Below are 72,089 nucleotides of genomic sequence, written 5' to 3'. Positions count from 1 at the left end.
ATTCACTAAGTTATGACATAAGCTGTTTCGAATTCTCGTAAACTTGCATCTCACATGCAAATTACATGTATATTATTCCTTTGAAAGGGACAGTTACATAGACCAGAAAGGAAGGTAAAAAATCAAACCAAATAAATTTTTATCAATTATGAAAGGGACAAAATAGACCACTGTAAAACCAAACAGACTTCAACAGTAAGTCAAAAGGGAAAAAAAACTAGAATTTTAGTAAGAAATTTGACCTTTTCTGCTCAGCAGCAATGAGCTTTGCTTCAAGTTTTTGAGCTAAGTCATCATCTTGAGAAGATGACCATGATGGACTTCTGGGTTTAGGACGAGCTTTGCTTGACAACCACTCATGGAATTGCTGCATACACCAAAAAATTCATTAAAAAAGATTCAACCTTGAAATTATAGAACAAGTAAAAGATAATCAAAATTAACGGAAACCCACTGAAAATATACTCAAAAAAACGAGAAAAACAAGAACTTTCTGCAGAAACTGAAATCTTTGGAGGTATTTATTCAAACTAAAGGGTTTCTTTATTTAGTAAAGATAAGATGAATCAAAGCAGGATTTTTTTGACTATGAATAAAAACATGAACTGAGAAAAGCAACCTAAAATTCAACAAGACCAAGACAAATTTCAGCAAAAAAAGAAAAACCCGCAGCTCAAAATCACCAAAAAAAAGAGAACTCATAATCTATATTCAAAATTCATAAGAGGGAAAATCAGAAAACCCACTTGTCTGCGATGATCAGCTTCTTTAAGTTTAGCTTGAATATCTTCAAAAGTTGTAACAGAAGGACTTTTAGATTCCATAAGTCTCTGTTTCACCCTCCTTGGTATCTTCACTGGTGATGATGATGAATCACAAGACAAATTTGTTGGAAAATCTAACACAATTCCATTAACCCTATTATCATCTCCTGTTGTTGATTCTTTCAATTCCACTCCAGCGGCCATTAATTAACAAAATAATATACCAAATATTCAATAAGTTTTCAGTCGTGATAAATAAAACCAGAAAAGTAAAGTTCTTTCTTCTTCCTTCTTCTTGTTCTTCTCCTCTTTTATATAAAAACAGTCTTTTCTAATTGTAATTAAAATAAAAAAAGTGATGTTGAAGGAAACGGATAAAGTCACGCGCGAGTGAGAGTTAAGATTCTTTGACGCGATTTGGTTTTGAGGACACGTGAGATATGATTGAATTTAGTGCTGAATAAAGCGTAAATACATGGTGTGCATTTATTTTTTAATTAAGGAAGGTGTTGACACGTTAGAAAGATGCATTGACGCGCGAGTGGTAGTAAGGTTTTATTGTTCATGTACGCGCTAATTTGTTACGTACACGCAGAGTATTCTTGCGGTGTTCTCATAGCTTATCTAGAACTAGGAATCCAAGACCTAGAAACTTAGCTGCGTAATTGACATGCGTTAAGCTATGATTCATTTGGCATGTTTTTTTAGTTTCCATATTGTGTCGTCTGGGTTTGAGTCGTCTAAACGGAGTAAATTTATCTGGCTCACCGGGATCGGATTTTGTTTTTTAAATCAAATCTGACTCAACTGCCTCGGAAGTATTGGAATTAGTGATTTGGTCACATGAATAGAGATATTTTGTTACCTGACTCAAATAGGTCCGACCGAATTAAAGGTTAAATCTGAATCAGATAACGAGTAAAATCTGACTTAACTTAAAAAATCAAACAGTCAGCTCACTTCAAAAGACTAATGATCTGGCATTTAACTCGATTCGAGTCAGGGTTGACTCAGATCCAGATTACGAGTCAGATGCAAACAAACACGATGTTAGTCCGACAAAATTTTATACCTGACTCGTTAAATAGATTTGTGAAAATTTCTATAACATTAGTTTCTCAAAACAGGCCTAATAAATCAGATTCCATGAGTACGTTGAGTTAGAAAAACCAAACAACTAGGAAAACCGACTAGTATGAATTTTCCAAAATTATCAGCAGTTCAGCACTGAAGTAAAAGTAGAAGAATGGAGACTATCTTCTAATCTCTAAGGTAGATCCTTCCATGTCAGTGTATGTCACTCGTGTGACAAGATTCCATCTTAAAGCAGAGATATTGGAAGGGTTAAATGATATGCTGACACATACTTGACACTAGAGTAAAGTGATGTGAAATCTACCCGTTCATATAAAAGGTTCCAACAATGTCATTGTCTCCGTTGCTTTAATTCCATTAAAATCTCCTAGGACAAATGCCTGGGTTTTAGAGGGTCACCAAGAATAGTACAGTATAACGTATTGTACCAGGATCAACTTGTGCTGTTGTGCACTTTACTTGTCCACAAAACCAGCTGATGCAACTGCCTTTTTTTTCTCTGGTATTCACGTTTGAATAGCCCTTTTCAATGACTTTTTGACTATCTTACCCCCTGAAGAAAATAAAGTTTCATAATCCCTTTTTTGTTTTTCCTTGTAATTCATCAGAAACGTGATCCTCTGCGTCATTCAGATGAGTACTTAGCTGCCATTCCCTCTTGGATAGGGAATTGTCCATTCTTGAGTAGAGTTGAAGACCATGCATGTTTAATGTGGCTTTCAAGCATCTCTTTCTAGACTGCTTGAAAGCTAGAAGTCCTGTACACTTACTGTCTATCGGAAGTTCTATATCAGATGTTCCATATAGGAAGACCTAATTCAGATCGTGTAAAATGAAAAGGTTAGGCCAGATTTGCTACTAATACAGAGAAGCCTAAGCTGTTATCAAAATTAGATCGTAACGGTAGTAATTTGTACCCAACATCCATCCTTAGTTTACCCAACACTAATTTCTAGAAGTGGTTGGGGGAGGGGAACCAATGCTATTGTCCTTCACCTAACTCAAGAACATGTCCTGCGTTTCATTCATTTATATTAATGGCTAACTAAAACTTCATCATCTGATTATGATGTATTCCCTCTTAGTATAATCAAACATTCAAGACCTTAAAAACTCTTAGATAAGTAGGCATCTCATGGAAAAATATAAAACAATGACATCACCACCTCAGAGGGCCATTATTTGCCTTGTTCTTCTATTTTATTCAGCACGACTTTCATAGGGAATGCATGACGCTGACGCATGCAACGCCCTCGTTCATACCATTATCTGGGATGATCTTATCTTGCAGGAATCCAATGGAAACAAACTTTACTCCTCCACAAAGCCTAGACCCACCTTAATCTATGTGAATGCACTCAGCATCATACATGTACCTTATCTAATCTCCTTTAGAAGAAAAGTCATTTCATGCAAAAGAAAGAAGAAAGAACAGAGGCTTGGATACAAAAATTTACACAGGGGATATCCTTAACCCGACAAGTAAAATAAAGAAAAAGCAAAAAATAAAAGATTGATATAGTCTTTCGTAATATTATTTCTTTATGGCGCCGAATTGTTCAAAGCAGAAAAGCCTAATTGTTAGTTTCAGAAACCAAATAATTTGTTCCTAAAGTAAAGAAACAATTTCTATTTTGGTCACGCAACCATGTTTCTTGAATTTTCCTCCACACCCTTCCCTTCTTTCTCTTTCAAAAATGAATATACAAAAACAATTAGCATTTTCGACCACGTATGTCTACATTTCTACGTATCTTCGTCTACATGCAAAGAAAAACTAATATTAATAATAACAGTGGACCTAGTTGAAACTTGAGAGTTGTATTGACAGAGGCTGCTGTATGAATAAGAGGACCACTAAGCTGAATATATAATCCAAAACCCAAAATTCAAAGTGGAGAGTTACTTAAAAATAATCTAAATGATATGTTCTACTAAACTTAATAAGAAATTGACTTAGTTTTCCCGAAGGGGCAGGGCATGATATGGGAATCACTTAATTACTTTAATATAAAGATATACTATCAATTAACATTGATTCTTTAACCCACTACCTTACAATGAGGACTAAGCACGAGGAAACCTATCCCTTCTTTAATGGAGTGAGTATAGGCTCTGGCCCTTCTCATCCGTTGCTTTTACCAAGTGCTTACCACAACCAACCAATAATAAGGAAAAAATCTGAATGCTCTGACAAGTAAAACTACTTTTTGTTGCCAACAATTGGTACCTAGTTCCATTTATCAATCTCCTCGGAATATATCTACAACAATAATATGACGAATCAAAGACACTAACAAGACTTAAACTCTGCAACCTGCATTAGGTGTTAGGACTGATGACAAATAGATCCCTCTTAAATAGAAATAACGAAGCAAGCATATCAAATACCATAGCTGGCATACATCACTGATGGTATGAAGTTTTGCTAAACAGAGCACACTGACTGAACGAAAATGTAAAGATGAGAATTTTCTAAGGTTGCATTTCGGATCTGTGAGTTGAGTTCCAAATGTAAGAAAAGAGTCAAAAGACTAATTTTCACAGTGCTTTTAATAATCAATTGTAATTCGTAGTTTGGCCAGCCCCTATAATGGGAAGCAAAAAGGGTTGTGGGTGTTCATAGTTGCAGCTGTGAACATTCAAGACTTTTTGGCTTACTGTATAGGCTCTATGAGAACTACAATCAAATTATGACCAAAGAAACCCAAGCTTAAAATGCTAGCTAACCCCCACCCATGTCCCCCACACTTTTCCACCATGAGGTGTCATGGAGATAGTGGTCTAATGCCACACAAAAGGGCCCCCCTGCTAATCTCATCAAGGGGCTAAAATTTGACACCTCATGGTGGAAAAGTGTGGGGGACATGGGTGGGGGAAGTGTAGCACGGCAGCCTGAGACTGCATCCTTTGCCTTGTGTCACATTTTAGCACAAGAATATTTTCAAACTAACATCACAAAACATCTGTGTTTGCATTAGGTAATACGGTAATAGTCATGTTAAATCCACTAACACAAAGAGGCAGAAATGAGCAATCCACCAAAAGTAACTTACTACCAAAGCTGCTCTCCTGCACTGATGGAGAGGAGTCTAAAGTTCCTCCAATAAGCAAAAGGAGAGCCAGATAAAACTCAGTACTGTTTTCCGGCTTTTAAAAGAAAAAGGAACCTAGGTCAGCACAAGTGAAACGACAAAGACTTTGCTGGTTTTGGTTAAGGATATTGTAAAACTAGAACAGTCTCATCCTGAATTTGATTTATACAATGCAGTGACTAAATCTAATAATGGAGTCCCACAGTGATGGAAGAATGGAACTCCACCTATCCATGGATACATCATACATGGAGTCCCATAGTTGTTCCCCTAAACATACATCCTAAGCAAACTACACGCAGGATTCTTCAATCTTTCATGAAAAGAACATTATAGCACAATTCATTTTAGAAATGTATATAGGATTTCTCATGAAAAAATAGTGAAACATAAAGAAACTCAAACATTTAGAGATATCGAAGCCTCAAATATTTAGTATCTAATTAGACATATAGATGAAAAATGTCAATTAGATTTCTTCTCTACAGATACGTTATTTTAGTTGGGTGAAAAAGAATATACCGACTCGGTAAGTATCGGAGAGCAGAATGAACACCATTACACCATCAATCTTAGGTTACAATAATGGCGTTATAAGATTCTGCAATTGGAGTAAATTTTCACACCCTTTCTGATGGCGTATCTCAGTTTTGTTCATCCTGAAAAAAAAGTAATACAACGTATTCAATGCCCGTTGAAGATCATTATTTTCTAATATCAAAAGAAAAAAGATAACTCTGAGATCAGAAAAATATTCAAAGATAGTGAGAAATTTTAAACCAAGCCATTCATTTCCGAAACCTATAATCATGCGCTGGTGATATCAGAGTTATTCCAATCAAATTACCAAAATATATATTCAGATGACAACCTATAGTGAAGCTAAAAACATTGTAACTTACAGAAAGAAATCAACTGCGTGCTAGAGGGGCAAAAACAAATAGTGTGTGCGTCATGTGCAACCTTGATATTTTTCGTGAAAACTGACCTAGAAGATAAGTACAAAATGAACATCACTAATACACACATGTAGCATTCATCATCAAAAGGAAACAGTGGATTTTGTGCAAAAGTCTTCATGGACCCATTCACTCCATTTTCTATAAAGCTCTCGCATGAATCGCATACTTCTTTTGAACCAAGTTTATGACATATACAGCTCCAAATCCATATCCACGTTATTCACTGCTAGCCTAAATAATTGCATACACGTAGATAGTACGCAGGCAACTTCCTTGATATCGTTATGTATAGATAATGCACACATTTCATAAGTTTGGATTATCCGATCAACTTCTCTTAATCTAATTTATTTATAAACATGGTGGCTAATCACATCAAAATTCACATACTTGTAATTTTCAATTAATAGATACTTCCAGTAACAATATCGAAATTCGTCAAAGACCGATAAGTTATTTTCAAGCTAATAAAAAGAAATAGAATTAGTAAAACTCTCCATGTAACATACCGTAGGAGGTAGTGCAGTTTTAGAAGTCCAATTAGGAAGAGACCCTTCAAGTATCCTAGAAGACTCAGTATAAGCTGATCCAATACCCACACCAGCACCAAATGCTAAAGCTGCCCATCGAGATGCAGGACCCCCTTAACAACAACAACAATAGACAAATCAACTCAAAATCTAGTGAACATAAATGAGTAATTGCAACCCTGAATTCGCCCCTAATTCACTAAAAAGACAGAACAAAATTAGGGCAAGATGAAAAAGAGACTTACTAAATAGAACGAGAGAGCTTACAGCTCCGGTGACGGAAGTGTAAAAAACTCGACGAAGACTTAAGTCTATACAAGCATCCCACTTTGCGTTTAGAATATCACCATCGTTACAGACTATTTTCTGCTCTTCTTCTCCCAGCATTTTCAACCCTACTTCTCGTATCTCTCTTTCTCAGAGAAATCTGATTTATTGGATGAAGACTACCAAAACAAAGAGGGCTGGAGGAGTATAAGATCCAACGTGCCAGAAATGTTGAGATCTGCACGAGTGACTCGCGTGCTCGCAGTAACATAAACAATGGTCTCTATAAGCACCCGCATTTTGGATACGGACGGATTTTTTTTGGATTGGAAACACATTACCGCACCAAGCAGCATAAGGTCCACCATCAATTACGAGACTTGTTTCTTGTAGAATTCATATCTTGAAAAATAGATGACAAGTTTAATCACTTGGCAAAATCCAGATTAAATTATTTTGATACGACTAGATTGATCTTAGATATTAATTTTTGAGATCGTCCAAGTACTCTGCTTAACAATCAGGTTCATGGACTCTCAGTCTATATACATACTGATTGTGTAAAGGTTGAGATATAAACTTTATATACATATTTTCAAGGATCATTCAGTTGGTCTACTTGTTATTGTATTAAGTTTTGTGTATACGGGTTGTCGGACGAAAAAGTTTGGTGTATTTGGTATCCCCTGCGTTTTCGATAGAAGTACAAGAATCTCCTACAATTCCACATCCGCTCTCACCACAAATATATTATCATTAAGCACAAGTTCAAAAGAACTCTCCCCCATTAGATGTCATTTCCGAAAGAACAACATGAACGACCTTACTCCAATCACAAGAAAAGGATTTTCCTTCTACATACAAATTTACTCGCCAATTACAAACAAAGAAAAAAGTATCACAATATTTTTCTCTCTTCTCGGCAGTTACAAACAAAGAATCTAAAAATAGCGATCTTAATGTTAAAAGTCACTAAGATACAAGATTTTCGTGCCAGAAATAATCATCGACAAAAACTATTGTGTACACCAGTTACGAACAAGAGAGCAATTATTGTGATATGACTCAACGTAAGAATTATAACTTCTCTAGTCATGTACGAACGTAGAAATTAAAGTTCATCACTTATTCCCTGGCGGTGACGCAATCAAGGAAGTAAGTCGATCCCTAAAGAACATCTTACGGAATCTTGTAGCAGTTTATTCAGAAAAGTGAAATTGTGGAGATATCAAAACTGCAATTCTCAAAATAGTTTACTCCATTTTTGAAAGAGTTAAGAACTTAACAAATGAGATATATGTTCAATTCACCAGAATATGATAGCAAAAAACAAATCTCACAAAATAAGCAATACATATATATAATCCATAAATATTAGGTATTGCAAATCATCTTCCAAAATAAAATTTAATTAAATAAATTTTGAACATGCAAGATGATAGTATTTGGAATATCTAATGTAACACATAAAAACTACTCCTAAAGCTAGTGTTCCTCCTTTAAACAATAAGAATACAATTCCTACAAGGAGTTAACTAGTAAAAAAAAAATAATTTAAATATAATTTTTTACCAAAGCCTTCAGAGAAGCAAGATCTTCAGAGGCCTTTTTCAAATTTGAATTCAAGAGATCAATATTCTTCTTAGCAGCAGAAAGTTGATCAAACATAACTTGAAAATCTCTCATAATATTTCCAACAAGATCATCAGACATCTGAACAGGTTTAGAGTCTCCATGTTCGTCCAGATTTAGTTATAGTCACCCTTCTTACGTCTCTTGAACCTCGCAAGGCTCTATGTACTTGATTCCCTTAGCTAACGTCCTTTTACAGCCTAAGAGTTTCTTCAACCTCAGTGAATACTTTTGATACCAATCTGCTTCTAGCAGATAAGCCTATTTGATTTTCGTTTAGATCAAAGATCAAGGTGAGGAAATATGTTTGCAATAAACAGAGCTAGCATACCTCACAAATAAGGAACTTACGACTCTCAAAGAGCATCCTAGATTCTTAACCACCTCTCAAGAACAATCTTCAAAAGATCAACTAAGATCAGTTTTCAGATATTTATATTGAGGAATCACAAAGTCTGAGACGAAGAGAATTTTGTGATTACTATCTATCTTGCCTAAAAGAGACTACGAAAACCTCAATAACAGAAAAACAAGACTAGGATACACGAACTATCAAGGTAAAGATACTCGGTGAAAAAGCGGGGGTCTAACACACCACCCAATATTTCGCTTAGTAATCTGTATGGACTAACTCCGAAACACTTTCTAGAGAACCAACTAGACAGTCAGACTCAATCTAGGTAAAAGTATCTCAAGGAGCTAATATCTCCCTCTCTTAATTTGATCTTTACTCAAGCAAATAGAAATCTGCGAGTCTTTATCAAAGGGAGATGAACTTGGACGGTACCAAAGACCAATGTCCAAGGATCAATATCAATCAACAACCGTTAGGTCGGACTATCCAATTGATTGATCTAACGCACAATCTATATTATTTCTATTATATAAACAAATATAATGCGGAAAAGAAGTAACACGGACACCAGAAGTTTTGTTAACGAGGAAACCACAAATGCAGAAAAACCCCGGGCCCTAGTCCAGATTGAATACACACTGTATTAAGCAGCTACAAACACTAGCCTACTCCAAGCTAACTTCGGACTGGACTGTAGTTGAACCCCAATCAGTCTCCCACTGATCCAAGGTACAATTGCACCCCTACGCCTCTGATCCCAGCAGGATACTACGCACTTGATTCCCTTAGCTGATCTCACCCACAACCAAGAGTTGCTACGACCCAAAATCGGAGGCTTTAACAATAAATAAATATGTCTCACACAGACAAGTCTATCAAAGGATAAATCTGTCTCCTACAGAAAAACCCTAAAGTTTTTGTTTCGTCTTTTGATATATAATCAAGGTGAACAGAAACCAATTGATAATCCGGTCTTATATTCCCGAATAACAGCCTAGATTAATCAATCACCTCACAACAATCTTAATCTTATGCTAGCGAAAAAAGACGTCATGGAATCACAAACGATAAGACGAAGATGTTTGTGATTAATTTTATATCTTGCCTATCGGAGAACTCTCACGATCTCAAGCCAATCAATCTGATTGTACTCGTACGATAGAAGATGCAAGATCAGATCACACAACTACGATAAAAGTAGTATCGGTCTGGCTTCACAATCCCAATGAAGTCTTTAAGTCATTAACCTGGTTTTAGAAGAAGAAAACCAAAGGTTAAAGGAGAATCAACTCTAGCTTACAAACTAGTATCACACGGACGTGTGGGGATTAGTTTATAGAGTTGCTAGATATCCCCTTATATAGTCTTTCAAATCAGGGTTTCGTCTTTCTCACAAAGCAAACGCTATTCACTGTTAGATGAAAACCTGATTTAGATTCAAGCTAATATATCTCAACTGTTAGATCGAAATCTTAGCTTGTCATACACAAATGAACTGCATGCTTCTAGGTTTGTTAACCGTACCCAAACGTGTACATTGTTGGTTCAATAATAGTCAACCAAAAGGTTAGCCATTTGATCATTTCATACCAACCATTTTCTTCTTCACCATAACTAGTTCAAATGACTCACAACTAGTTAGAGAGTTTTTCAATTACAAGGAAATCTCATGTACTACACAAGACACAATTGAAACAAATATGATTCGATTCACATGAATCGGTTCATGAACTTTATAGCCATGGTTTGCAAAAACATTCCTTAGTCTTTATGAGTTAAGTTCAGAAATCATCTTTAGATATATAACCTATACAAGTTCGTAGACTAGGTTCGCGGATTTGAAGTACTGGAAATAGTTTTCAAACTCCAGCATAAATTATCGGGTTCGAGAGATTTGCTGGTTCGCGGACTAGGTTCGCAGACGTGGCTCACGCAAAATAGTTTGATAACTCAGCAGAAATTCTCGGGTTTGAGAACTTCGGCAGTTCGCGGACTTGGCTACTAGCCGATTTCCAGCATGGGACTTATGCACATATGTGTTTCCATAAAATACTTATGTCCACTATGGTTATGTAATCTAAACTCTCATTCCAATCTTTGAAACATTCTTAGAGGACGTTATATAGTTGTTACACTATTTCTCGTCAAAGCAATTTTCAAGATGATCGAAACATACATGACTTGCGTCACTAGGTAAAGAAAAACATGGTCGAAGCGAAATGCTTACCAACACATATTTTGAGATATAGATAGGCGAGGTATACTCGGCTCGAAATACCAAATGTGTATAATCTAAGTCTATATACATAGCATACGACTTTTGTCTCAAGAAGTAAGAGATAAAATAGATAGACTTTTGAGTGACAGATAAGTTCAAGTCTTCACATACCTTTTTGTCGAGAAGTTCCACCGGTTCCTTGAGTAGTTCTTCCACTTGTATGATGAATCGCCATGAAGTCCTTGAGCTCAACTACACTTACTATCCTAGTCCGAGACTTAGCTATAATAGACTAGAAATCAAGACTTATAGTTTTGATCACTAATATTGACAAACATGCTTGAGATAGCAACGCATGCGAGTTTGACCGAGCAGTGCTCTAACAATCTCCCTCTTTTTCAATTTTAGTGACACAACTATCAATACATATGGAATACAAAAAAGATAATGAAACTTTAGTGGCTCCTATTCCATAAGTTTAATCTTCAACATTCATTGAAATCTTCTGTATCACAACTTCAACAATAATACCATGGTGATATGTATCACCCCCCATTAGAATTCAAACTAAGATAACTTGAGAATCAAGCAAACACTTTTAGATTTTGAAAATACAATAAAAGAATATACACTAGTAACCATTTATGGAACCGTGTATAATGATTGTTCGGTTTGGCAAGTATGCCAAAGAACTAAAGAAATTTAATGTTCATTTAAACACCCAAGAATTTAATCATGATGCACAAAAATAAGTGTTTGAGTGATCAATGAAGTCTTAGAAGTGTTTGAGAGAGTACTAGTAATGCAAAACATATTTAAAATATAAGTCTTTAAACATATATTAAAACATTAAACTGGGATAGTTGGTACAACGGTTCGTGAACCGTTAGGCTTATCCACGAGTCAAGGTGCAACGCTTCATAAACCGGGTTCGTGATATGTAATGATCCGTCCTTCCACCGATATTGTCCCCACATAGCCACTGCGGTTATATGACAGTGTGGGGTTTTCAACGGGCATCTCTGCGGTAGTCTAGCAGCAATTTCCCGGAAAATAACATTCCCTGGATTACTCTCACCCTAGCACGTTTAACTGTAGAATTTTCTACCAACTCTGGAGCTAATTGTGCTGAAAAGGACTCGGTGTTAAAAAAGGACAAACATTACCTATATTCCTTCGGCGAAGCTTAACTACCTTACAATACCACCTCCTTAAATTGGATTCGTCCTCGACTCCGGAATATATCCAAACCCAGATCTCCGACGTTCCATACCCCTCATGAGACCAATACCTAACTCAATTCTTCGAGCGTACTCTCTCATCACCCTCGGCAGGTGACCCTTCATCGTCTCTGATACCATTCATAATGACCCGACCCTCCACCGACATTTCCCCACTTAGCCATTGCGGTTATCCGGCAATGTGGGGTTTTTGACGGGCATCGCGGAGACCATCCAACATCAACTTCCCGGGAGGTCACCCATCCCTGTAGTGCTCTCGTCCGAGCATGCTTAACCGTAGATTTTATGCCAACTATGGAGGAAATTGTGCTAAAAAGGCTTCGGTTTTAGGAAAGGACAAACCATTACATATATTCCTTCGGCGAATCCTACCTTCCAAATCGGGGTATTACACCATACCTATAAGACTACCAAACTCATTTGACCATGGTTCATGAACCGGGTTCGTCAACTGCTAGCCTTTAATACCAGATTTCAGTTCACAACGGTTCGCGAACAGTCCCCAAGTAAACTTGCGGTTTTCAAACTGGTTCGCCAACCATCCTGTATTTCTAAAACTCAGAGATCGAAGGTTTTCAAACTGGTTCGCTAACCTACCCTGAGTAGAAATATCAGAATGTTCAATATTTATCCCATATGATGTTTGAAACATTCTCGCATAATGTGTCGGAAATTTTCAATTGATCCACAAATTAATTCACACAATAGATTGTTTAGAACCAATATTATTAAGGATTGTTGAACATTTTTGGTTAGAAGCATGTTTCAAGATTTTTAACAAGACAAGATTGACTCAAAATTCTTTCTTCATAACTATACCAAAGTCATACGACATCGTTTCAAAAATATAGAATGGCAAGAAAGTGAGTAAAATATAATGGTCCATTTTTCACATAACTAATACAGAAGTTCTTCAAATGTCTTTGCCTATCTTCAGTCTTCAAGGGTGATGTTTGGTATCCAACTATCAAATTCTAACTTAGTTCGAGACTTGACTAGGTAGGCAAGAAATCAAGATATATTTTTTATCATCTAACATTGAGAAAAAACTTGAGATAATAAACTTGTGGGTTCAACCGAGCATTGCTCTAACACCTTTTATAGACACTTTTTATAGACATGAAGTGCTAAAACAAGGTTGTGGCATTTGTTAGGAATGTGTTAGTTAAAAGATTTACATTTAACTACTTGTCAATCAAGGGATAAAGGTAACACGAAGGATACATCAACCAAATTCATCAAGTCTATTTACATACATGGTTATACATGACATGCTAAAACAAGGCCGTGCCATTTATTAGCCGCATGTCGCTTCTATGGAAGCTTTACACTTAATTCTTTGTCAATTAGGGGATAAAGTTAACACCAAAGATATATCCGCTAGCTAAGTCAAATATGTCTATTGTGTTATGCGAATAATCTAGATAGTGGATCATCCACCAAGATCTGTGTGGTCGTATCTACCATAACAAAAACTCTTTTATCTATCATTTTTAAAAGCAGATCATTGCTTAGGTTGAGTTTTGAATTTGTTTGTTATTTTAATCCAAGAGAAGCATCTAGGCATTTCCTAGTGAGCTAAAAAATCTAATCCAACTATATCATGAAAAGGCGGGGTATCAAAATACACCACCAAATTTTTCTTAGGAAACCTGTATGGACTAAACTCAAATACAATTCCGAAAATTACAACTTAATGAATCTTAATCAGGAAATATATGAAGATCTTATATCTCTTTCTCTCGTAATCAGTATGTAAATAGAGACAAGTATGTGAACCTGATTATTCCGTGAGAGTACTTGGATGATTCCAAAGATCAATATCCAAGATCAATCAAGTTGTATCCAACAATTACGATGGACTTATCTGCTTGAATTGATTTTACGTACAACCTGTGATATTTCAATTATAAAGATAAACAATATAACGCGGAAAACAAATAACACATACACCAAAAATTTTGTTAACGAGGAAACCTTAAATGCAGAAAAACCCCGGGACCTAGTCCAAATTTGAACACCAAACTGTATTAGACATTACAGACTCTAGCCTACGTACTATCAGAACTTCGGACTGGAATGTAGTCGAGGACGAATCTACCGTCACAGTAATTCAGTTATAGTCACGCTCCTTATGCCTCTTGAATCCCGTAAGACTCCGCGCAATTGATTCCCTTATCTAATATCCTTTAAAGCCTAAGAGTTTCTTCAAATCAATTAAAGACTTTAAACCAATATGCCTCCCACATATAAACATATATGTGATTTCCGTTCTGATCAAAGATCAAGTTATGGTAGGAAATCGATTGCAATATATAAAGTCTAGCGAACCTCAAATTCCGGTCTTATGACTCCCGAAGAGCAGCCTAGATTATCGTTCACCTCACAAGTAGATACTTGTGGAATCACAAAGTCTGAGACGAATAAACTTTGTGATTTGTATCTTTCTTGTTTGTTGGAGATAAAGGCTCAACAATCAAAACAAGATCAGGATACACGAACTATTAAGATAAAGATAGTTGGATCTGGCTTCATGAATCCCTAGGTGAAGTCTTTTTAGTTTCTAAACATAAAAATGCTTAAAGGATAGGACGACTCTAGTTTACAACTAGGACACACAAGAATAATGTTAGAGATTTAAGGATCCTAGTTTTTTGAGGATCTCCTTATATAGACTTTCAAGATCAAGGTTGCTTTAGAATTAAGCTAAGGTAGCTTTGGAATCAAGCAATCAATAATCACCGTTAGATGAAAAACTTGACTTGAGATTAACATAACAGAATATACAATCTGGTTAGGATGAACCATAACCGAACCGTGTACAATGACTTATTCGTGAAAGGTTAGCCGAAACTATCCAATCGAACGATAAGATTAACCATTTACATATAACACTTTAAGACTTTAATCTTGAGTCACAAATGTGATCAAACATGTCTAAAAACCAATGTATCTTTTCCGGTTTTCATACTGGGTATACATACCTTCTTGGTTCACGACTCAACAGATTTTTTATGGTATGGATACCGGGTATGCGTACCAAAAAGTCGTTGTCGAACTATAACTATGCCGGTACGTGTACTGGGTATATGTAATGCGGATCTGGACTTATAACAGTTCCCCCAGTATATGAACTGGTATGCATACTGTCGTGTATCCAGATTTACAGTAGTTCTATGTCTCTCTAATAATCGGTTTGAAACATTCCTGGATAATATCAATGACACACATCACTTTTCCAGCGATTTTCAAAAGATTAAATCTTGAATCATAATTTAGGTAATAAACAATAAATTATTCTTAACCAAATTCATCAAGTATGAACAAATATTCTTAAGATTAGCATATTGCGATAACGATTAACAAGATATACTTGACTTGAAATTTATATTATGCATTTAGTGTCTAATTTAGTCATGAGACATTGTCTCATAGATAGAAAGGTGAAAACTTGAGAAATAGGTGGTTCAGTCTTCACTTACCTTTTGTTGATGAAGTTTTCCAAAAGCTTTGGTTGAGATTCGCCTTCAAACAGCAGAACACAATGATGTCTGGTACTCAACTACACGCTTCTATCCTAATTCGAGACTTGACTAAATGGCTAGAAATCAAGACATAGTTTTGATCAACGAAATTTGACAACAAGCTTGAGATAGCTACACTTGTGAATTCGACCGAGCAATGCTCTAACATATCACAATATGGAAAATAAAAAAATACATACCAGTTATTTATAATAAACTTATTTTCTAAAAAATGCTAGAAAATTTAAGCTCTAGAGCCTCCATCATTTATGGATTTTTATTTTAATGTGATTGTACCTTTTTTTGGCCCCTTTTCTGTTTTACTTATTGGTCATGAAAACCAAACTTCCACAAAAAAATATTTAGTTAAATTAGGAAAATCACTAACATTAAAAGTATATGTTTCAGGAAAAAATATACCATCAACATTAAAAAGAAAAAATCTACTATCTTCGAAAATAGACATTTAAGCGAGCCTAACTACATCCCACATCTTCATCTCTTGGGGAAAACTAACAGGTGAGAAGCCAAGTATTAATCAAAAAAGTAAGAAAATCATTTATAAAAGTTTGAATATCAAGGTATGTATCTTACTTTTCAAAAGAAGGCATCGGCCTATTGAAAGCGGCTCCGGCACGAAAGCAGTGACCTCCAATAAACTTATTTGCTCCATTAGTGAAATGAACAATATATGTCTAAGGAAGAAATTAAAGAATTGGACTAACACAGTAGAAAAAAACTTTATAATTTAGGTTAAACAACATAATTAATTACCACAACTTATAAGGTACGGTTGTTAGTGGCAATTAAATTTCAGCTAGCTGCTAGCCAATATAACCTCCACTAACTTTTCTTGTTTTTCAATATTATTCCAGAAATCTCCAAAAAGTTAGCATACTTTTTCATAGTAAAACATTTCTGTCGGGGTCGGTCTTGTTTTTGATTTCCCTTTAGAGATATAATGTTTTTGCTACATCAATCTTGAAACGGAGAAATGAATTCGGATTCATAACTGAATCATATTTGTGGAGAAAAATAAAAATAAAACTAACCCTTTTATATGGTATTATTTAGTTCTGTATTTTCTTATAAAATGCTACCTATCTTTCCTTTGATTAAAAAAAAATTAGCTTAGCAAGGAATTTATTATTCTGTGCTTCTGCTAATTTTTTAAATCCAAAAAAGTGCACCCTCATCTAATTTGTTGTTTCATCTAAAAAATTCAACATATGTACACATTGTTTTCTTCTGCATATTAACATAAAACGATTTTTTTCAGTTTCATATATTATAGATATTAACTAATTCAGTTGAACGAATTATACTCTTAATTATTTCTATCCATTTTTCATCCTTCATTCAAGATCTTCTTTAACACCAATTGATCAAAAATAGAAGAAAACGAATAGAAGAAAACAATCAAACATGATTTTTCAACTTTATAATATGAATAAATCGAATGTAAGTTCAACCCAACACTATCTATTATTTTAACTTTAAGAAGTCGGAAAATAATAAAAATACACCTAGTTAACTTATACATAGCAAACTAGTCCTTTTTCCATGTTTTTACACATTTCTTGATACCAACAAATACATATATTGATGTTTCATCCAACTTATGAAAAAAGTTTTTCTCTTGCTTATAACAGATAGAAGAAAAAGAAATAAAACAGAAGCTGCAAGGCTTTGAACTATGATATGAAAATCAAAATCAAAGTTCGATTGGCATGTACAATAATTTGAACTCTCGTCAAAGATCTGCACAAGAGTTTAACCATAAGTTTTGGTATTATAATTATTGTTTAATTTTTTTTTTCAATTATTCACATGCTTTAAAAAAAACGTTACCTAAATATGTATTCTGGTTGGTTTTAATATAAATTTATGACAACTACTATAGATTATATAGGACAAAACAGTTAGAAAAATAATTATTTACAAAAAAAAAACGTGCATGATTCTTTTTTTTGGGTAAGTTTTTCAAGTAAGGTCATTTTTTTTAAATTAATAATAGAAAAATACTCCAAATATTATGATCCAAAGTAGTATTCACACATGACTCAAAGTTGTTATAACATACATACATGATATGGTGACAAACATCTCTGATCCAATACATACATGAAATGATGAGATGAAACGGTATGCGTGTATCTCTTAAAGGTGCGTTTTATTTATCATACTTACTACATGAAATACCACAAACAATCTGAACATGACAGTGGATTGAGTTTCTTTTAGTCTTATATTAACACCAATGTTATGATCAGAATCACTTAGTGCTTTGAGCTTCACCATTTATAGATTCATCCAATCCTTTGTCTTGTATTATGTCTGTACAAAATAATTGAGAACCCTTGGAACTTTAGCATTACTTCCTCCACTGAATGTATTCTTTATTCTTTAATATCAAAGCTTCAATTTGAGTTAGTCTGAGATGGTGAAGAAGAAAAAGATGTGAACCCTTACTCAACAGAGTTACAGATGGTGATAGAAAGACGACAACAGAGACTCAGCTGCTCTTCAGAGAAAAAAAAAAGAAAAAAAAAAGGTAAAGTAGTAAACTACCTACTTATTAGTATATGAAAAATTACCAAGTATTTATTACAATTTAATGAGTTTACATGTAGCATACCCACAAATAATATGTTAAAATTATAGGGCTACAAATAATCTTGAAAATATGACGAACAATGAAGAGATAGATATAAGTGTATCATGTACATTTGTATATGTTGAATTCTTCAATGTAAAAGGTTACTAATAATTTAAAAGATCATACGAGATCTTCGATAGAACATCAAAATGACCGCACATTTAAATGTTTCTATGAATTAATGCTTCCTAAATGTAACAAAAAGTGAAAATCGAAAAAATGAGAGTGTTGTAAACAACTGAGATAAAAACATTTACCGTGTATATATACGATTCTTTCTAATGGTGACGGTGGGCAGTGGTGGTGGTTGTTGGCGGTGGTGGGCATCGGAGGTGGAGGGCATCAGTGGTGGTTGGTGGTGGGTGGTGATAGTGGAAAGTAGTGGTGGTGGCTATCAATGGTGGTGGGAGGTAATGATAGTGGTTTACAGTGGTCGTCGATTCCTGAACTAGTTAGAAAGGTTAAGGAAGATTTTGTACACTATATATAAAAGAGAGGATTTTAGTAATGTATTATTAAGAGGATAAGGCTTCTAGAAGCTTGGGGGTATATATTAAGTTGGAAAGGGTAGTTTTCAATGGGTATCATACTAGGGATATATATATATTGTTCCCAGATCCGCCCGATTGAACCCTAATTCTGAAACATGGCAAGTTATTGATGTTGCTTTTAATGGAAATATGGTGAACCAATTTGTTCAAACACCAACGAATCCTCCACAAATGGATCCTACTAGGTAAAAATCGAAAAACCCACAAGATTTTTACCATTATATTGGAAAGATAGGTTTGATTGATGATTTTAGGGTTTTCAAAAATGGTTTTCTGAGACGTTCACGTCTAGGAGTTCCTAGCGTCCTAGCCTAAATGTCATGCTCACGGTTGGAACGTTAAGAACTCCAAGCCGTTAACGGCGCACACGGTCGGGAAAATTTGAGATCCCAACCGTAAGTAGTTGTGTGTGTGCAAAAAATATTTAAGTGATGAATGTTTCGGCTGGGAGTTTCCTCGCCATAATAGTTTTTTTCAAACTGTGTTTTCAGTTTCCTAGGCATAAACATGTTTACGGTTATATTGTCTCACACTTCCCAGCCGATATTTTTTCATACAGATGGGTCGTTTGTTGTTTCCTAACTGAACTCTATTACTCTAAGTGAATTGCTTCTATTTTCTTCTATGTTTTTCACATTTTTAGGAACCTTGAAAAGGAGAAAAAACCCTAAGAACGACCAATGTGTAATATTGTTACGATGATGGTACATATGCTAACTATATCATTCTTAATTTTGTATATGTTTCAAAAATTATGTACAACTATTGATTCAAGGATGTGAATTTGATATGAAAATAGGTTGGGCGAGCTAAGTGGATGACAAGGTGACTGGCCCGTAATATTAAGGAGGTTTTATATTTGAATTGCAATCAAGAAAAAATAATGCTTCTGAGGCTTCAGGAGTTACATAATCCTATGAAGGATTATCTCTATACTTACGACGAGGATGACTGGATGAGTAGTTCCAAGACTCCCCAGATTTCTTCATCATCTTATGAGGAGATTCCCAAGAATGTTGCTCGTAATGGATGAGTGGTTATGTAATTGTTCAAGTGTTTTTCACTTTTATCATGAAAGACTTCGTTTTAATATGTTTGATTTGGTTATGGATTTGGGTGGATTTCGTTTGTTTTTATTAATGGGATATTAATTTACCTTGAGTGAATGGATTCTAGTGTTTTAATTTATATCATTCTTGTTTAAGTATAACAAAAAGAAAATCAGAGGATGGTAATCCAGGGTGAGTTACGACTAGGTTAACCCTCTGTATAACCTATCGGTAAAGTTCAAAATGGCTAAGAATGGCCGCCGTAACAAAGACTTACAGTTGGTTTTACAGATAGAATTCTCAGTCGTAAATCCAAAAATTCCAAATTACGGCCAGGTTGGTTGATGTAATCTGCAAAAATCTCATTTTTTGGGTCACTTTTCTCATTACGGCTAGATCATGTCGGCGTAAAACCTAGACGTAAGTACCTCTAAATAACCAATATATATAGTTTTGTAGAAATATAATAAGACCAAATTACATTTTTCATTTATAATGAGTGATTCAAAATACATAGGTTCACGTGTACTTCATAAATAAGACTTCATGGGCTCTGAGGTACGGTGGGGTAACTTATGACCATTCCAACCATTGGATCCTAGCCGTTTGTACGACTCTGTCTCAAGATATAACAAAGTAGAATCAGGATTTCTCAAGTGTTTTACGTATATCGAATGTAACTTACTTCTAATCTAAGATCTTGCCGCATGTACGGATATAAAACTACAGTACAAGAATATGCAAAAAGGAAAAGATAAACAAATATCCAAAATGTAACTCAATTTTGATCCTGTTAAAATAAATTGGATGAGTACCCACTTCCCCGTCCACATCCATCACCATCAGTGACCTCTCTTTTTCTATGAGCAGGGCCGACCCTGACGTAAAGTGACAAAAGTTCAACTTTGGGCAGCAAATTCTTAGAGGCATCAATTTTTCTTGTTTTATCCAGGGGCACATTTTTCTTATTTTATTTTTTGTCGTTTTTTATGATATATCGGATTAATGATATAACTTTTGAGCAAAAAACTCAAAAATTTTAATTAGTTTGTTGGTATTTTTGGTTATATTAAACTATGTAAAAAGGCAACGGAAGAAATTTTTACCTAGATAAAGAAATACGTTTCCTATATTCTACTCTTTGCGTTTTTTATTTTTTATTTATTTTTTGTCTACTTTTTTTATTTTAGATCCGAAAATAAAAGAGGAAAGAAAAAGAAAAAAATTTAGGAAGGTAAGTAAATAACTCATTAGTTCTTTCAACCTATTATTAATGGGTATTAATTCACTAATCATCCTGTATATCTTGATTAATCAATTTATTCTTTTTTGTTAAACTAAATTTAGGGTATACACTGAATCAATAAATCAATATTTGTTATACAAAGGAGAATCCTTTTGTCTGACGTGGTAATACTGTGTATAGTTTTACATTTTCTAGGAATTTAAATGTCATGTGGCAGAACATGGGTTCAAAATGAAAGGACACAATGAGTTTAAAATAGAGGGACACATAATTCATTTTCATGTTTTTTTTGTCAAATTATAGACATGTCTTTCACAAGAATCAATAGTATTTTTCAAACAATGAGTTTGAAATGGAGGGACACAATTTTCCATGTTTTTCAAGAAAATATCTAATTTATTTATTGTATATTTAACACGTGAGATACTTTTTAGAAATAAGTTAGTATCAATACATATAAGGAACACAACTTATGTAGCAAAGTTCAAAGTAACGGGTTTAAAATTAATGGACACAATTATGTAGCAAATAAAATGGGTTTGAAATGAAAGGACGCGACTTATATCACAATTTTCCATGTTTTTAACAAAAATATCATATTTATTTATTGTATATGTTTAACATATAAGACATGTTTTTTATAATTAAGTTAGTATCATTGCATATAGTTGACACATTGTGGTAAAATAATTGGTCAAAAAGGTTTTATCATATTATAAAGTTTTACATCGATATGTTCATTCTTGGTTAATATATATTTTTGAGTTCATCTTTTTTTTTTCTATTACACTTTTAATCATGATCTAATTAAAAAAAATCATTGCTGTGTTAAGAAGATAGCCATATATGCTTAAAAAAATAGCTTTATATAAGGGCAACATCTCGGAGATTAACTTCGGGGTATCAATTTTTGAGGACTGGCCCTTCTGTCCCCTATCTCTGTCTCTCTTTCTGATCGTAAGCTGTTTAAAACAATTTTTGGTGAAAGATTATAGACGAGTTTGTTCGGTGTTCTCAACTAAAGAAAGTCTGAATGTAAATTCGGGCATGGGCAGTATGGACTATGGAAACGATGAAAGTATGTGCACGACATTGTTGCAGAAATGAAAGTGCAATAATTATTAGTTAATTATTGCAATTAGATTACGTGTATCAGTGTGTATAAAATTGAATCATGAGTCGAAACATTGAGTAAGGAAACAAAAAGGAAAAAAACATTTGTTTTATGTGAGTAGAAATCACTACGTTTTTAAATGCCCGGTATACATTTTGTTTTTTGTGAGTGGAAATCACTACGTTTTTAAATGCCCGATATACATTGTGGGCATTACCAAATGTTCTAAGCGTGTGTCGTTTCTTAAAGATTTCACTAACAAATTTCCGGACAATAATCAAAATTTTGGAAAATAACCAATCGCTAAACTTCAAGTAGGAGGAGTAGATTGCTTTGAACAACACATTATCAAGGAATAACTTCGAAGTTTCTACATCAAGGAGCCGAGGTGAATTCGCATATGAAAAATTTTCATTTTGAGAAAATTGCAGAGGTGGACAGATCGTGGTTTGAGCGTGAATTCACGGAGGAGGAAGTATGGGATATGGTAAAGAAAATGGGATGCAACAAGGCACCGGGTCCAGAAGGCTTCACTGTTGAATTCTTTAAGAATTGTTGGAGTACGTTAAAAGAAGACTTCATGAATTTAGTGAAAGATTTCCATAGTTTTGGCCCAATTGATTGGTGCTTTAATTTTTCTTTCATTACACTTATTCCCCAAAAGGAGGACTCTTTTACCCATAGAGATTTCAGGCCCTTAAGTCTTATTGTTATGGTGTATAAGATTTTATCCAAGTTACTTGCAGTTCGATTGAAGAAGGTGATGTCGGGTCTAATTTATGACTTCCAGGGAGCTTTTGTTCACAGAAAACAAATTCTTAATGGTGTTCTAATCGCTAAAGAATGTGTAGACAACAGGTTGAAGGCTAGGAAACCTGATATTGTTTGCAAAATTGACATGGAGAAACCATTCGATAATGTTAATTGGAAATCCTTGTTCACAATTGTGCAAAAGCAAGATTCTGATGATAAATGGATCTCTTGTATCAAATGGTGTCTAACTTCGTCTCATCTATCTCTTCTTGTGAATGGAGGTTCCACAGAAAAATTTAAACCTAGTAAGGGTTTAAGACAAGGAGATTCATTGTCCCCGTATTTGTTTCTGTTGGTGGTTGAAATTATCTCTAAGGTAATAAATGATGCGGTGTAAAGAGAGCATCTCTCTGGTTTTCAAATGGTGGATCATGGATCAATTATTTCTCATCTTCAGTTTGTGGATGACACCTTGATTTTTCTTGATGCTTCGGTGGAGGAAGTTAGACACCTTTTCATCATTTTGGCTGTTTTCGAAACTGTTACTGGTTTGAAGCTGAATTTATACAAGAGTATCACGATTAGTTTGGGTGCGGGTGGGGTAATTGGTGTTTTAGAAAGAGAACTTGGTCATAAGACAGAAACACCGCCATTAACCTACCTTGGAATGCTGATTGTCTTGCGAGCCTACCAATTTATTACTTATCTCTTTTTCATCTACCGGTGAGTGTGGAAAAAATAATGATAAAGATTATACGCAATTTTCTGTGGGGGTGAAAGGTAGAACGAAATTGGTATGGGTTTCATGGAAGAATATTTGTGTTCCTAAGGTGATTGGATGTCTAGGCGTGAAAAATTTGAAGAGAATTAATCAATCATTGTTAATCAAGTGGGTTTGGAGATTTTTGAAGACCAAAAACAGTCTTTGGAGGAAGATAATAAATGAGAAATTCGCTCATAACAGTGAATTGCTTGTACCATATGTGGATAATAAACCACGAGGTAGAAGTTTGTGGAAGAATGTTATCAACATGGTGCCGACAGTTCAAAGTATGACGAACTTCACGGTAAAATGGTAAAGGTATTCGTTTTTGGAAGGATTATTTTCTAGATAGGGGGAGCCTACAAAACTTGTTCTCGGTTGTCTACAAGGTGGTAAAGGCGAAAGACACAACAATTTTTGACATGATAGCGAATGGGGTTTTGACTTGTGAATTCAAAAGGCCTTTAATCCGGAATGATCAATTACAATGAGATTTATTAAGATGTGATTTAAATCATGTACCTACTAAGCATTTTTTCTAATCCTTTATTTTTATTGCTCTTAACTATAAAGAAAAAATCATTTCTATCCTCCGTATTTTTTTTCCACCCTATCCATCTACTAAAGTTGTACGAAACAACTATTATATATTTCCTTGATACTTTGATCATAATATAATGACCAAGTCACCGATATTAGAGACGAGTAAAAGAAAATTACTTTACGATGTTATGTTTTCAATGAACGCTGATTTGAAAGAACAGATAAAAGTGGAACAAGTCAAGTCTATTGCTACTAACCTCAAACTGAAGGATGGTGTGTTCGTTGATGCCGATACGTCTTCAGGTTTTTCATGAGTAATAAGAATGAGTCTCAACATTTTTATGTTCCTATTATAGATTAACGAAGTTGAACCTAGTAATCAAATCAAGCAACTTCGAGTTTGGACTAAAATATGAAAACCAATATTGACATACCAATGCTTGGTGGATTCAACCTAACAATGCTGTAATAATTTTCCCTTTTGTCAATTTTAGTGATAAATTTTTTTACATATGGAAAACACAAGAATTAAAAGACAAACATATTACATTATGCAACAATCTCTTAACAGTGTTTGTATACGCTTGATTCCAAGTTTCAATAGCACAAAAGTCCTGCAAATATTCAAAAATAAATAGCGTTGTTAAAGCATTTTAATTAAAAAAATCTTTACTCCCACTAAAGGTGATCTAGGCATATATTCAATCCGCACATACTTGTTATTCAGTTCTTTAGTATGTAATATTATATTTCTTCCCCTTGATTAATCTTTTACTCTTTTCTATTTAGATATATCTTTCCAACACATATATCATTTATCAAGTGATTGTAAATCACCCTATACTCCATATATTTCTCCCCATTTTTGTCACAAAAATGATAAAGGTATGAAAAATACAACAATTATTCCGAGAGGACCTCTCAAGTTTATAAGAACTTGATACAACCTATATGAATCTAAGAGAATCAGTTATAGAATTGATCGGTCAAACTCACAAGTTTTGGTATTTCAAGCTCGTTGTGAATGTTATTAGTTTAACAAAACTATATCTTGATTTATAGTCCACTAAAGCCAGTCTCGGACTAGAATTATAACCTGGTAGTTGAATATCACTATTTACTAATCACCCTTGAAGACTGAAGACGACATCAATGTGAACTTCATCAACAAAGGTATGTGAAGACTAACTATACTATTTACTCATATTATATACAATTATATCTATTGAGATAAATCGTATGACTATAATATAATGATTAGCATTTGCAAAGAAGAATACAGGCTAAGGAATAAGTCATGTTAGTTATTAAAGTTCACAAACTTTTAACGGTTCGTGAACTACGTATAAATATAAAGACTTGGTATTTTATCTCAAATTCGCGAACTAGTCGATTTTGAGATAGTACTGGACACTATTTAATTCAAAGGTAAACGAACTGTTTTGATCGTTCGCGAACTAGGAGATTTTGAATGTTTCTTGTACACCTTTTGTTTCCAAGTACACAAAATATTTTAACAGTTCGCGAACTTGCCTAAATCAAAGGTTCCTGAGTTACGTGATGTTTTTGAGTTGACAAATTGTTTTGACAGTTCATGAACTAATTTTATCTTATGGTAATTACTCTAGTTATGCTTGAAGATTCCAGAATCACTTAGCCATGGCTCTATGGAAAATCATTTGGTGGATTATTGTTGCACACATCTTCTTTATGATTCAAAGCAAACTTCTCACATGCTTGCATCCACAATCTATATGGAGAAGTTTAGCTTGCTTGTATACAAAGTAGTTCATAAACAAGGAAACTAGTTCACGAACCTGCTTTGTTTAGTATTGTTCATCAATATAAATAAAGGACACCCTGCACACCAGACTTAATCCTCGCACTTCTGCGTCCTAGATGCAGACTAAAATCGTTCTCTAAAAACCTAGATTTACTACGGAAAAACCGTTTTAGGTTACAATTTTGAAAGACTTCACTGTGGGGTTCGTGAATCCGGTCAAACTATCTTTTACCCGATAATTCTTGTTATCTGTATTTTGTTCTTATGGATCTCCTAAGTTTTCGAAACTTTGGATCAGGAACTCGATAGATAGAAATCATAAAGTACTATTCATCTCATACTTCTGATTCATTTAGGTTATTCTTGTGAGGTACCATTGATTATGCATCTCTATGACTTTGAATAAAATAAGTTCAACCTAATCTTAAGTTTGTTTGATATCTTATTTTTTTAAAGATCCCTCATTTTATAAGGATTCACATAGCTTGATTGAATATATTTTTGAAGGAAATCAAATATGCTTTTTGTTAGAGGCAGAATAGTCATAAAAGTCTTCACTTAGGTTGAAATAACTCATAGGCATGTAAAGGACGTCAGCTAGGGGAATCGTGTTGTGCATGGGCTTGCGATATCCAAGAAATGTGAAGGAGCGCAGTTGAAGCTGAATTGCTCGTACGGTCGATTCGGTCTCAACTACATTCCAGTTTGAAGTTTGATCGTGTGCTAGTATCTGTAGCAGCTTAATACAGAGTGGTACTCAAGTTCTCGATTAGGTCCCAGGGTTTTTCTACTTAATAATTTTCATAGTTAACAAAAATTATGGTGCCTTACTTTATTTCTTTTCTGTATTATATTATTTGTCTTTATATTAGAAATGTCACAAGTAGTGTGCTAAATAATCTAAACTGTGTTTAAGCCTAAAAGACTGTACGAAACCTACTAGATTATTATGGAGAATTCGTATATTGAAATAAAAATCACAAGACTTGTTTTTGTTTGAATTCCGTTCATATTACATTTCAGGTACATACTAGGTTATTGCTTAGATGTTGATTTCTAAGATAGTACAAGTTAAACTTGTCTTCATATCAGGTATTAGATCTTTACTGCTGATCTGTACTACTGATTGTGACAAGTCTGTACATACAAGTTTCCGAATTAATAATTTGATGGTGTACTTGGTACCCCTACTTTTTCAATTGGCATCAGAGCAGGAAAACATTGGAAAGGCGTATCAGTTTGTGTTTGAAGCGATCTGAAATCTATGGACATTAGTTCTATCTTCTTTAATGTACCACTAACCTTTGATGGCAAAACTTACTTATGGTGGAAAATAAATATGTTTTTCTTCTAACAAGCTCGTGATTTTGCTTCACATGTGACGGTTGTCAAATTATACACCCATTCAACAGTTATTGCTGATGGTGTAACCTATGCCAAGGACATTGGTGAATCTGACGCTAATGAAGTTCTTGCTACGAAGCAGAATTCTGATGGATTGAATGTTATTATATATGCCCTAATACCAAATCTTCAAAATCATGTGTCTACATGTGAAGCGTAGAAGCAAGCATGTGATATCTTCAAACTGTATTTGAAGGGAATACCTCTGAAAAGGTGGCACGGCTTCGAATCCTATCTAGGAAAACCTTCGTTTGGATGATGAAGATTCGTTTAAAGAATTTAATCACAAACTTTATGAAAAAGTGAATGCCTCCCATGCGTTAGGAAAAACTATTTCGGAAAAGGATATTGTGTTGAAAATTCTGAGATCTTTACCAGCTTGATACGATTATAAGAAACATGTCATCATAAATGGAAACGATCTTTCAACTTTTTCAAGAAGTGATATTGTTGGAAAACGAAAGATCTTTGACCATGAACTTCGCACTAAGACCGAAAAGGGCATTTCCTTTAAAGTCACTTAAAACACTAGTAATACTGAAAAGGGTAAAATTGTTTTTCTGCCAGAGAGATGTTGGAAAAGTGATAATGAAGATTCGGAATAAGATCTTGACACATATGTGTCCTTAATAACTAAACAGTTTAGAGATAACCTAAGAAAGAGAAATGAATAATTCTCTAAATACCATCCACATCAATACATACTACAATCTTAATAATAGTCTGGATGATCCTTCATCAAAAATTTTGACTGATATGATGGATACATCACCACCTTATGAAAACTTTGTTTTTGATTTTTCAGGACCATCTCAAGTGTCTTTGTTTGTAGAAACTTTAATCTTAGTATCAAAACGCTCCCAAATCCTATTTGCACATGATTTGAAACATTGTTTCAAGAACAAAAAGAGAGTGAGTTTTTTCAATAAACTCCGATTGAGGGCTGCTAGATTTCAAATATGCTTCAACTCTTTCGAGAGTCAAACTCCAAGGTTAGTAAGGCTAAATCTTATTCTCCTTCAAATTTGAATAAAGAAATTTCTCAAGGGGGGGGGGGGGGTTAATAAGATCCAATCATTATAAGGTTTAAGAGATTGTGGAACCAGCGCATAATTCTAATGATGAGCTAAATTCCAGTGGTGTATTTGGTACCCCATCTTTTTCGGAATTGGATGTCTAACATATCAGTTTCGATAAGCTAAACCAAATCCGAAAGTACCAAAGTAATTGATTTAGTCTCTTACCAAAGAACAATTACCCGAAGTAATTTTTCTTAATTTCGATAAGTCGAACTAAGATCAAAATTAACTTAGTTACTTATCAGGATCTAATTATACTTAAATAATTGTATCTATTTAGATATGAAAAAACTAAGATCGAAAATAACTTTGTCTTCTTATCAGGAAAAGGTTTTACAGGAGTAACTGTTCCCTTAACTTTGATAAGCCAAACTAAAATTAAAATCTATCTAGTTATTTGTCAAGAAATCAATTATTATAAACATTTTTTTTACTCAGTTTCCACAACCACACTCCCCATAAATATAAGCGTAAGTTCAAAGTAGAACCCCCCCTGTATATGTTATTCCATGCAATAGACATAAATAAAATATTTTCCAGAAAAGGTTACATGATCTTAGCCATCACCTGCCATAAGAGAAAGACAAACCGAAACTACTCATATATATACTGAATATACAATTTATAGAACATAAATTGATACTAGTATATGTGGCTCACATATGAGTTAAATCATCATAATTTATTTTGATTTTTGATATAGTACCCAAAAGGTCCGATAAGAAAATTCGCTACAAATCAAAAGTCAAAACTCATAAAATGATAAGCCAAATAAAGTATAAATTGTTACATTCATACTCAAAAGAAAAAATATCAACACAAACACTCATCGAAAAACAAACACAACCATTTATAGACCAGGAGTCATAAACTTTAAAACATTACATAATATTTAAAGTTTAGATAGAACAAAGACATGATGACTAATTGGAATCATCCCAATCAGTTTCCTCATCAGATTCAGTATCTTGATACTTATATGCAATGTCTACTAGTTCTTCAGCAAAGATGAGGATATTTTGTAGTAAACGGTTAATTGATCAACACAACAATCATACTTCCTTTGCAATCTCTTTGAAATAATATAAGATTCTTCTCGGATTCAACACATTATGCATTCGTCCTATCATTTTGTTGGGAATTCCTTAATCACGGGCCTTGAAGATTTCTCTCTATAGCTTGACTATGCAATCCTAAAAGTACCATAGATTTTTGTAAAAAGACAAGGATATCCAGGTGTCTTTTTTACAAACCGGATTGCAACCATTTTTCTGGTGATCTAACCACAAAAATTGAAGTTTCTTACACCTACAACAAGGTGACATACAAGTTCGACAACATCCCAAGTCCATTTAGTCTTATACATGTTACTTGGAAAATGGTTTGCTGCAGCATAGTTACCAAAAATTTTGAGATAAGGTATCCTCATATGGATAGAGGACAAGGTTGGAAACAACTTGTCGATTAACTTCAAAAGACTTATTTTTAACCATAGTTCGAAACTACAAGCTTCATAATTTGCTTCATGCATATTTGCATAAAAGACTTTTACCAAGTGTAAAGATGCCTTAAAATCACCCAAATGAATGATACCCACTTCTATTGAGTTTACAAAGTGTTATACCTTTGGTTGGTTACATATACGTAAAGCTTCTCTCTGATTGGTTTTTTGAGAAAACCGAACTTAGCCAGGGATTCATCATCAACAAAATATTTTTGAGATACAACATCATACCTAAACTAGGTATGTTATCGATACTAACGTCAAAGGTAGTACATGTTGTTGTATTCCTAATAGAACCTTCTCAGCTAGCATAGTTTCTTCCAAAACTACAATCCCATCCCCTAATTTTCCATAGGAAAAACAAGAAATAATATAGGAAAACTTACTTTCGAAAAAGTTCGTAAAGAGATTTGATTTTCACCCTTTGTTTATCTTAAGTTAGGAAACACTAGAGGAGTTAATATTTCTTGAACAATTACAAGAACAATGATTCAATAGTGATAATTTTTGAACCCTAAGAGTTTTTTTTTTGTTTCCAGACAAATATCGTTAAGAGAAAGAAGAACAAAAGTGAGCTTCTGTTAGAGCACTGCTTGGTCGAACTCGCATGTGTTGCTATCTCAAGCATGTTTGTCAATGTTAGTGATCAAAACTATAAGTCTTGATTTCTTGTCTACTATTAGCTAAGTCTTGGACTAGTATAGAAAGTGTATTTGAGCTCAAGAATCCATGGCGATCATCATACAAAGACGAAGAACTACTCAAGAAACTGGTGGAACTTCATCGACTAAAAGGTATGTGGAGACTTGAACTTATCTATCACTCAAAAGTCTATCTACTCTATCTCCTATCTTGAGACAAAAGTCGTTTTGCTACATAGACTTTGATTATACACATTTCTATTTCGAGCCGAGTTTATCTCGCTTATCTATTTCTCGAAATATGTGTTGGTAAGCTTTTGCTTTGGCCAAGTTCATCTTTACTAGTGACGAAAGTCATGTTAAGTTTCAATCACTTGAAATGGCTTCGACGAAAAATGGGTTGTGAACAACAACTATATAACGTCCTCTAAGAATGTTTCAATGATTGAAACGAGAGTTTAGATTATATAACCATTGTTGGATATAAGCATTGTGTGGTAACTCATACATGTATAAGTCCTTATTCCTTGAACCAAAGTATGCGTACTTTGCTGCTCAGGAAAACCGGAACAGAGTCCGCAAACTCAGTCCGCGTACTGTCGGAGGTTCTCTTTCCGAGAAATCTGCTGGAGTTTGTGAACTATTTGCAAACTTATTCCGGGTACTCCAGTCCGCGTACTTAAGTTGGTTATTTTCTAAAAACGATTATTCGTGAACTTAAACTTATATAAATAAACTAAGGAATGCAAGTTTGCAAACCGTGGCTATAAAGTTCATGAATCGAGTGAATCAAATCGTTTTTGTTTCAATTATGTCTATTATAAAGATCTAAGCAATTGAACAACTTTCTAACTAGTTCATTTGAGTCATTTGAACTAGTTGTGGTAAAGAGAAATATGGTTGATGTGAAAGTGATCATATGGCTAACCATTTGGTTAACTACTGTTGAACCAACTAGATGTACATGTTTGGGTACGGCTACACAAACCTAGATAAACGTGCATTTCATTTGTGTGTAACAAGCTAAGTTTCGATCTAACGGTTGAAATATATTAGCTTGAATCTAATCAGGTTTTCATCTAACGGTGAATATTGAATGCTTTGTTACTAAGCTAACATTGATTGCAAACCCTGATTTGAAAGACTATATAAGGGAGAACTCTAGCAATTGGGAAACCTAATACCCACACCTCCTATGTGATACTAGTTGTATTAGCTAGAGTCGATTCTCTTTTAACCTTAGGTTTCTAATGAGACCTTGTAGGTTAACGAATTGAAGACTTCATTGGGATTGTGAAGCCAGACCGATACTACTTTCTCGTAGTTGTGTAATCTGATCTTGCTATTTCTATCGTACTAAGTACAATCGTAAGGATTTGCTTGAGATTGATTTATCCGATAGGCACGATATAAAAGTAGTCACAAACATCTTCGTCTCATCGTTTGTGATTCCACAATATCTAGTTTCACCATCATACGATTTAGATTATTGTGAGGTGATTGATAATACTGAGCTGTTCTACGGGAATATAAGTATGGTTAACTAATTGGTTCCTGTTCACCTTGATTTATCAAAAGACGGAACAAAAACTCGTAGGTATTTCTGTGGGAGACAGATTTATCTATTAACGTAGATATTTCTGTGTGATACAAATTTGTTTATTAAAGTCTTCGACTTTGGGTTTTAGCAACTCTTAGTTGTGGGTGAGATCAGCTAAGGGAATCAAGTGCGTAGTATCCTGCTGGGGTCAGAGACGTAGGAGCGTAACTGTACCTTGGATCAGTGTGAGATTGACTGGGGTTCAACTACAGTCCAGACCGAAGTTAGTTTGTAGTAGGATAGTGTATGTAGCGATACAGTGTGTGTTCAATCTAGACTAGGTCTCGGAGTTTTTCTGCATTTGCGGTTTCCTCGTTAACTAAACTTCTGGTGTCTGTGTTATTTCTTTTCCGCATTATATTTTGTTATATAATTGAAATATCACAGGTTGTGCATTTAATCAATCAATTAGGAAATCCAACCTTTGGTTGTTGATTGATACTTGAACATTGGTCTTTGGTACCGTTCAAGTGATTTCTCTTGTATTCAATTAGATTCGCAGATTTTTATTTGCTTGAGTAAGTATTGAATCGAGAAAGAGAGATATAACTCTTTGATATACTTTTATTAAGATTGAGTCTGACTGTCTAGTTGATTCTCTTAAAAGTATGTTGGAGTTAGTCCATACAGATTGTTAATCGAAATATTGGGTGTGGTTGTTAGACCCCCACTTTTTCAACTTCACTTTGGTTTTACCACCTGCAACACTTTATTTTCGAAACCGTATGGACTTGTACCGAATTTTGATAAAATAAAAATAAACTGAATCCATGGGTACTTCGAAATTGATATGATCCCAACAAAGTTTATAAGATATTTAGTAAATATTCACAGTTATAAATGACATTTAATCAGAGGTACTGATAGATGTAACCTTCCAGTGATTTCTTCCTTTTGTCTGAACCCTTTCTTATAGTAATGCAATTTATCAGTAGTATAAGATCAATTGTTTTCTGGATTACGGACAAGAATACTCAAGTTCCTACAATTTTGTGTGACGCACTTATATGATTGGTCCTCTGTACAGGCAGTCAAAACTTATTTTCCAAGAGGGACAATAGTTTCCAGGTAGCCAAATAGGTTTGTTGGTCTCATTCGTAACCGCACCAAGAAAATTCCAGTGACAAATCTTCTCCCCACATTCTCGCCACTTGTCTGCTATTTGTTCTTTAGCTTATACCAACAAAATATTATCTACTTCCTATGTCCCTTATATAAAATACGAAATTTTGGAATTCTCTTGTCCCACTAGATTGGCGGAAATATATTTCCAACAAAGTTTTTCCTATCTATACCCTTATTTAAATAGCATGGATATATCACAATCAAGTTTATGTATCTAGTATTGAGAATAAGATAAAGGTTAAAACAAAAAGACCAATGGATGTCAGTGAAATCAAAATTATTTCTTTTTAATAGCTTTCACATATTCCACACACACACATATATATATATATATACAAACATATGGAGTAAGAGTTAGTTAATAACCTACTAGATTCATAACACATCCCAAAACTATCTTAAACAACAACGATCCAGTTTTTGATTCAGCACGCAATATGTTTGAACTTGAGTGTTTTAGATGGTACTCACTTATGCCTTATTTATTATCCCTAACATCAAATCAGTACTCTTAAATATTATTGTATTTGTGTGTTTCCACCAAAACTATACTGAAATAATTTTACGAGCACACCAATTTTGCAAATAGAACTGTAAAATACATATGCTACCTGGCACATGTTAACCAACTATGTTTGGTGGTGTTATCCTAAGCACATAAGGGAAAATTATTTCCCAGAGGTTTTGATTTTACAGAAAGTGATAGTCGGAAAAGCAGTTGTGTATACATACTTTTAGTACAAAGACAAAATGGTAGAAAACACTTTAGAGGCGCCCAAAATACTCGACGATCTAATCTATGATCTACAATGTACCTCGTATCATTACATCCATATCAGCATCCACATCACATTGGATTATGTATAATCATCGAGTTCTTTAGGAGCTCGATTTTGTGCACACTCTTCAAGAGTACCTTATTTGACATGTTTTTTTTATAAGAAAAAATTTATTGAGCTTTTAGCTGGTAATGTTTTGCATGTCTTTTTCCAGAAGACTGCAAAGCTCAGGAGTGAAGACTCATATGCTTCGAGCTGTCTCTCTTACTGATTTAGCTATATAATCAGCTACTTGATTGTCTTTTCTACCAACAAAAGTGAAAAAGTGTGCTCTAATAAAAAGTAAAAAACAACTACTAAAACTTGAGATAAAGTGTTTAATCTCTTCTATTATATTCCTACTCTCCCATTGAACTAGCAAGTACTTCCAGTAATAGATTGTATGACCAGCTTTGCGTCAGCTTCAATATGAATGTTGTCTAGCCGTTTTTCCTTTGTCCAAGATAAAGCCTCTCGCACTGGCATACACTCTCCATCCTCTACACTTAATGCTCCATCTACATAACTCCATTTGATGCTATTGCAGGTACCTGTATGATCTCGCAAAACAAGACCAGTGCCAAGTTGGTTAGTGTCAATATCAAAAGAAGCATCAACATTAATTTTTCTAATTCCACTCAAAGGTGTTTTCCAAAGTGAATGATTATCAGTATTCTGCGTGCCTGAATGAGATGCAGTTTCATGCAGATGTGGAGTTAGATAATATAGATTCTTGTGCATAAAAGTAGTTGAGTTTAGTGTAACTCCCTGAAAAGCAACATCTCATCTGTCTTTCCAAATCATCCAAGCTCCTATCATGAAAGTGTACAATAGCTTTTCCTCTATATGTGGATTATCTGAGAACCAACTTATTACCCATGCTGAGACTAATTGATAAAGCTGTCTGACTGAATCTATGTTGATGTTAATCTCCTTCCAGACCTTCATGGCATGACTACACTCAAATATTATGTGTTCCATAGTTTCATCATAGTGACCACAGATGTCACAATGATTATTTATGTCTGCATTATATTTGTCTAGACTATGTTTAGTAGAGTGAAGTTCCCTGATACACTTCCATGCAGAAAACTTGATTCTGTGAGCTGTACTTCATCTCCATAATATTCTCCACACTAAATTATTAATTGGCACACCATTAACTTGAACTTCTCTGTCAAACATAGTAAGCAACTTGTAAGCACTTTTAACTGAGAACTTGCCATATTTAACAAGCATCCAAATCATAACGTCCTTCTTCGATTTATCAATGAAGAGAGCTTGAATTCTTCTTGAAGTATTAGCATCAAACAATTTATCTAGGAGAGGAATATTCCATTGATTTGTATCTGGAAACATGAGCTCAACAACCTCACCATAAAATCTGAAATTTTCATTTTTGGGGGAGAGGTGGATGATTCATACTTGGGATTTATCTAACCAGATTTTTGTACCGTCACCATTATTGATCTCCTTGAAATAATGTTGCTGTAGAGTCTTCAAACCTTTAGTAATTCCATTCCAAGTGTAGGTGCAGTTTTTTGCTTCTATGTTTTGATGAATGATGTCTTCATATTTGAAGTATTTACTGCTCAAGAGTTGTACCATGAGATGACTTGACTCATTGCATATCCTCCAAGCTAACTTGGTGAGAAGAGCTAAGTTGAGTTTTCCATATCTCTAAAGACAAGTCCACCTATGTCTCTAGAAGTGCAAACATTATGTCATGCTATTGGATTTGAGCCTCTGTTAGATTTATGACCCCAAAAGAACTTTCTCTCAATAGTTGTGAGCTGAGTTATGAGATTATTGGGAAGCTTTAAAGTACCCATATGATACACTGGGAAAGAATTAAGAACATGCTTGATCATAGTTCCCTTTCCTGCTTGAGAGAGGTTGATAGAAGACCATGTGGAGAATCTTGTTTCAAAGCAGTCTTGATGCTTTTGAAAGTCTATTGTTTTGAATGACCAATAATGAGAGGTGAACCCAAATACTTCTCCTTAGAATTCATTGTCTTAACACCGTAATATTTGTAAGATTTTCTATAACTTCATGCTTAGTTCTCTTACTGAAATGAACTGCAGATTTATCAAAATTAATAACCTGCCCTGATTGTGAACTGAAGTTGTGAAGTAATTCCAATAAATTGTTGATTGAAGAAAGGTTTGCTTGAGTGAAAATCAAGCAGTCATCTGCAAAGAGCAAATGATTAATGGCTAGAGCAAGAGCAGCCTCTTTAATACCAGGAATTTTTTTTTATTTTCTTGAGAAACAGTTCGATGCCTAGAAAGAAATTCCGTAGCTAGGATGAAAAGATAAGGAGAAAGAGGATCTCCTTGCCTGATTCCTCTTGTAGGTGTAAATTCTTCATAGGGGCTACCATTGAGCATTACTGACAAAGTAGTAGTGTTGATACATTGATGAACCAAAGTGCAGAAATCTTTACAGAAGCCAAAGTACTGAGTACTTTCAATAAAAAAAGGCCATTCTAGTCTATCAAATGCTTTGGACATGTCTAGCTTGAGTGCCAACCATTCAATTTGTCCTATTTTTTTTCCTCCATAGAGTGTATGATTTCTAGAGCAATAACTGTGTTATCTTGAATAAGTTTACCTGACACATAAGCTGCTTGAAAAGGAGACACAATCTTGGATATTAGTGGCTTCATTCTATTCACTAATATTTTTGATATGATCTTGTATGAAGTATTGCACAAACATATATGTCTGTAATCAGCTGCACACATGAACTTTTTATTTTTTGGAATGAGTGAAATATAAGTCATGTTAATCTGTCTTAAGATATACTTAAACTCAAAAAATCTAGTGACCATCAAGAAAACATCATCACCAACTATATTCCATTTACTTTTATAGAAACCGGCTTGAAAACCTTCTGGTCTTGGGGCACTCCAGTTTTCCATGCTTTTGAGAGTGTCAAAGATTTCTTGAGATGAAGGAATACAAGTGAGACAGGTGTTATCATATTCATTGATATTTGTAAGAAAAATGTTGTAAAGACATTCTTCAATTTGAGGATTTGATGTTGAACTAATTTGTTTGAAGTGCTGAGTGAGATGTATTGATATTTGATCTCTTGTTTGAAGCCAGTTGCCATCATGATCTTGAATGGGATCTATGTTATTCCTTGTTCTCCTTTTATTTGCCTTTGTGTGAAAATATTTGTTGTTGTAATCCATCTCCTTCATGAAGTTATCTCTAGATTTTTGTTGGTAGAAATCACTTTGTACTTTGTGCCACGTGTTCAGCTCATTATTGATGTTGATGATACCATCATGAACATTAGAGTCTTGGGGTCCTTCTTGAAGTAACTTCAGATCCTTTTGTAAGTTATCTACCTTTTGATTAATATCACAAAATGCTCCTTATTCCATAGTGAAAGTTTCTTCCTTGTAATATGAAGTCTTTGGTTAAACTGAAAAGTAGGAGAACCTTGGACACTAGATTTTGAAGCATTAGCAATAACTATTGAACAATTTTGGTCATTTAACAAGTTAGAAAGAACTTAAAAGGTTTCCAACAGTTTGGAACTGTGCCATCAGTTACAAGCATTATAGGGTTGTGATCACTTTCAACTTGAGTCAAATGCATGAGATTAGAATTAGGAAAGTAAAAAGACCAATTGCCATTACCTAGTGCCATATATATTCCAGATTTTTTAGAACCTGTGCCTAAATTATTGTTGGTCCAAGTGTAGTTTTTTTATATATAGCCAATATCTTTTAAGCCACAGTCTTTTATAATGCCATTAACTAGGCCATCTGAAGAGGATGAAGGTACATTGTGGTTCTCAATGAGATGGAAGTTCAGATCTCCTAAGACAATCTAAGAATTATTATTAGCTCTGCTAATCCTATGAATAAAGTCCCATTGCTCTTTTTTCTTGTTATATTTGTTGTAGCCATACATGCATGTTAAGAGAAATTCATGTTTACTGGGATCTCCCTGAACTAATACATTGAACATGTTACTATATGAGTCTACCACATCACAAGTAAATATATTCTTCCAAAGTAAAACCAGACCATCTGAAAAGTCCTACAGGTTCTATATAAGCAGTATTTGGGTATTGATACTTTTAAGAAGAGGGAGGCATTTGAGTTGGCTTATTTTGGTCTCACAAAGAAAGATAATATCTGGATTTTGGGTTCCAATTAAATCACTCAGATGGTTTCTAGTGTTGGCCTTATTAAAACCTTGAACATTCCATGAGATGATCTTCATTGTAAACACTTCACTTTTACTATGAGTTAATAAAATTTTTGAAAAAGCTAAAACTATCAAAATATGGACAAAAATAGGGTTTATGAACATTTAATGCCATGCAGATAAACATATTGCTTGCGTAAAGATTTTAACCCAGAAAATAGACTCAAAAAATTAAAGAATTTGAAAAAATTAAAAAGTCTGTAAAATAAAAGGAGAGAACTAGTTGAAATTTTATATACTTGTATCTCCTTCTGTGAATTAGTATCTTGTATATCTTTCTCTTTGATCATTTGAGAAGTTTGATTGTCTGTGTTGATATCAGAAGCATTGATGATGGAAGATTCTTCCTGAGTCACAGTAGTAGAGCCTCCAGTGATTCTAATCCTTTTTCGAAGTCTTGTGGCTTCAATGTCTTCACTCTCACCTTTCTTTAGCAAAAAATCCATATTTATGACTTCACCATCTTTAGGTGGAACAAAAGATGCATTTTTGATAAACTTCTTTGGATTGGATTTTGCTACTGGAGCTTTACTGGTTGTAATATGAGATATGTTCTTCCTGATATTACTTTCTTTGCCAAAGAAGTATAGCTTTTCATGAGCTTTGAGTAAGAATTCCTTTGCATCCTTACAAGAAACTTTCCAGTGCTTAATGACATAATACTCAGAGCATATACCAGGTGGTTGTATTTCATAATTTTTTTTTGATCCATCGGCTTATTCCTGCATTAGTGATAGTTTTCACTCCTCTTCTAAGTGGATATGAGAGATCTATATTAACACAAAATTTCACCGGGTCGCTACCTATTGGTACTGCATCTTTTGGATGGATAGCTGTATCCAAAAGTGTTGGAAACCCCAATGCTTTTATGTGTAAATCATCTCACGAATATAATCACGAACAACCAATAAGTGTCTTTTAATGATCGATGGCCTCTCATCAATAACTTTGTTGAGGTGATCTGAATTGCTGAATTTGAAGATCATCATATTAGGATCAACCTCAACTATTTTGACCTCTTCTTCAAAAATAAAAGGCCATGTGAACGTGATGTAGTTTTCCACCATTTCTACCTTTATTCTTCCTTCTATTATCACCTTGCATATTGCACTTGCCTCCCATCGAGTTTCTTCACCTTCATCACTGTTACTGCTTGGTTGGAAAGTCACAACTTCAGAGGTATCACCTAAATTAATTGTAGCTTGTTTGAATTTGTTAACAAGGTCTCCCAGTTGGCTTGAGCTGCCTTCCTCCATTTTTTTGATGAACCTTCCTTTAGGGTTTATGTTTTGATTGTAGAATAAGTGTTTGACATATATGGAGAAGATATGAGTAGTTTCTATGTACATGGAGGAGTTAAGGATTTTTTTTTTTGAATGAGATCCCTATAAATTTGGGGACTGAGTGATTTCGATATGACTTTTTCATGGCAGGTTTTGCAGCTGTGTAACTGCATTCTGAGCAAAACACATACAACAAAAAAAACCATTCAAAACTTTCAAGGCGGGATAATCTTTAGATTTGAACTTCTGAGTTAACCCGATCAGTGTCTTTGTTCGTCTTCCATTTCATACAACTGATATCATCACAGACAACTACTGCTATCAAACGCTTAGCAAAAATCTCAGCAAACTTTTGATCAAAACAAACGAGAAGGAAAACACCATTAATGATAAGACAAGCTGCAAACACGTATTGGAGACACGGGAAAAAGTTTAATAACTCATGAATAAGAAATAAAACTCTGAAAATATGGATTTGAGCATGAATAATAGTGAGCAAACATAATAAAACAAAGACAAGAGAGAAAACAATAATAAAAGTGTTGAAAATCAGATCATGGAATGAATGAAAAAAATGACTGAGTCGACTCGTTGATGTCGCCCGATCCTCAGAACGATGACCTTGCAGGTTAAATCCATCCTCAAACATGTGACCTTATTTGACATCTCAATCCAGTTTCTTTTATCAAGTTTTTGACGACCATGAAATTAGTCATAACTATTTAACCAATCAAATAAAAATACTAGATCAGTACTCTTCTGCAGAATTAAATTCGGTTAAGCACCTAAGCTGAACGAATGTTATGCCACGTCAAACTTTTTCGGGGTGCAGTAATTTTCATAGTGTCACTCCAGAAATGATATTTACACCCACCAAAAGTAACTAATCCAATAAATTACTCCTCCTACGACGTCCGAGAAGGAGGGACTGACTATAACCAAAACACCACACAGGAAACACAAAAACAAAGAAGCCTTCTTTCTTTCTCTCTTCACTTTAGAGAGGCCAAACTCCCTCTTCTTAATGCTTGTTTCCTATTTCACAGATTTCTGAATCTCTCAGGTACAATCGAACCCTGTCTGTGTTTTATTCTCTCTTACGATCAATCTTATACTCTTAATCCCATTTTTAGATATGAATCTACGTTGCATGAGCTTTTATTTGAGCCTTTTTTTCGCATTGGACGGTGCCTCATTGTAACCCAACTTGTTGATTTCTTATAGTCTTACGTTTAATCTTGTGTTTATCACTTTGTTTTTGTGATTTTTAGTTGTTTGTTTTGTTGATTGAGGAGGTTTGATTACATGATTTAGACACTGATAGAGTTTTTGTTTGAATGTTTTTGTAGAGAAAATGGGGAAAGATCGGGTTTTTATGGATTGGTTTTGTTAAAATGTATGATTTTGATTGTGTTTGTGTGTTGGGTATTGGGAGTTTTCTTGTTTGTGATTTTGATATTGTCTATGTAAAAGAAGTGGATTCTAGGCGGGAATTGGGAATATGTTTATTGGGCATGAGTTTTGTTGGTATTTAGGGTTTATGTCTTTTGGTTTAGTTAGGAAAAAAAAGAGTTAATTGGTTGAATTAGAAGATGTGTTGGGTTAGTAGTAGTAGTAATGACAGTGCTGGTTTCTGTTTTAGCATGATTGTTTGTTGTTTTTCATTGGTATTCTAGGGTATCATTTTATATGTACTGAGAAGTGTATGGTAGTGACCTAAAGATGTTGATGGATTTTGCTATCGAACTCTGAATTGCTTCATGAGCATTGCAATTATACTTACCTTTGTGTGAAAGCTGCTGCTAATAAGAAGAAAGCATATATGAATGACTAAGCGACTTTTTGTGCGGAAGACTCTCTAATTTTTTTCTTATTACTGTGTATAAACACACAAACCAAGTTTATGGAGTAGCCCGTGTTGTTTTGTCTAAAAACTAACTCTTGGGTTTTGCAGGATTTGTTGGAACCGAATTCATGAACTAGGGCATTATTATTATCTTGCTCATCAACATTGTTAATAGAGTGACTTCCAATGCCTTTATACAAAAGAAAGCCTTTTCCCTTGGTGGATTCACCCGATGATTTGGAGCCTCGTGATCTTGTTTTTCAAGTTCGTTTCACGAAAGAGATATTTAAGGATTACCAGTATCCTTTTGTTTCCCAGTTGTTTATACATTATCTGCTTATTTCACTCATCTTCTCTTGATTATTTTTTGCTGTTCTTCGGATTAACACTCAAATCGTTATTAAACTTGTTCTCTTTGAAGAACATGGTATAACAGTAGTTTTCTCCCTTTGTCGCTCTCATCTACTAGATTCATTTGCGGGGATCTTTCCTTAACCTATCTCAGAGAATATCTAAAGCGAATTAATCTGTATCGCCGTAGAATCTGGACCTGTAAAGTTACTGGAAAAGCAAACCTTACTTATGAAGAGGCCTTGGTCTCAGAGCAATGTGCAGCTGAGAAGGTTCAACAGTTCCCGAAAGAACTAATGGCACCCGTACTGCATATCATTCAATTTAGTAAGAACCATTACCCTTGTGAAAATGTCTTTAAATTTGTATATCATGTTTCTTTCTGGTATACGCCTTCCGTCTTGATATATTGATCTCTTCCCGACTATTAGCTTTTGTAGCTCTCATTTTGGTTAGTGGTCATGTGAGATGGATCACTTGAAAACAAAATAAAATAGAAGTGCCAAGGTGAACATATTAAGGTAACCAAGATAGTAATGGTCTTAGTAGAACCCAGGTGTCACTGACTCAGTAGATTTGGTTACATAAGTACAAGTTTGATTTATTCATTACATACATTATTTGTTAATTTAAATGGATAGGAGACTTGAAAATTTTATTTTTAAATTCTCCCGTCTAGTTGTGGTTTCTTCTGCCATCAAATTGAGTCTATGAGTAGCTCGATGATGCTTAATATGTCCTGTTTATTTCATTAGAATGATTATGCTACATTTTCTTTTTTGGATGCAACTCTAGAGGAGGAGGTATTGTGGTCTAAGTTCTAACAGGTGCATCTATTTTACTGCCACCATCTTTTTTTGCGCAGGAATTCTGTTTTCTCACTCATTTGGAATGAGCTTGTTTTTCTGTTAGAGTTAGGGAATTTAGATTGCAGTTTCAGTTTCTAATATTTTCAGATGGAGATACGACTTTTAACACTAAATTTTTTTATTTCTGTTGCGACTACAATCTTATGTTTGTGTTGAATCTGCTTATAGTTTTTTTTTTTTTCCTTTTGCCTTGGTGATCCAAAAGCACAATGGTTCAGGTCACCACTAGGCGGAGTCTAGTTAGCGTCCATCGTAGAGTGCTTCATTATTAATGGAGTTATTTTCTATTCCTTTATGATTGGTTTATCAAGATGCCTTATTCCCATCGATGTACTTTAGCTCCATATGCGCGGTCAGTGGTTCCAAAATTTGCTTTTCACCTGTAAAGATGATCAGAAGCTTCAGAAGGGTGGAGTCAACAACCGCGGTACTAGAGAAGTATCTATCACTTAGAGGAATTAGAGCGACGAGTCCAGTTCGCTTCGTTGTCTCCACGTATATAGTTTCCTATGAGTTGTTGCTTTCTTTTCCTTTTCCCTTTAGTCAAACAGTTTCTGGGATGATTTATTACCATCAAGAATTTATATGGTCTAGCAATACCTTCAAAGCAACTATAATCTAAGTATATTTTAAGACACTGGTAGTGCTGTAGGCTTTGATAATGAACTATACTGAGTCTCATGCTTTCTCTGGGTCAAAGTTTGGGTTTGACCTTTTAAAGTATCGTTTTGTGTAGTCTACTTAAATGTTAGTTTGTTTGCCAGGCACACTCACTTAGAGTGCTGTAGGCTTTGGTAATGAACTACCACGGAGTCTCATGCTTTCTCTGGGTCAAAGTTTGGGTTTGACCTTTTAAACATAGTGGCCAAGTATCGTTTTGTGTAGTCTACTTATAAATGTTAATTTGTTTGCCAGGCACACTCACTTTGAGAGATCTACTTGTCACTTTAAGTAGAAAACTGCAGGAGCGTCAGCTGGTTGAGGGCTTGGAGTTGCACGTGAGGAAAAAAGATAAGTCTTTTCCTTGCAAAATACTTAAGATTTTGGAGGACAGTGACCCAATCAGTTATGAAGTGGGCTGGATTGGCAAAGATAAGAAAGTAACTGGTAGTTCGGTGGTAAATTTTAATGATCTGATACGAAGGAAGCTTCCTGTCAGTAGAGAGGTGCTGAAATCTTTTATCAGAGAATCTACTTCTCAAAGTTCTCCATGGGTTATCCATGATAATTTGGCAAGGGAACATGGGATCTCCACCGAACCACCAGAAGATTCAAATGACGATGATGACAATGCGAGAAAGAAAAAAAATGTAAGTGAGCAATAAATAGGCAGCATTTGTATTCAAAGTTGCTCGAGTTTGGAGTTATCTATAATTTTAATTTCAACTATTGTACTTGAATTATCAAGATTCTAAGCAGCATGAATTGTGCAAACAGAAAAGGAAAGAACCAGAGGATGATAACAGCTTGATCAGGAGAAAGAAAGCTAAGAAAGGTACTTGATTAATCGAATCTTTAAAATCTTTCATCTACTTCTGGACTTGCTTAAACTTTCTTAATTTCGTAAGAGGTATATGTCTCACATTCTTTTCGCTAATTACCTGCACATGTAGAAACTACCCGGGAAATAAAATGTCTACCACTGAACCTGTCCTTTTATTTAATTATTTTTACGACTTGATAAAACTGAACCGTATGATGGGTCCGTTTGCACAGTATTTTTGGCCCATGTTATCATTGATTCAGAATCTTTTGTTTGCATAACTCTTATCTGTATTTTAGTAAGTAGAGAACTCCCTTCAAATATTTCTCCAACACGCAAAAATTTTGTTACAAAATTCTTATCCTCCATAAATCTGCAGGAGTTCAAACAGCAGAGGAAGAACCCATTAAATATCCAATTGATGATAGTCTAGTGAAGCCTGGTGCCGATGATCCTAAATTCACTGATCGCCCTCCTCCATCAAGGGATTTCGGTGTTCCGGAGGAGTATGTCGGGGATCTTCTTATGGTTTGGGATTTTTGCTCTTCCTTTGGCAGGTTGTTGCACTTGTCGCCATTCTCACTTGAAGATTTTGAAAGTGCTATCTGCCATAAGGATACCAACCTCAATCTCATTATGGAATCACATTCAGCATTCTTTCAGTTGCTCATTAAAGATGAAGGAGACTATTTTACAGCTGTACAGAAGAAGAAGCGTAAATCAAAGGTGGAATTGAAACCACTTAAAATTTGAATTAATCAAATGTCATTTGGGTTCTCTTGCAAGTATCTGTTATTATTGTAAAGTTGCCATTTAAGTTTTCCATCTGTACATGTGACCTCCTCCAATATTATCTGATCAGTTTGTTGCGTTTCTCTTATATTCCTTGATTGCAGATTACTTTACTGAATTGGTCGGAGTATCTATGTGATTTCTTGGAGATGAAAGAGATTTCTGAGTTCTCAACTCACATAGCAACAATAAAACGGGGCCACTATGGTCTCTTGGATCCTCATTATAAACTAGCCATCTTTCGGGAGCTGGTTGTTTGTGCCCTTGATACTGATGCTTTTAGGGACCGGTTGGATGACTCTATTGAACAACAGCAGGCTCTTGCAGCGAAAAAGAGGGGAGTTGCATTGGAGGAAGGTAGGAAGAGAAGGGAGGAGAAGCTGCTTAAAGCAGAATCTAACGGAAAGCAAGTATTGAATGGGCATAGTTTGGAGAATGGGGGTAAGGTACACCATTACGAGAATGGTTCTGATGACAAGCAGAATGGTTCTAATTACAAACCAAATGGTTCTAACGGCAAACAGAATGGTTGTGAAGACAAAGAGAATGGTTGTGAAGACAAAGAGAATGGTTCTAACAGCAAGTCAAATGGTTCTAACGATAAGCAGAATGGAGATGTTGCAGAGGAAGAAAACAAACATATTCTGGTATATAGAAGAAAAAAAGCTTCTGGGAACAGGTAATAACGTCTTGTGTTTTTGAAGTTGTGATGCATTAAATTGATTTTAATTACCATTAAAGAGAAGCATGATGAGTGGGATTGCTACAGGGAGAGAAACAGTGTAGAGGAGCCATCAAGCAATGAGGAGCATAAGGAGTCAGACAAACAGAGCAGGGACAAAAGAAATGAAGCCAAGGAAAATAGGAACGAAGGGCAGACGGTTCTCTCTCTCTCTCTCTCCCCTTCTCTCTCTCACACACACACTCACTCACTCACTCACTCACTCACTCACTATATTGTGCATGCTTTGCTTATAGAAAGAAGTTCTACAGAAGGAAATAGAGAAGTTATATGTATGTACCTACTCCTTGGGGAAGGACAAAGACTACAATAGGTATTGGTTCTTTCGACATGAAGGGCGGCTGTTTATTGAGAGTTCTGACTCCAAGTATTGGGGTTACTACAGTGCCAAGGAAGAGGTACATGTGTTTCTAAACCTCAAAAAGCTGTGTATTTATTCATCTTTTCTTCTTTTATGAAATCATTCTGCTTCTGAACAGCTTGACGCATTGGTGGGTTCACTCAATCCAAAAGGTGAGAGGGAGAGGGCTCTTCAGAAACAGCTGCAGAAAAGCTATGATAAGATAAGGTGAGTCTTATTCCATACCTACTGGCTCTATGATGGTTCAACTGCTTAACAATTATCGTTGACCTGTTGGCACTGCTTCTTTTGATTAGTGTGCATCGTTCCAGTAAGAATTAAATGACTTTTGAAGAGTCTTTAGGTTAGAAAATTCCATATTTCAAATTATCTATATTTTACAGAGTTCTTATGGTGTCGTCGAATGACTCTTTATCCAAATGTCTAATCGAGATTACACCTATTTTTTACATCCTGGATTGCTAAATCCAGGTCATATAAATACATTCCTGCTTAGCTTGTGTTGGCTTAAGGAAAAAAAAACACAGTTCGACTCGTAAATTTTTACAAGTTTCACCATTAACCGCTGCATGGGCATTTTAAAGTAAGATTTCAATTATTTTTTCCACAGCTAACGAAGATTATATCTTGTTTACCATCTGCACTCTTTGCAGCCTGGCCTTGCAGAAGAGGTCGAAGGATATTGCTTTCAACATTGCTTTGGAAGAGGCTGTTGTTCGGCGATCAACGCGTGTCCATGCCCCAGTAAGAGATAATCCAGCCAAGGCTTTCCTGAGATATGTCAACAAGTGGAAGGAATAATTCAACTGTCTGCTAGTTTTTTTTTTTTTTTTTTTTTGAGAGACGGTTAATACCCTATTTTTATTTTTAAAGGAAAAAAGGTAGTCTGGCCCAATTTACAATCAGTCGCTTACAGCTTCTCAAACCCAAAGTTAACCTGAATTTAATACCAGGATATCCGGCCAATCAGTAATAAGCTCCCTGAAACTAATGGTGCAAAACCAATTAGAGTCAGAGCCCCACAAATGCTAAACTCTTCACCTTGATGGTCAAAAAGCATTTCTTCTTCCATTTCTTTCACACCAAACAATCCAGTGCAAAAGGATGTTAAGACTACTTCGAACACACAGATTTAGTAAAAGCTTTTTGAATGGGGACTTAGATATAGGTGTATGATTGCCACATTTTTAAGTTTACATAGCATTTGGAGTTGGGAGTTACTTAGGGCCTAAAACGATTAGCCAAGGCTTTTATTTGATTCGACTCCAACAACAATATTTAAAGATATCTGTCTAAGGCCATTTCGCTTGGCTTTAGCTTTAATGTAGTCAAGCGAAATGAAAGTAAAGGTGCATCTCACTATTAGCTTTAATGTAGTCAAGCGAAATGAAAGTAAAGGTGCATCTCACTATGGGGAGGTGCATCGTTTAGCTTAAACCACATCGAAACTGAGTTTCCGTGCAAAAATAATGCTAAATGAAAACTGAGTTTCCGTTTGGGTCAAAGCGTCTATCTTGACTAAACAAAAAATCAATTTAATGTTTTCAGGGTATAAACTCTCAGGAGCAGCGCAAGTTGGCACTTTTCCTTCTTCATACACTTTTTTTGTTCTCTCTCAACCCTCACATATTTTTTTTTTTATCCCTTTTGATTTTGATGGTGGTTTAGTTTGAATTGCTGGTTGAAATTAAAAGGGTTTGATCTATACTTAAAAGATAGATCTGTTCTATGTTTCAATTTCGAATTCCATCCACAAAATCACAAAAGGTAAGTTACTTTAGGGTTTGTAGTGAAATTTTATATTGATCGTCACGAGATTCTTGATATTAGGTTGATTAGTTATGTTGTACATAAGTCAATAACAACATAAGGACATAAATATAGGTACTTGTTTTGTGATGTATTAGTGAATAAAATTCAATGTAATGGTTGTATTGGCGTGTTGATTGTTGATAGAACCAAATTCATGATGATTTTTATGATGCCAATATATTGGAATGTGATTATGTACGTGGGTTGTAGGATTAGATGCATTCGAAACATTTTCATCATGTTATGAGTTCTATATATCTAACTTATTTTTCTTTAAATTTTCAGAAAACTGCAGCTCAATTAGTATATCATGAAGAGACAGGCATGGAATTTTAGCATGATGAATGCCGTGAACTCTTGAAATCAAGTCTTGGGCACTACAATCCTGACGAATGATATGTAATATATTTTCTTTTATGTATTCTTTGTCAGATGTTAATCAAGTATTCGATACTAAAATCCCGACGAATGATTATATTTGAATGTAATATTCTTTTTCTTTTATGTACTCTTCATCAGATGTTAATTAAGAAATGATACGTTGTTTGAAAAGTTATTATCGTCTAAGCAATTTGAATAGAACTAAAATTGAGATATTTCAAAACCAACTAGTAGATTACAATTCTTGATTCAAAACCTAACCACTTTTGTAGGAATCATGGTTATACTTAGCATGTGCAACAAGCCTTTTAACCCCATGGCGACCCTATTGGACGAGTTTAGTCTCATGAGGTTTACAAAAGATTTTCCCACAAAATCTAGAACAACATTTGTTTATATCAACCGTTAGCTCCATCTTCTGGAGGATTACGTGATGTAAGTACCAGATTAAGCTCGGGAAATGCGTTCTTCATGATTATGTAGCATTCATAATGTCTGAATGATCAACCGGTTTTCCGAAAGTAATGGATTCTTCAAGTTCCTCCTTAACAAAACACAAACATGAACTAGTTTCGAATAAATGGAAGAACAATTCATGATTAAGAGCAGAAAAAGAAAAATAAAAACACTTACAATGATTTCAATTGTCATTTCTACACTTCTGCTCTTATTTATTTTTTTAAGGATGCCGGCGTACACTTTTACTGCCTTTTTAATGACAACAACCCTGCCTTGTATGATGGCCCTGGTTCTTTGATGTACATTAACGAACTTTAAAGTATAATTGTGCTACACCTTCTCCCTAAAGGTAACAACTGAAACTTGGTGGTGTAGGATATCAGGTTGTAGTACCACATTAACCCAAGCTCTGGTGAATGCTACATTTTTTTCTTGTGAATACAAAGTCATACTTACAAAAATATATTTTTTATTGAACCTTAAGAGGAGAATGATATGATTTTGGCGTGTGTTATTTGTGTTGAGCAACTCAAATTTATAGTTGAGTGCTTTTCAAGTATTCGTTTAAAAATAGTCGTTGTTTTGTACGATGACACGCTAAAAAAAGTAGATTTGAATTTGAATGGAACTAAATTTGAATTAACATAACCAACAAGTAGATTACAACACTTGGTTCAAACCTAATTCACTTTCATATGAATCACAATTACACTTAGCATGTGCAACAAGTCTAGAACAACGGTTGTATATATTAATCGTCAGATCCATCTTTTGGAGAATCACTGGGCCTAATATCCGGGTTAAGCTCTTAAAAGTTAGTTTTCAAGATTAAGTAGTATTCATAAAATTTAAATTGTGTACGGTATCCAGCCGATAGATAAATTTTTCCGCTTCCTCCTATATAAAACAAACATAAAGAGATAGGTTAGTGTTTAGTCGAACGAAGTTGTTCAAAATTTTTAAGTAATTATCATGACTTACAGTATCCGCAATTATCATATTAGAAGAGGCATAACCATGAATTCTTATTTGGATTTGAACGTACTTTTGTACTGCGCTAAGAATTCAAAAAACCCGACCTTGTATATGTTACCAGGTTATTCGATGACCATTTCCAAATTTCTGTACAAAATTTTCGAACACCAGCGTCCAAACGTCAATTGCAGGAAGTTGTTGTCGTGCTACGTTAGGCAGAAGTGCAACACTCACATAAGCTCTGGTGAGTGCAATATATTCTTCTACAGAATACCTAACCATAACTATGTTATCCTCATAAAAGAGATTTTTCGGGGAGATATAAAGGATAAATGCTTTGAATTTGGTGTTTGCTGTTTGGAGAAGAGTAACACAATTTATACTAGATGACTACTTCAGCAGTGCTGGGACGACCAAAGTAGGGTTGTGACGAAATTTGTAACAGCTTTTGCAACAATATCTGTAACAGTGATTTTATAACATTTATAAGCTTCATATTCACCTAACACTTTTATTGTAACAATTTTACAACATATTTTGTAACATTTCTATAACAGTTTTAGATCTGATGGCTGAATTTTATTGGAAATGGAAGATCAAGATTAAAATTAAAAGTTTAGGTGACAGTTTTTTGACCATTTTCATGCCATATTAACTGTCAATAGGGTTGACTTCCATCCGTTTTCATCGCTCCTAACCATAGTCGGGGACGATAACTCTCCTATTGTTCACCCAATTTCGAGAAAAACCAACCAATACCCATTCCATTTAATCGATTGAAAATGAAAAAACAAATGTTGCAAGCAATGCATTTTTAGACCGCATAGTGACAGTATAGAAGGGACTCCCTTCGGTCGTCCCGAAAATATTCGTCGAAAGTAGCCGTTGGAAAGTAATCGTTAGAAAAAATAATTGAGATTGAGTGTTCAAAATTGAATTCAAATTACCGGAGCATCAAATATATACGTTGGTATTACTTAAAAAATGGAAACTATATTTTGACATCACCTAAATAAAAACATAAACTAAAGTACAACATTACTTAAATAAGAACAGAAATTAAAACACAACATTACTGAAATAAAAACAATGAAACTAACTTATTTAATAATTCAAATCCAACCTCAATTACATAAAATTAACAATTTTATAATTAAAATTCGTACTAGTATTTTTGTGATGAAGATGATGATGTGGAAGGTTCATTATAACCTAGCTGCTTAGCCAAAATGGCTTTTTGTTTTAGTTCAAAGTATAGTCTTGCATTTGGAGCCAACGTACTGAAATCAATTTCTATTATAAGATTTTGATCCCTATCTTTATTCATAGCAATCAAATGCTGTGTTGTTGTTACCAAACTTTGCATAATTTTATTTTGTTGTTGTTCATGAGGTGCGATTGTCATTCAGGATTTTTGTAGTGCCCGCATCGCTCATTTGAGATTCTTGCGATGAGGGTGTAGCGGGTGTGTTTGTTTGAGAGGACCTTTTAGTGACTGTGATCTTTTGAAGAACATCTTTTGACTTGCATTTATCGGGTACAATATTATCATTGTTAAATCAACCAAACGACGATCCAGGTGTTGTATATTGGTTGGTACTTGGAGGATATCCTTGTTGAACAGAGATACCACAAGGGATGTTAAACGGGTTTGAAAATTAATTTGTAAACGGGGTTTGAGAAAATTGGCTTGTAGATGGATTTTGAAAATTTGGGGATCCACTAGAAAACATATTTGGGGTAATACTAGGGTGTTGACTGCACAAATGACACACATCTTGATCCATGTATTCATCATCATCCTCTACTATATTTATAATGCTTTTAAGCATCTCAAATTCATCATCACGACTAAAGATTTTATTCTATATCTTGAAAATTTTGGATCTCGCCATTATACCCTACATCAATGTAAACGAAGCAGAACATATACAAAAATGAAAATATACACAAACAAAAAATATGACAAGTATAGTGAACATGTTTAGAGAACATACCCGGTTATTAGAATCCAAGTTCGTATTATTTGCGTCGACTATTGCAAGACATTGAGAAAATTTATTCACTTCTGTCTTGGTAATGCTAAACTTACTACAAATTCAACTGTTTATATGATTATATGGATTTCCACCGCAAGCTTGTACAAATCTTTCAAAAAAAAATTCATAAAACTTACTTGTATCCACACAACTTCCTCCATTCTCTAGAGCAAAATATGTAGTAACAATAATCCCGTCTTCCAAAACAATGAATCTCTTTCTCATTTTAGGTTTCGATGTTTGAGGTTGCGACATTGTTGTTTACAAACAAAAGATATGAACAAGAAAAAATAAAGAAACTTTAAAGTTAAAATGATAATTTGAGAGATCTGAGTGGAAAAAATCAAGTCGTAGGAAGATGAATTAGCGATTTGAGAAGAAAAATTTTGAGAAAATATTAGTTGGGATCCGATGGTGGAGAGAATAGAGCCGTTGAGAATAATGAATGGTTACAACCGGGTATGAGAGGAGTGTAACAAAATAAATGTCAAAACAGAAACTCACTTTCCGTGGCTCATCATTTAGCTTAAGGGTGGATCAAATCTGCTCAACTCTTCTGCGAAGCGAAGCGAAATCTCCACATTGAAGCCAAGCGGAGGACCATAGTAATTGTATGCCGCTACAATTGAGCTATAGTGAAGCGAAAAAATGCACCATAGTGCTTGTCCTAACTCTAGAGTTTGTACCCACACGCTCTTTTATCTCATATATATTTATATATATGTCAAAGAGATAGAAAGTCATAGGTTCTATTCCGTTCCACTTTCATCTCTCACAACCCAAAAGAAAAACTCCTCTCTCCTAAAATGGCATTGGTTGGGCCGATCGAGCGAAGCAAGGGAAGACCTTATATGACCACTTTTTTGTAAAATCTAAGATTGAATTTTTTTTGGTAGTGTGCACTTGAAAAACCAAAAATGTCCCTCCCTTTTAATCCAATTACTATAACTCCTTATGTATCTTATCTTTTAGGGGTATAATTGGAAAGCAAATTTTAATATAACATATCTAAAAATCCATGCCTTGGAATTTTACAAATTTTATCTCGTTGGAAAGCTTATAAAAAAATCTACGCAACGAGTATAAATAACAATATCAAATTTAGACCTTTTACGAAAAATTTGGAGGTATTTATCATTTTAGGCATAATTTTAGAAAATTAAATATACATCCAGTATGCAAACTACCACAAAGGATAATACCTTTATGTAGACATATTTTGGTTTATGAATCAACTAATTTCCGTTGCAACTAATAAAACGTATGCTACATGCTTAAAAAAAAACGTATGTACTCCCTCCATTTCAAGAAAAGTGATACTTTCACTTTAGGCAAAATTTTCCAAAATTGAATACATATCCATTATTCAAACCACCATAAAGGATGCATAACACATTATGCGACCATATTTTGGTTTATGGATCGACTAATTTTTCGTTTTTGAAAAAGTGATACTTTCACATTCCGTTTTAAGAAAAGTGATACATTTACTCCGTTTAAGGAAAAGTGATACTTTCGCTTCGTTTCAGAAAAAGTGATGCTTTCGCTCCATTTAAACAACTGAGCGAAAGCATCACTTTTTCTGAAACGGGGCGAAAGTATCACTTTTTCTGAAACGGGGCGAAAATATCACTTTTTCTGAAACGGGGTGAAAGTACTACTTTTTCTGAAATGGAGCGAAAGTATTTTTTTTTGAAACTGGGCAAAAGTATCACTTTTCTGAAACAGACGAAAGCAAACAAACACCATCTTCAGATTCTTCTTCGGTCGTCCCTCCCACTGTGACAACGGTTGTACTAGTTATCTCTCATCTAGATCAATTTTTCAGTCACAATCCATTTTTCAATTCATATGTTATTCTTACCTGAATTGCGTTTTGTTGCAAACACTTAATTCATCTCAAAAAATAAATCACCACCCTCACCATCTAATTAACCACCACCACCATCTTGTTTATTTTGATCGGTATCAGATTATATATCTCGCCAGAATTTTTTTCTAATTTCTTCCTCTTGCTAGATTGGTAGCAAACAAATCTGTTTTTTTCTTATGGAAAATCAGATCTCTTTCCGACAACAACCTGAATTTTTTTTAGTTTTTCTAATTCCTTTAATCATGCATTGGATGCCCCTGATGAAGGATTTTGCAAGGAAGACTATTAAACTCGAGAGGATAAAAATTAATGCAAGCGACTCAATCCGAATTAAATTTGGAATTCATATTTAAGTCCTTTGTTTTGGTAGAACCGGGTTGGAATTAAATTTGGAATTCATCAGCTAATCCGTCATTCAACTGCTGCTAAATTGAGAGATACCCAATAGCATCAGACGACACAGAATTTGTTGTAGGAGTTTATGAATCTTTTAAGAAGAATTCATCATCAAATTGTTACCTATATGGGTATTAGATTTAAAGCTTTGACGAAGTGTTTGTGTAATTTGAATTCTATGTTTCAAGAAGGTTCAGTCTATCCCTTAAATCTTCCTCACTTTCAGTGTTTCTATTGCTACTCTAAACCTCAGAGAGTAATTTGTTTGGTGATTTAATTTTTTCAGTCAATTAAATCACAACCTCGATGATTCTAAAAAAAATCATTTTACTAAGATGAAGATTCATTTGCAGAAATCCAGAAACACATAAAGGTAATAACGCGTGCGTTACATCCCCATAGGGGTTACTGTCTATATAAAATAGACCCATCAAAACAAAATAAACACATAAGCCCCATTTTTCCTAAACTATCTGAATCACCCTGCCGTCTATTTTCCTATATCGTCTATTTTCTTCAGTATCATTTTTGATTCTATTTCAGAAACTAGAAACCTAATTCTCTCAAAACCCAGAAATCTCAGATCTGTATTCATCTCGTAGCGAAAATAATCATCTGATTCTCGATTTTACCTTCTTCTCTTCTTCAATAGTTATGTACTTCAATCATTGAAGCAAATTCTGACCTACCTCGCTTTATTTTTCTGACCTAATTTGTGTAAAACAACAAAAATGGCGAAGAAACGAAATCAACAAAAGAAAAAGAGAGTTGAAAAGCTAAAGAAAACTGCGAAACCACCTCCAAAAGGTAATAAATCGTATGAGTTCTTATTCTTCAATGGTTTATGTTTCATTTTTCTCAATTGAATATGAATCAAAAGATTTTTAGGTTTAGATATCATTTGATTTTTTGGATTTTCTGCTTGCTTTTAGGTTTCATTTGATTTAAATTGAATACTAATTCAATTTTGGGTTTAGGTTTTGGTCTCATTTTTGGTGAAATCGTACTTCATAAATGTTGTATTTAGGTTTCATTTGATTATTAGGTTTAGGTGTCATTTTTCCCATGTCTTCTGTTGGTCGTGTTTAGGTTTCATTTGATTTTTTTTTTTTCATTTTTATCTGCTAAAATCAGCTTTGGTGAAACCAAAAATGGTTCCACCATAACTGATGATGTTTGCTAAGGTATAATCTGACCTTTTTGATGAAACCCTATTTGGTTGCATCACTTTTCTACTTTGGTTTCACCATAACCATGTGTTTGTTTGATGTATAGACTACTCTTGAATATGCTGGTTGAAATTAATTTGGTTTCATAGATATGCTTGAATTTCTGTAGAAAATCGATTATGAATATTAGGTTTCTGTTGTTTTGTTACTGATTTTGCATAAACCAATTTTGGTTTCCATCATCTTCATCAGCATATGGTTTTATCATTTTGATGGTTTGGTGCTACTGGTATAGCATATGAAGGATGGTTTGGTGCTACTGGTATTGCATATGAAAGCATTGATACAGAATATAATCTGCTCTTTTTGATGAAACCATTTTTGGTTTCATCGTTTTATCTTTGTTAAATTGGGTTTCATCAGAATTGATTTGATTTTGTTGGTTTATTCATGTGTTTTTGAATAAACCATTGTTGGTTTCATCATTTTTACTTTGTTAAATTTGGTTCCGCCGGAACAGTTGGCGGTGTTGGTTTATTCTTGTTTGACTAAAATCATTTTTGTTTTTATCCTTATTGTTGTTTTCAATTAGTGTTGTCTTTGATGAAACCTATTTTGTTCTCATCATTGACTTTTATATTTGGAACCTGCTGTAGTGGTTTCATCTGTTTTTCATCCTTATTGGTGTTTTCAACTAGTGTTGTCTTTGATGAAACATATTTTGGTTTCATCATTGATATTTACATTTGGAACATGTTTTAGTGGTTTTTGGTTAGTGGTTTCATCTGTTTATCATTCCTGTTGGTGTTTTCAATTAGTTTTGTCTCTGATGAAACCTGTTTTGGTTCACATATTGTTGGGACTAGCTACTCCGTTGGTGTTTTCATTTAGCGTTGTTTTTTGATGGAACCAATTTTGGTTTCATCATTTTCAGTTAGTTAATGGTTTCAAATTGGTTCCATCATTTTCAGTTAGTTAATGGTTTCTTTGATGAAGCCAATTTTGGTTCAGTAAGTATTTTCATGTGCTTATGGATTGCTTATGTCTTTCACAACAGGGAAAAACAGATTTACAGAACCATATACAGGGAATGTAGGAGATGCAATTACATGAAAAACTCATTGAAGGGAAACATGAAGTCTCCTGCAGAGGATACATCAGAAAAGATGCGAAACATGAGAGCAAAGCTGGCACTCAAAAATCATGATGACAAAAACATATTAATAAAGACAATAGTGTAAATATCAACTAGTAGTAATTGGATTTTTCAATATTATATGTTTCTTGTCAAAATGCTTATAATAGTTTCTAAAAGATTTCAATTGCTTATCAATGGTTTCAATTGTTGAATTCATTTTTTCTTGTCGAACTAATTCAATTGTTAAACTTAAAATATATTTAAAACTTATATGAGATATGAACCATGTTTTGATGAAGTTTCAATTGTGAGTCTGTGCTAGTTTATTTGTAGAGGAAACATCTTGATGGTAAGAACAACTACCAGTAACTATATGTAAGAAAGTAATGTACAAATATAAGGTTCATACTGCAGATGAAACCAAAGAAGCAACAGTAAAAAATGATGAACCCAAAAAGGGTTCCACCGAAAAATGATGAAACCTATTTTGGTTCCAGCAAATTATAAAAGCCTGCAAATCTAAGAAACTTAATGTAAAATGAAACAAACATGAAACACATGTAGAAAATGAACATTTTTAACTATAAACAAATGTAGACAAGAGAATAAATGTAAAATAATAGTCAAAGTAAATATGAAAAGAGATTAAAACATATTTCTAAACAAAAATTAAAGCCGAAAATCGATCAATTGTAGTCGAAATGACTTCACATCTGCTGCGTTGTACATGTCCTTCGATTCCTTGTTGAAGAAATTAACTTCAAATTGTGAGAGTGTATTTGTCACCAATTCATCAAGGTTGTATAATTTTTTATCATCGTCGCCTCCGCCGACCACCACCAACCAATAGCAGCCCCAACCGCCACCTAACACCAACAACGCCACCACTAACCAGCACCGCCGCCACCAATATCGACACCCGCATCACCGCCTCCGCCACTACCACACACCATCACAATGACATCAGTTTTGTTGATAAAAAGATGAAACCAAAAGATAAACCAGTTTCATAATAAAAAAAAATATTATATGAAACCAAAACCGGTTTCAATAAAAAAGTTATTATTATATCACCAACAATTTGGCAAAGAGACGAAGGGCAAGAACACCAACCCCTGGCAGGTATCTTGGACCTAAAAATGCCCATGGTGAGAGCCTTTCCTTGTATTGATGACATCTGTAACAACAAAAAGTACTGAAAGAGAAGCAATTTACTAGCTAGAACTGTGCGACCATTGTTATCAAATTCATTTGGAACAATGGTTTCGTCCAACAATAATGCCTCGTAATAATAAGAATATAACATGTTGAATGATTTAGAACAAGAATAACACAGTAATAAGTTTTAAGAATTGGTATCTAGCTTATGATTATTCAAATGAGAATGATTTCATTCACTCACCTGCCAGTATCCCTTTTTCACTTATTGTAATGCTTTGGGTCTACACCTCCAAAGACTATATCACCTTTATCCTCGTCCTTGGCATCTCGATTTAACCAAAATGAAAAAATATCTTCACATACTAAACCTTGAGCAACCATGTTGTGCATACACAATCAAGAGAATCTTATCAGGAACAAAGCCAATTTTAGCTTCAAGAACTGAAAGTTTTCTTCTTTTCGAAATCGAAAAGGGGTAAAACAGGCCACAACCAACAGTAACTTCATCTCATTAAATTTGAGCTCACTTTAAATTTAAACAACAACATACTTGAAACATGTATCAATTCATCTCATTAAATCTAAATAACTAAACATAAGAAAACCTTACAAAGAAATAAATTTATCTCAAAAATTCATCTCATCAATTCAATTCATCTCAAAAATAAATTTCATCTGTTTAAGACTGTAATTAGAATATCATAGGACAACTTGATTTATTTATCGTTTGAGACCAATTCTTCATTACCCTAGACCTAGTTCTTCAAATCGACAACCCAATTGACATTTGAGACCTTTTTTTTGACCTCCAACTTGAAAATAGATAGACTGAGAAGAAAAATCATACCAACCTTACACACAAAAAAAATATCTCAAGATTTAGTTCGATTTTCACCTTTTTCTTTTCCTCACTTCTCATTCTCGATCTGTATACATTTATGTTGGTACGGTATTTGGAGGTGTCACTGTCAGTGAAGGGAGAGCAAGTAGAAAAAAAGGCAATGTTGGTGGAAGATCTGGAGAAGACCGTGGTTCTGATGGTGGTGCCGGAAGAATTGGGGAGGTTCTGTTGGTGGTGGCCTGAGTGAAGAGAGACTATAGATCTCGTATGGAGAAGAAGAAATGGATGGGAGGATAGGATGGGTATTTCTTGAAAATGAAATGGATGTAGTTCACCCATATTAACGGATTTGGGGTTTTTATATCATTTTTGGGGAAAATGGAGTTCTTATAACTTTCAACATATGGGTGGAGTTTATCTACTCCAAATAGTATAACCTTGGTTTTTTAGAGCTTAATATGTAAAGGTAATATAATATTGAATCTAATTGATTTTCACAAAATAAAAATATATTCTCATATCTTTCTCTCTCTCTTTCTCAATGCATTTCATTGTCCATATTGAATACGCTCCATCATCCATGTCCAATTTTTCAATACTCACAGTAGAAAAGCAAATCAACTGCATTAATGTTTTTGTTCTTATCTTTGAGTATTATGATAAACATACAAAGATTTTTTTTTAAGGTTAGCTTTGATTATCAATGTTAATGGAGTTGATAATTATCAATATTTTCTCATGCATTTGTGTCATCTTTGCCTTCAGTTCCACCTATAGAATCATAAGAAAAATGTCATGCTAGTGAATAGAAAAATTATCATTCTTTAAATCTTTCCATTTAGTTATATAAAAGAACAAATTACGATCACCATGAGTACCTTGTTTAGCATTTGCATCTGCCCATTCCGCAACTCGGCGAGAAGTCTCTCTTTGTAACCTAGCTCCGCAGTTCATCCTCTATTCAACACCAATCCCATTAGAAGTTGACTCATGGTGGCTGATGAAAGGTTTTGTATTAGTATAAAATTGCATGTCAAGACTCTACATTTGAATGGATGTGATTTGAAATTAAAATTCCCCAAAAATTTAGCAAAACTCAGTTTATTATATGCATAAAATCATCTATTCGAGCAATAATTACCTACCCAACATGATTTAGCGTGTTTACCCAATTTCCCATATCCCAGCGCAAATTGATTGAATAAACCATAATAGATGCATCAATTTTATAACCGATTGAAAATATTATAGGACGACGACCGGAGGGAGGAGTCCTATAGTGATGAGTATTTGTGTATTTGTCCGGCACAACTTTTGAACAAAAAAGGGGGGGGGGAATAACAAATTTCTGGAAGTTTTGAATTAAATTGAGACAATTGGTAAAATTGATCATGGATTTTCATCAAATACAACCAAATAAATAAATTACATGTTCAAAGTACATAATTAAAAAACTCCATTGCTTCGATCGGAATCAATCAATTTCATTTTTCGGGTAAAGAAGATGAAGATTCAGGTCGGGTTAAATTGTACCCATTCCACAAACAAAGATAAAGATGAAGAAAATAGAAAAATGGATCAATTTTACTCATCTAATTTCAAATTATTCACAATATCAATTATTTTCACTCACCCATTTTTCAAAATGCCAATCAAATAAAAGAATCAAAAATAAAACAGAGTTCATACTGATTTCGGGTAGATCACAAGTGTAAGAGATAGCCAATCCGGGTCTGGGTTTCTCATACAGCCTAAACTTTACATGATTTAAAAAAGAAAAAAAACGCCAATTTCATCTCAATCGAGTGAGTAAATATCATCGATTCTCTAATCACCTTATTTTCATCAAGTATCAACCAATGAGCTGCAAAGACTTCATCAAGTTTAATCAGTGAAACTCCCGCATGTTGTAATTCAAAAACCTGAATATTGTCCTCAAATTTAATTAGTGAAACATAATTTATTAAATTGAAAGGAATAATGGGAAATAGGAGATATTTTGGATGTTGGGGGTGTATTAGAAATGCAACATAAATAAATAGGGAGTTCATCTCTCGTATTTGTCTCCATTTAACGAAGGAAGAAGAAATTATTTGAGAGAAGAAGAGTTAAAAAAATATGAACTCTAGGGTTATGTAATCCAACCAAAGTTTAGGAAAATATCCTTGCAGACCACGTGTAGGTTATGTATATGCGTTAGCTTAGGTGTAATGAGGAAATGAGATGTCCCTTGACTGTTATTCATTTTGTGTATATAATGCATATCGTACAATAGTCATACGACCAAGTTTTTATTTTGAACACTTTGATTATAAAAGAAGAATTAATTGGGGGATACTAAAACTAATTGGGGGATATGTGCCGCCATGGTTTTTCAATGAAATCGGCATGGTCGATGGACTGCCGGCATTGAAAAACCATGCCGGCAGCTACAGTAAAATATCGCCCCAATGCTGTAGAACTCATCTAGTAATACATGCATCTTATAACTGAACTAAGTACGAATCAGAAATTAGCACCAACTTTAAAATGTTAATTTCAAGAAATTACAATAGGAACACCGATTTGACAGCCACTAAGTACTAATCAGAAAAGAAAGACTGCTTTAACCATGATCATCATCATTATGCATGTTCAGAAATAAAGTACCACTTTTACCCTCATCTATGCATGTTGATTCAAAAATTATTATAATACATACATCATATTGAAGATTTGAAGTATAAATTAGGAAAGAAAATACTAATATAAAGATAAGTACAAATTAGAAGAAAAAAAAACAATTTAAAGATCATTTATGCATGTTGATTCAATACATTATCATGAATAATCAAGAGTTGATAAGGAATAAAGCGGTATACAAACATGATTTGTCAGATCAATGCATGTTGATTCAATAAATGATCGAACATACTCAAGAAATGATTAGTAATAAATCAATAATACATGCATGATTTGTCAAATCAAGAAACAAAAAGTAATTTTACATTAATAAATGTCAGCTTTCATTCTTGTACTCTAGTAGCTTCTAGGATTCTAAAAAGAAGAAGAAAGAGGGATTTCTTTTGTCAACTCTTAGCATAGATAATATCCAGGTGGCAGTGGAATGTCTGACTCTGGGACCTAATGAAAGGGACCAAATATATAGACACCTGAAAGTTCCATAAGAATGAAAGTAGGATATCTAACTACACAACCCCCGGTTTAATACAATCAGTAGCATACTGTAATGAGGTTTAGTTTCATAGATTTAGACAATTGATAAAAAACGAAAAATAATTAGTTTCTGGAATTTCTTATTCAAATTGAGACAACTGATTAAATTGATCATGGCTTTAGATCAGATACAATCAAATAAATAAGTAAATTACATGTCCAAACCTAAGAAATTCCACTGATTTCATCGGAATTAATTAATTTCAATTATCGGGTAAAGAAGATGAAGTTTCCGAACGGATAAAACTGTACCCATTCCATAAACACAGATAAAGATGAAGAAAATAGCAAATGGATCAATGTTTTCTCATCTAATATGTTATGTGCCTGTATGTAGCCATCTAGGGATATATTAGATTGGTTAGTTGATCGCTGTCGTATGCGTCAAAAATAAATTACTTTATCATTACTTAAAATATAAATATAGAAAGGGCAAGAAAGGATCGTTCCTACAGAGAGGACTAAGGTTGTCAAGTTGTTTCGGTTTCCTATAATAACAATTGGGAGGTTTTCTGATTTTATGTAAAGGAAATTAAACTAAAAGCAAAACAATGAAAATTAAACACGCAAATCAAGGATGTGAAATATTGGGTAAAGGTTTCATCTTCAATTGTAAACAAGTATTTAATGTATGATTATAATTCGTATTTAATCTCGCTATCATAAAAAGCCCTAGAATACCTTATTGCAAGAATACTTCGTCAATTTCCTAAGTTCATCAACAAACACATTAGAGCTGCGAGTGTGAATTCTACCTAAAGAATAACCTAACGCCTTGCGCTAATTAAGTTCAATTCCTAGGAACATTAAGTTTAAGAAATAGGCTAATCAACGCAATTGTCATACATTGCGCATGACAATTCGGACAAAAGTCAAACTCTACATATGATTACAAGAGTGTATCACTACAAACCATAATCATATCATGCTACTCGTATTCAAGGTTATCGCTCGATGATGAACCCTAAATTAGCTATAGATATGGATGCAAGTTCAATCAATTCTAGACTTAACTAAACAAACATTCAACCATATTGCAATACATCAATCATGCAATTATTACAAACCGTAGAAAGTGAACGATGATTTTGAGAGAAAACTAATTCATAAATCAAATAGCATGCTTGCAAAATCTGACTACATCTTTAACCAATAAAAATAAATCAAGTACTTGTGTTAATGGAGTTCATCAGAAAAAGCAAAGAAGCAAGCATCGTGTTCTAAACCCTAGGCAGAAGTAGAAATCTCCCCAACGGAGATATTTTGGATTAGAGAAAAACTTTTCTATTTATATGCTTCTTCAATTTCAAAAGGATACTCTTTCGAAAACTAGGTCAAGTCTTCTCAAAACCCGTCTCCAATTGGTCCACCAATCCCATGTGTTAAACATCTCTTCTGGAAATTCTGGGTCCATAACTAGGTTGCCAAATTGCTGACATCATCACCGGAATCCGGTCACTGTCGTCGGAATCCGTCATCGAGAAACTGTCTCTGGCCACCTGAATGATCAGAAACTATCACTAGGCAATTCTACACTTCCAGTATCTCTGCAGTCCACACATTCACAAAAGAACCACTTAAACCAATTCCTTGTTCTTGCGAAAACGTGCCCAAAAGCGTGACTCGTAGCTCATATATCACACCGTCGACTCTTGCATCCGACTCGAAACCCCTTAATGATTCAATGAAACTTTGCAATTCCCACTTTTCATTCCGAGATCCGGCAACCGGAACTAGTACCACCGGCTCGCCATTTTCGCACTGTTTCTGCAGTCTTGTTCAGGCACTGTCACTTCCTTGCAATTCCTAACATGCATCTAAGCTCCTTTTGTAGCTTGAATCACCACCAGTTCTATTCACTAACACACTTCAACATCTCCACAATCTCACCTGCAATGTCCTCGGCTACAAAATACCACCACTTCTGCAACCAGTCGAACCAACACCGTAGCTACAAGCATCAACACAATTTCCAGTTCTGTTACAGCAACACCAGAGCCATAGATAACTCCATCTTCTAATCTACTCGCAATGCAGCTGTAATTCAGTTCCTTGGCAACAACCATTAGCACCAGCTGAACCTTCAGTTCCATCACCACTTGCATCATTCACCCATCTCTACCAGCTCACAGCATGAGTTACATAGTTCTGCAACATAACCTAACTGCAACCTAGCAATTTCACCATTCTTCATAACTGTCTCCAAGCCACCAGTACCATCTGTAGCTCCAGCTGCATCACTGCTTTAATTCCATCTCAGCACTTCCCTGCACTCGAGTTCAGCTCCAACGACATCGTAGTACCCAACTGCAATCCCTTCTAGCCATGACATCAGTGCGAGTGTGCGGCCACCTTGTTCCATTCAACCCATTACAGCTGTAATTCCAACACCTTTCAGTTCCATCTCTATCTTCTTCCATCTTCGCAACCTGTAGGAACCCGTTTTAACAGCATCTCTTCCCTGTACAGCAACAACCATTTCAATCCTTGCCTAAAGCACATACTTCTCTGCACCCCGAACACGGTCCATTTGAGCTTCAACTCTTATAAGTTATAACCCAAGGCAACAACACATAAACTCTGTTGTTCCCCTGCTTCTTTCTAAACCCTTCAATCACAGCTGCAGTAACATGTCTTTCTCGATCTCAGCTCAGTTCCAAGTTCCACCAGACAATCACCACCACAGCTCTGTCATCTCACATTGCTGCTCCATCTCACCTCTTTCAATCTCAGTATCACCCTCATTGCAACCACAGATTCAGGCCTTTGTTTTGCACCACCAACAACATCACCAGTAACAGACCAACTGCAACAATAGCTCTCTGCATTCTATCAAACACCCACGAAACCATCCATTCTTCCCTGTAGTTCAAGCTCAACCCTATACTTAAGCTTCACCAGCTGCAAAACATAGTTCACCTCCAACATCCTACACATTCATCTAATCAGTTACCAGTAGCCTCAGATTCACTGCCATAATCGATCCAAACTCGAACTCAAGTTCAACCCATCTTCTGATTCTGCTCAATCTCGTCATTTCGATAGCAGAAGCTCAATTCCTTATCATCTTCCCAGCAAAACCCTAACCTGTAAACCTAGAACATCACAGATTCATTTAACTAAGCAAATCTGTTCTTCAGCACAACTTCCACTTGATTTTCTTGATCACAGACACTTCTCCTTTTCAATTCTCCCATCAATTTTTTCCTGATTTCTCTCAATCTCCATTACAGGTTTGTAAATTCATCTGCAGCTGAAGAGAGTAATGAAATGTGTTGTCTGAAAACAAATGAGTTCGACCTAACTCGGCCTAGTAGTGAGGGATGGCTGTCAACACCCATGGGTGGTTTTAGCAATTCTTATTAGACTCCAACCGGTTGTCCTTTATCCTTGACTGGTCTCTGTGTATCACTCGTCTGGAAAATGTGCTTTTGCACTTCTTGCTCCAATTGAAGGCTTTCTTTTTCTTTTTGCTCTAAATGACTCCAAAGTACCTATAAAACTCAAAAGCAATCATAAAATACATAATTTACAAGAAACTCGCAAAGAAAGTATAAACAATAGATATAAATCTAGGTGTTTTACAACACCTATCATTAGTATGGTTATTGTATGGATTAGTTCCTAGATTAGATTATAGGAAGCAATTTTTCTCTGTAGTATAAATATTTAATGAATCTTTTTAAAAGGAGATCAGTGAAATATATTGTGTTTGAGAGTTATTCTCTTTTGGGGTTGTTTTCTTATAAACATGGTTGGTTTCCCTTACAAACCAAATCAATAGTACTGATTGTTATGATCCTTGTTAAGAACATAACATTTGGTATCAGAGCCAGGTTTGGGTTAACAATAGAAGAACAAAAAATGACGTATCATCAACACTATTCTGCAGATGTTTTGCAGCGGGTATATGATATTTTAATGGAAATGAAAGATGAACTTCATGATATGGCAGAATCAAGGAGAGCTCGACGTGCTTATGATCAATCAATGGTTGAATTCCGGAAACAAGGATGTTGTTATATAACTGATTTTTTTTATATCTTTAAAGAGAATAGTGAAGTAACACGTACGAAATTCGGTAATTTTATCACATTTGATCTTGAAGATTTCTTTCCTATTTTTGATGAAGTTTATGGACCGTTTAAAGAATCTATGGATCTGAATCAAGGACAAGTGAATGAAGAAGGCCAATTTGCAGATGACATAAGGACCACAAGAACCCGAATTGGAGGTTTGCCAATCTTCAACATTTCTGATCTTTTTGATATATTTGAATTGGCAACAAACGATGAAGTTTTATGTTTTGCTTTGAGATCGTTCTTATCACCTTTAGCCTATGAAAATTCATTTTCTAATCAGATCATATACAAATGCATTCATCTCACATTTGACATGCATGAACTACATCATTTGAAGATGAATCAGAGTGAAAGATATATCGACATATTTCGTGGTCGTATCAATTTTTCTTCTTCAATGAACAAGATTTATTTCATTAGTACAAATATATTACTTATTTCCATAGTCGCAAACATGATTGAATTTCTGAAGGACGGAAAGCAATTTAATCAATTGGAATTTTCTTTAAGTTATTATTAGAATTTATATGTACTGTGATTTTAGTTTTCTGGTCGTGTTAAGAGATGTTTAGGAGAAATAAGTTGTGTAATAATTAATTGTTGTCAGTTATAAATCGTATTATCTTGGAAGTGTCATGGCAAGCAACTACAAGTGATGCATACATTTTGCTCGGAATTCATGACGATCACTGAGGTTGCGGTGGACAAAAATCCTGGTGACTACCACTATGTCAAAAACCAAGGTCGTTCTACAACCTTGAGGACAAGGTTGATTTGAAGAGGGCGGGAATGTTATGTGCCTGTATGTAGCCATCTAGGGATATATTAGTTTGGTTAGTATGGTTATTGTATGGATTAGTTCCTAGATTATGGGAAGCAATTATTCTCTGTAGTATAAATATTTGCTGAATCTCTGTAAAAGGAGATCAGTGAAATATATTGTGTTTGAGAGTCGTTCTCTTTTGGGGGTTGTTTTCTTATAAACAGGGTTGGTTTCCCTTACAAACCAAATCAATAGTACTGATTGTTATGATTCTTGTTAAGAACATAACATAATATAAAATCTTTCAAAATACCAATGATTTTCATTCACCCATTCTTCAAATGCTAATCAAATGCAACAAATAGGAAATAAAACAGAATTTATACTGATTCGGGTAGATCGCGGGTGTAAAAGACAGTCAATCCGGGTCTAGGTTTCTCATACAGTCTAAACTTTACCTGATCTAAAAACACCAATTCCGTCTCAATCGAGTGAGTAAATCGATTATTTAATCACCTTATTTTTTATCAAGTATCGACCAATGAACTTCCGAGACTTCATCAAGTTTAATCAGTGAAACCACCCACATATTGTAATTAAAACATCTGAATACTATTCTCTAATTTAATCAGTGAAATACAATCTGCTGAATTGATAAGTATAATAAAAAAAATAGGAGATATTTTGGAAGATGTGTTTGTGTTGGAAATGCAAAATAAACAAATATGGAGTTCGACTCTCGAATTTGTATCCATTTTAACGAAGGAAGAAGAAAAGGTTTGAGAGAAAAGGAGTTAAAAAAGATAAACTACATATAATCTAACCGAAGTTTAGGAAAATACCCTTGCGGACCACATGAAGGTTATGCATATGGGTTAGCTAACGTGTAATGAGTAAATGAGATGGCCGTTGACAATTAGTTGTGTATTCATTTTGTGTATATAATATATCTCAAATTTTTATGCCTAATTTATATACGCAAAATGAATGATACACGAATTCTTGTGTACAACAGTCATATGGCCAAGTTTTTATTTTGAGCGTTTTTTTTTTAATAAATGAGTTTAGATTTCTGTTAATATACAATGTCGTTGTTTTTGTCTTCCATCGGCCCCTCACTGCTTCAGCAGTCATCTAGTAATACATGCATTTTATAACTGAACTAAGTACAAATAAGAAATTAGTGTCAATTTTATAATGTTGATTTCAAGAAATTATAATAGGAACATCAAGTTGATAGACATTAAGTACAAATATGGAAAAAAAATAATAATTTAACCATCATCATCATCGATGCATGTTAAGGAAAGAAACACTACTTTTACCATCAACGATGCGTGTTGATTCAAAAATTATTATGATACAAACATCATATTGAAGGTCTGAAGTATAAATTAGAAAAGGATATACTAATTTAAAGATCCAAAGTCCAAATTATAAAAAAAACACCAATTTAACAATCATTAATGCATGTTGATTCAATAAATTATCATGAATAATCAATAATTGATAAGGAATAAAACGATATACAATCATGATTTATCAGACCAATGCATGTTGATTCAATAAATTATCGTACATATTCGAGAAATGATTAGTAATAACTCAATATTATAAGCATGAGTTGTCACATCAAGAAAAAAAAAGCAATGTCATCGGTAAATGTCACATTTTATTCTTGTGTTCTAGTAGATTGTAGGGTTCTGAGAAGAAGCAGAAAAAGGGATTTATTTTGTTGTCTCTTTGCAGTAGATAGTATTTAAGCGGCGGTGGAACGTCTGACTCCGGGTACTGATGAAGGGGACCAAATATTTAGACAGCTGAAAGTGCCGCTTGAATGAAAGTATGGAATCCAGTTACACAACTCCCGGTTTAATACAAATCGTAACATAGTGTAATGAGGTTTAAGTACCTTTTGTTTTCTTTTCTTTTTATAACATGTGACCTGGTTTAGCTAATTTTCTTTTCTTGCAATGTTTAGTAAATCTTTGTTGAGGTCGGTCTTCCACCTGGCACGTGCTTCCTATGGTATGATGGTGTTGCAAAAAGTAAGAGGAATTGTTGATATTCAAGCAGAGCCGGAGAATTTTTTCAAAGTTATCCTTGTTTACGAAACAACAAATTAGAGTTGTTTTAGAATTTGGAGAAGAGATATCGACCTCAGCTCGTAATGACAATTACCATCCCATTCTTTCAACAAGTTACATGAATTAATATGGTTAGGTATTCATAATGACCGTGCTTGTGTATTTTTTGTGTGCCGGAAACTAAGAACATACCTATTGAACGAATGATCATAGTTTGGAGCTATGTAGTCGATTTCGGTCATTTCGGCCGAAATTTCAGCGAAATTACGGATTTCGGTCCAAGAAGACACGATTTTGTTAATTTCGGTCAGACGAAATCTTTGCGAAAATTTCGGCCGGAAACGCGTTTTTCGGTCGGAATTGATTTGTCTTGGCCGGATTTTTTTTTCTTTTAAATTGAGTGGACTAATCTCACGTACAAAAATTAAAAAGATTAATTCACTCACTAGTATTATTGCTTGTTGTTGTGTTTGAATTTCTTGAGCTAAAATTATTATTTGGTGTTGATGATGAGGAAGGTGAACAACCATATTTACTAATACTATGTTTCTTTTAAGTGATTATCGATACGAGGATATAAAATATGAAACCGAGATTTTAAAACGGAATTTCCCCGAGACAAAGTTGTACCAGTATCTCGGTGTCGACCGAGACAATCCGAAATCCGAAATTGACTACCTTGGTTTAGAGAAATATTGGTTCAGAAAATATTTTTGGGTAAGAAAGATAGATTTGAAGATCGAGAAGGACTTATAACTTGAGAAAATAGTTGATGTAGTATAGGTTTGTTTTACCATATTATAAGATATTATTTTCTTATTGTAATTTATTTTTGCGAGTTTGTTATAAACTTTATTAGTAAAACCTAAGTTTTTCTGATTTACTAAGAAATTAGAGGGAAAAATAATATATTTGGTTAAAAAAATTTCCGATGTTTTTCTATTTACCAAAAACTAGGAAGGAAAATTGTCCTCTTTAGTCCAAGCATGGACCCATCAGTGCATCCGATGTAGTTAATATCGGATTTTGTTCCCGATCGAGACACTTGTACAATATTGTATCAAGGAGATCTCGGTGTAATCTTGGTTCAAAATTTTATACCTATAGTTTTTATAGCAAAAATAAATAAGTATTCATTTGTATCATAAACAAGTTTCAGGGAAGGATCATTGCTTAATTACTTGGTAAGCAAATTGCAAATAGCACACTCTCTTAAATTTTGCGCGAATCCAAACTTTCATTTTGTTTTTACTGACCTAAGAAGCTCACAAAACATCTGTATTTTAAAGAGAGTTTGGTTTTGGCTAGGATATCGCCAGTGGCATCTTACTGGATGTTATTTAGAGGAACATTTGTATTTTAATGGGACCCTGACACCTTTACGGAAATGGATCAATCAAGGAGCTTAACTCATGTTTTAAAATAAATCTCGGATATATCAAAATAATCCTATTTATTTCTTCGTCAAAAATATATCCAAGATAATACCAATCTCAAAACACACTCGATCCCAACAGATGTTTCTTTCATTAAACTAAAAATGTTATAACTTAATATTTTGTTCAAAAACTACTTTATCTGATTATCTCGGCCGATTTTAAGAGAAAATATCAGACCTAGACGCCCGAGTCAGACGATTGTTTTCGTCAAAATCTCATACCAGCGAGATTTTAGATTTCATTATGCTTCATTGGAGAGACCGAAAAATCGGCGAGATCTCTTCCGAGATTAACTACACTAACTGCATCCTATTTATGTGCCATAGAAAAATGATCATCCTCGTTAGTGATTCCAACCAGAGGTCCACTGGTATTTCATCTAACTGGATATCTTCATAATAGAACATTACCATAAGTAAATATTTACTAAAGGAAATTCTCTAAAACCATTACTATAAACATTTTTTGTTGCCCGGTCAAAGTATTTTAGTATAATAAATTTTTTTATTTTGTATCTGTAAAGATTTTATTGAGAAAAATGAAAAATCACATTCAAATATAAAAATATCACTGATTGAAGATGACGATGATTTGGGAGATTTCGACTAGTACAACAAAGACGAAGTTAAAGCCGTGAAACACACTTTTCAAGATGTAAATCTGGATTTGGAGGATGATTCACTTTCTCTGGCTATTTGGGTTTCTTGAAGGTGCAGTCATTTTTGAAATATCTTTTGGCCTGAGGTTTTTATGCTTCAATCAAATTCAGATTTTTTATTTTACTTTTTTGTAATTAGATAACTGTTCGTTTTCGGTTCATACTTTTTAGGTTCTTTTTCTTCTCTCTATTTTGGTGACTCTTTTCAATAAACTTCTCTGTATGCATCAAAAGATAAATAAAACCAAATTGAGCAGGATACTTACAAAATATACCGCATAATAGGCCTCCCATATACTACAGGAAACTACCAATGCAATTGCAGGGAGACCAAAAATGGCAGTATGGACATATATAATCGACTTCCTCCTCTAGACAAACCAACACCTTGTTTGGATAAATTATCAGCCAAAAAATTAACTTCTCAGATGGTAAGTTAATAGTCGTGATAAATAATTACCATAGGAAGATATTTGCCCTATCGGCATGAAGTAAACACCAAAACTTGCTCGAGACAAGCGTCTTACCCTAATCCCTAATGAGAGAGTGTCATGGTGACTCTTGCTCCCTTGGGGGTTGAATCTTCTGACTTCATTGGATTTGGTCGGCTTGGGTTAAGGGTTGAAAAATTTCAAGTATACTGGATTTCACGTATGATATAACACATCTCCTTCTCTATTTTTGAACGTGACTCATGCACCTCAGAACTCCCCCTCCCCTCAAAAACCTTTTCCCCATGACATATGTTAGAGGTGATAGTCCATGGTTGTTCATCCGGGACCCATCGTGGACCCTAACGGGTTTATCATTCCCATATGAAGGGATTAGATTTGAGACACATCATGGGAAAGAAAGTGGGGGAGGATTTTAGGGGGAATGTAGAAGCTTCGCTCTTTCTTACAGGTTATATGATCTTTTTCATGTTATGTTAAATCATAACTCGCTCAAACTCACAAGTCAGGGTATGTCAAGTTTGTTGTCAAATTTAAAAGATCAAAACTAGATATTAATTTATAATCTACTAGAGTCGGTCTTGGACTTGGAATATAGCATGGCAGTTGAGTATCATATTTCATGACCGACCTTGAAGATTGAATACTGAAGAACAACGATGTCAACAGAAACTTCATCAAAAAGGTATGTGAAGATTGACTATCCTATTTATTTATATTATCTACCATTGTATCTACTGAGATATGTCATATGACTTTCGAATTACGATGAACGTTGCAAAGAATAATTCAAGCAATAAGAAGTAGTCAAGTCAGTTGTTATGTTCACGTACAATTTGTTTTGCTCAGTTGCGATATTGAACTTATAAAAATA

General features: G+C 34.4%; 2 protein-coding genes across 3 annotated transcripts in view; one reads left to right on the top strand and one right to left on the bottom strand.

Moving 5' to 3' along the window:
- LOC113306647 overlaps positions 1–1,090 on the bottom strand; it is a 6,771-nt gene extending 5,681 nt beyond the window's left edge. Inside the window, exons 1-2 of the mRNA XM_026555559.1 lie at positions 747–1,090; positions 243–367 (exon numbers count right to left, since the gene is read on the bottom strand). Coding sequence (XP_026411344.1) covers positions 243–367; positions 747–968 — 347 coding nt within the window. The 5' untranslated portion in view covers positions 969–1,090. The remainder of the gene's footprint in view (positions 1–242; positions 368–746) is intronic.
- A 39,672-nt stretch (positions 1,091–40,762) lies between these two features.
- Positions 40,763–47,185, top strand: LOC113306914 (DDT domain-containing protein DDB_G0282237-like). Of its 2 annotated transcripts, none has more exons than XM_026555830.1 (11): positions 40,763–40,893; positions 41,785–41,975; positions 42,182–42,354; positions 43,812–44,206; positions 44,334–44,391; positions 44,759–45,105; positions 45,276–45,850; positions 45,941–46,052; positions 46,150–46,311; positions 46,393–46,481; positions 46,928–47,185. In XM_026555830.1, the coding sequence occupies exons 2-11, from the start codon at positions 41,863–41,865 to the stop codon at positions 47,073–47,075; spliced, it is 2,172 nt and encodes a 723-aa protein (XP_026411615.1). In that variant the 5' UTR covers positions 40,763–40,893; positions 41,785–41,862; the 3' UTR covers positions 47,076–47,185. The 2 variants fall into 2 exon arrangements, with proteins under 2 accessions (XP_026411615.1, XP_026411616.1); XM_026555831.1 differs by lacking the exon at positions 40,763–40,893 and adding an exon at positions 41,200–41,226.
- Positions 47,186–72,089: the final 24,904 nt, after the last annotated feature.

This window comes from Papaver somniferum, chromosome 8, assembly GCF_003573695.1.
Source record: "Papaver somniferum cultivar HN1 chromosome 8, ASM357369v1, whole genome shotgun sequence".
NCBI lineage: Eukaryota > Viridiplantae > Streptophyta > Magnoliopsida > Ranunculales > Papaveraceae > Papaver > Papaver somniferum.
The sequence above is the reverse complement of the archived record's forward strand: the minus strand, read 5'-3'. Positions and strand labels throughout refer to the sequence as shown.

Coding starts and splice junctions, on each gene's coding strand:
- LOC113306914 (XM_026555830.1), top strand. CDS start 41,863: ATGCCTTTATACAAAAGAAAGCCTTTTCCCTTGGTGGATTCACCCGAT. Junction 42,355..43,811: donor ACTGCATATCATTCAATTTA/GTAAGAACCATT, acceptor TTTGTTTGCCAG/GCACACTCACTTTGAGAGAT. Junction 44,207..44,333: donor ATGCGAGAAAGAAAAAAAAT/GTAAGTGAGCAA, acceptor TTGTGCAAACAG/AAAAGGAAAGAACCAGAGGA.